The sequence below is a fragment of the Salvelinus namaycush genome, chromosome 37 (assembly GCF_016432855.1).
Source record: "Salvelinus namaycush isolate Seneca chromosome 37, SaNama_1.0, whole genome shotgun sequence".
In the NCBI taxonomy this organism is placed as follows: Eukaryota; Metazoa; Chordata; class Actinopteri; order Salmoniformes; family Salmonidae; genus Salvelinus; species Salvelinus namaycush.
This window is the reverse complement of record NC_052343.1, coordinates 8,011,192-8,083,280: the sequence shown is the minus strand read 5'-3', so window position 1 is coordinate 8,083,280 and position 72,089 is coordinate 8,011,192. Positions and strand designations below refer to the sequence as shown.

The 72,089-nt window shown below is 43.2% G+C and overlaps 2 protein-coding genes across 2 annotated transcripts; one reads left to right on the top strand and one right to left on the bottom strand.

Moving 5' to 3' along the window:
- Window positions 1-3,718: 3,718 nt before the first annotated feature.
- LOC120031588 (probable U3 small nucleolar RNA-associated protein 11) lies at window positions 3,719-10,587 on the bottom strand. Its single transcript, XM_038977397.1, has 6 exons — window positions 10,483-10,587; window positions 5,815-5,937; window positions 5,457-5,502; window positions 4,749-4,879; window positions 4,400-4,510; window positions 3,719-4,014 (listed from the first exon to the last, which is right to left on the bottom strand). Exons 1-6 carry the CDS (start codon window positions 10,585-10,587, stop codon window positions 3,931-3,933), a joined length of 600 nt encoding a protein of 199 aa, XP_038833325.1. The 3' UTR covers window positions 3,719-3,930.
- Window positions 10,588-16,164: 5,577 nt separating this feature from the next.
- LOC120031392 (four and a half LIM domains protein 3-like) lies at window positions 16,165-59,681 on the top strand. The gene is made up of 6 exons (XM_038977119.1): window positions 16,165-16,356; window positions 53,672-53,856; window positions 55,239-55,413; window positions 58,057-58,226; window positions 58,453-58,639; window positions 58,987-59,681. The coding sequence occupies exons 1-6, from the start codon at window positions 16,278-16,280 to the stop codon at window positions 59,142-59,144; spliced, it is 954 nt and encodes a 317-aa protein (XP_038833047.1). The 5' UTR covers window positions 16,165-16,277; the 3' UTR covers window positions 59,145-59,681.
- Window positions 59,682-72,089: the final 12,408 nt, after the last annotated feature.

Sequence of the window (72,089 nt, the reverse complement as noted above, 5' to 3'; positions counted from 1 at the left end):
GGAGTTGAAGTGTAAAGGGGCAATTCATTTTTTGGGTGTTGCATAACTTTGTTAATTAAATAAAAAAACTAATTATTAACATTGTGTTATTTATTCACTCAGGTTCCCTTTCTCTAATATGAGGTTTTGGTTGAAGATCTGAACATTCAGTGTCCAAATTATGCAAAAAAAAGAGAAGAGAGGAAAAGAGGAAAACTTTTCACAGGTATAATGGCAGCTATAAAAACTGGACCAGTCAAACGTTTGGACACACCTACAGTGCCTTGCAAAAGTATTCATCCCCCTTCGCGTTTTTCCTATTTTGTTGCATTACAACCTGTAATTTAAATGGATTTATATTTGGATTTCATGTTATGGACATACACAAAATAGTCAAAATTGGTGAAGTGAAATTTAAAAAAAGAACTTGTTTCAATTTTTCTATTAAAAAACAGAAAAAAGTGATGCGTGCATATATATTCACCCCCTTTGCTATGAAGCCCCTAAATAAGATCTGGTGCAACTAATTACCGTCAGAAGTCACATAATTAGTTAAATAAAGTCCACTTGTGTGCAATCTAAGTGTCACATGATCTCAGTATATATATATATATATACATACATACATATACACACACACACACACCTGTTCTGAAAGTCCCCAGAGTATGCAACACCACCAAGCAAGGGGCACCATGAAGACCAAGGAGCTCGCCAAACAGGTCAGAGACAAAGTTGTGGAGAAGTACAGATCATGGTTGGGTTATAAAAAAATATCCAAAACTTTGAAAAATCCCACAGAACACCATTAAATCCATTATTTTAAAAATGGAAAGAATATGGCACCACAACAAACCTGCCAAGAGAGGGCCGCCCACCAAAACTCACAGATCAGGCAAGGAGGGCATTAATCAGAAATATAACAAAGAGGCCAAAGACAACCCTGAAGGAGCTACAAAGCTCCACAGCAGAGATTGGAGTATCTGTCCATAGGACCACTTTAAGCTGTACACTCCACAGAGCTGGGCATTACGGAAGAGTGGCCTGAAAAAATCTATTGCTTAAAGAAAAAAATAAGCAAACACGTTTGGTGTTTGCCAAAAGGCATGTGGGAGGCTCCCCAAACATATGGAAGAAGGTACTCTGGTCAGATGTCAGATGAGACTAAAATTGAGCTTTTTGGCCATCAAGGAAAATGCTGTCTGGCGCAAACCCAACATCTCACATCACCCCGAGAACACCATCCCCACAGTGAAGCATGGTGGTGGAAGAATCGTGCTGTGGGGATGTTTTTCCATCGGCAGGGACTGGGAAACTGGTCAGAATTGAAAGAATGATGGATGGCGCTAAATACAGGGAAATTCTTGAGGGAAACCGGTTTCAGTCTTCCAGAGATTTGAGACTGGGACGGAGGTTCACCTTCCAGCAGGACAATGACCCTAAGCATACTGCTAAAGCAACACTTGAGTGGTTTAAGGGGAAACATTTAAATGTCTTGGAATGGCCTAGTCAAAGCCCAAATATATTTTATATTTGAGATTCTTCAAAGTAGCCACCCTTTGCCTTGATGACAGCTTTGAACTCTTGGCATTCTCTCAACCAACTTCCCCTGGAATGCTTTTCCAACAGTCTTGAAGGAGATCCCACATATGCTGAGCACTTGTTGGCTGCTTTTCCTTCACTCTGCGGTCCAACTCATCCCAAACCATCTCAGTTGGGTTGAGGTCGGGTGATTGTGGAGGCCAGGTCATCTAATGCAGTACTCCATCACTCTCCTTCTTGGTCAAATAGCCCTTACACAGCCTGGAGGTATGTTGGCTCATTGTCCTATTGAAAAACAAATGATAGTCCCACTAAGCCCAAAGGAGATGGGATGGCGTATCGCTGCAGAATGTTGTGGTAGCCATGCTGGTTAAGTGTGCCTTGAATTCTAAATAAATCACTGACAGTGTCACCAGCAAAGCACCCCCATACATGCGGCGATCATCCGTTCACCTACTCTGCATCTCACAAAGAGACGGTGGTTGGATCCAAAAATCTAAAATTTGGATTTACACCGGTCTAATATCCATTGCTTGTGTTTCTTGGCCCAAGCAAGTCTCTTATTCTTATTGATGTATTTTAGTAGTGGTTTCTTTGCATCAATTCAACCATGAAGGCCTGGTTCACGCAGTCTCCTCTTAACAGTTGATGTTGAGATGTGTCTGTTACTTGAACTCTGAAGCATTTATTTCAGATGAGGCTGGAAACTCTAATGAACTTATCCTCTGCAGCAGAGGTAACTCTGGGTCTTCCATTCCTGTGGCGGTCCTCATGAGAGCCAGTTTCATCATAGCGCTTGATGGTTTTTATGACTGCACTTGAATAAACTTGACTGACCGTATTGACTGACCTTCATGTCTTAAAGTAATGATGGACTGTCATTTCTCTTTGCCTATTTGATCTGTTCTTGCCATAATATGGACTTGGTCTTTTTCCAAATAGGGCTATCTTCTGTATACCAACCCTACCTTGTCACAACACAACTGATTGACTCAAACGCATTAAGGAAAGAAATTCCACAAATTAACAAGGCACACCTTTTAATTGAAATGCATTCCAGGTGACTACCTCATGAAGCTGGTTGAGAGAATGTCAAGTGTGCAAAGCTGTCATCAAGGCAAAGGGTGGCTACTTTGAAGAACCTAAAATATATTTTGATTTGTTTAACACTTTTTTGGTTACTACATGATTCCATGTGTTATTTTATAGTTATGTCTTCACTATTATTCTACAATGTAGTACATTTTAAAAAATAAAGAAAAAACCTGGAATGAGTAAGTGCGTCCAAACTCTCGACTGGTACTGTATATCAATGACAATTCTGATTAGTCTTATGTTATGTAGATCATAATTGGTCTTTAAACGACGCAAAGAAAATACTAACTACACTATAACGTTCTTGATTTGAGCAGTCCTGAGCGGCGAGAGCAAGTTAAGCACAACTGTACTTACTTCAAATCTTCCATCTAGACCCTCTGCCAAAATAAAGGAAACACCAAAATAAAGTGTCTTAATAGGGCGTTGGGATACCATGATCCAGAACAGCTTCAGCACACCTCGTCATAGATTCTACAAGTGCCTGGAATTCTATTGGAGGGATGCGACACCATTCTTCAACAAGAATTTCTATAATTTTGTGTTTTGGTGATGTAGAGCACCGTCTCAGGCGCCGCTCCAGAATCTCCCATAAGTGTTCAATTGGGTTGAGAACGGGTGACAGACGGCCATGGCATATGGGTTACATAGTTTTCATGTTCTTCAAACCATTCAGTGACCACTTGTGCACGGGGGCATTGTCAGCCTATGGCGGCATAGCCATCCATGGTAGCCAAAATAATGCCCAGAATAATGGCGTGCCGAGTATTTTTATACATGACCTTAAGAATGATGGGATGTTAATTGCTCAATAAAATCAGGAACCACACCTGTGTGTAAGCACCAGCTTTCCATATACTTCATATTCTTTATATTTACTCAAGTGTTTCCATTATTTTGACAGTTACCTGTATATTGATGAAGTACACTAGTGCCATCTACTGGTAGTATAACTGAACAGCATGAGATTGATAAATACTCATATGAACCTATAAAAAAGATATTTGGCATAGACATATACAAGATTGAGGCTTAGAAATTTGTCTCAAAAGAATTTATTCATACAATAAAACTTATATCCTTTGATAAATATGTACAAAAACTCATTGCTGCAACCATAGAGATCAATCTATGCCTCCAACAACAATTGAGAGGGTATTCCCTGACCATTTCACTAGTCCATATCCACATGAATTGCAATAGGAAAACCAAAGTTCACATTACTGTCCGATGGAGACCGACTGGTGATTGTATAACAGGCCACAGAAATGTCTGGTTGATGATGCGTTTCCTGTTCAAAGAGGTTTACCTTTCTCATCGCTTCCTCTTAGCTTCAAACTTGTAGACGGCAGAGGCATTGACCGTCTCTTTGCTCACCTTCACCTTCTCGTTCTTATCCTGGACAGAGAGGAGACACCATAGAGATGGTAATACTGTTGAACATTCTATTGTTTAGTGTGTCACCGTATTCTGTGGGAGACACACAAGCACAACGAGGATCAAAGAAACCTCCTATATTGTTAACAAGCAGGCTGTTCTTTCTAGAAGTAGATGCCCCCTTTGGGACAGTGGACAGAATTGGATGAATTAGAACAGAACCCAATTGAAAAGCCTAGAATTAAGCACAACTTGTCCACCAGAGGGGGGAAATGTACCTTTGGCTTTGCTAACATGTGACACGCCTAGAAATACCCCATCAATACAAAATCCATGTCTTCCCAACCACCGTCTTAAGCATTACAAATCATTAAGCTTCTATGGCTTGCAGTCATCCCCTACTCACGTGTAGGTCTTTGCGGGTCTGGATCTTCTGGCCAATGACAAACATCTTCTTCTCCCGGTCAATCCGCTGGGACAAGATCTTATACTGGTGCTTCCTCTGTCTGGCCAACTTCTGCAGAGAGGAAAACAAACAAAAACATCAATACATGTAACAGAGAAATACTCTGTAGGGAGTTGAATAACCACACACCATCATCATTTATGCTAACAAAGGCCTTGAATGAAAGACTGGAATGGTCTAAAATGTGCAAACTCTACCCACCCCGGTGCCCTGGGTGAGCTAAAACGAATGTACCCATTGCTGAGGAACAGTGTGGCCGTTAGGCTACACAGGGACAGTCCTGACTGACCTTTATACTGAGAGGCTCCACGGCACCCTGGATGGTGTTGCTCTCCAGCGTATGGCGGGTGGGCCGGTTGTACACTCTGTCCACCAGCTCAGGAGCTGTATCCAGGTGGCTGGCCAAGTCAAAGTCTGCTACTGTGGTGGAACACAAAACCAGGAGAAATCAGGGCTCTGTCAGTTTCAGATGGTCGTTAAAAACAATCTTCAGTTAAAAGAAAGATTCACCCACTTTAAATGTTCTATCATATTTGTGCATCTCTGTGAGATGTTTTATCGATTCCCGGGGTCATTTCATGTTTTCATGTGTATCTGAGCTATTTGCCATTCAAGCAGGCAGAGATACAGCCGCTGGATCAGACATTTTTCCTTTAACTATTCATAAAGCGTCTCAGATTGAGAGTGCTGATCTAGGATCAGTTTGGCTTTTTACATTGTAATGAATTACATTACAAGGACAGGGGGACCTGATCCTAGATCGGCTCTCCTATTCTTAGACGCTTTATGAATATGGGCCCTAATACCTTGGTGTACAAGAACAATGTCTGTACGTATGACAAAAGTGGGAGTTAATGGCCTTCTCTATGACATATCCAATGCAATACTACAAAATAACACTGCGCAGTGTGCATATACTTTGGTGTTTGTATTCATGTATTCCTCTACCTTTTTTGCTTCGAGTCCACGTCGAAGGTGTGCCCGTTTTTCTGTTTGCCGTCAGCGTCCAGGAGATGGAGTTCCCATTTCAACCTCTCAATGTTCTGAAGGCAATTCAAAACACTTAAGCCTGCACTTTCACCACTGTATACCACCATTGACAACTTCAGTGACTGAACTGAGTGAGTACAAGAAAGCAACAGTCTGCATGTTGCACCCCACGGGATCAATTGTTGTTCAATTGCTTTCCATAGGCTCTTAAATGGTGCTGACTGGCATAGATTCCCTCACAATTTCACACTGTACATATTCACAGGCCATTCATTTATCTATTCATACAGCTAAAAGGAAATGAGGTCATTCAAGACCATAAGGAACCGTTTATTCCAGTTTACAAGGCACCAGTGAGCTCTTACCTTGCCCTCAGCCACTCTCTTCATCTCCACATATCTGATATCCTGCGTCCTCATCACCTTCCTCTGTTCCTCTGTATTCTCCTCCTCTGTTCCTTTAGCCTTATTCGACACATGCACTCCATCCTTTCAGAACACAAGAGGACCAGAGATGAGAGGGGTTTTTATTATCAGACTGCAGAAATGGCACAACCATTAATAAATCATGTTTTGGATGAAAGCAAGGATGAAATATGGACATGGTAAAACAGTCAAACATGAAATGACCATATATAGGCTAGCTATTGTATTAGCCCGAGTGTCAGTCTGTTTGTGCCATCATGCCAACTGATTATCACGCTTGACAATAAGGAATAGAGTTGGCAAGTGCACAAAACGATCTGGGACCTGGCTACTCTTGTATAACCTGGTCCCAGACCTGTGCGGTCTTACTCCATTGCGTTTTTTCACTCACCACGTTTATTCCGAAAAAATTCTGTCCTCACTCTGGTAGCCTATGGACAAACATTAAGAATAAGCTACGTGGTGAGTTGATGCCTATTCGGCAGCTAGTTAGCTAGGTGAATTGATCGTGCTACTTTGTATGCGTTGTTTGTTAGCATCCTTGTACTTTACAAAGTTTTTGGAACAGATTCCTGTTGGAACGTTACACAAATTATACCCACCCGTGAATAAGTGTTAATAGAATATCCATGAATTAGATTGACTTACTCTGCACGAAGTTTGTAATCTTTCTTCTTTTCAAGATGTCCCAGATGTTTTCGAAAACCAGGCTGTGGCACAAAATGAAACAGATTATTAGTTAGTTAACGTTAGTTATTACAGTAGGCAACAGGAACCAAATGCACATTGTCGTTAGCAGCATAATGCTACATGTCAACAACCACCAATCACACCAGTCAATACTTTACACATTGGTAGCTAAACAAACAATAGCATTGCTTCATGGAAAGCTAACGTAACAACTATCTCATCCTTACCTGGGATCTTTCTTTGTGATTTTTTTGTTGGGACTTCAATGCCTTTCTAAACGATGACATATTGACAATTTTCAAAGTAAAAAATCAATCAACTGTCTGGCTACTACAAAGCCAAGATGCAAATGCCTCAAAATTCTTCCTTCATAGAACACGTGAGTATACAGGAAGCGCTACTTCACTTTTCAGTTAAGAAGATTCGCTATTTCTTCTCTCCGCCGGCTACCATATGTAGCACAAATCAACCCAATGATATCATGGTGAGCTCTCTTGATGTTATGGTGGGTGAAATTAGTGATGACGGAATATTAATATATGTTTAGAATTTCCGTTAGTGTCATTATTCATATCAACAAAATACACAACATCAAACTTTTGTTGACATTATCAGATGTGGTTGTTGCAATATTCGCAATTAAACAGCAGGTGACAATGTTGCACACATTTTGACAATTACCCAGGCACTCATGCCCTGATGTTGAAGGTACTATGTGATAGGTATTTGGGTATGATGATGAGTCAGGCTCCTGTAAGTGTCACCTTTCTGATGTTGAATGTCCTAACAAAGATGATATAACTAACCCCTTGGTCCTAAGGCCTACTTTCTAGTATTCAGCAGAATATGCACACTAAACTGAGGGGCGTAAAATATATAGTATAATGCTATTATGCGTGTATATGGTTATTAATGTCAATTTTCAGGGTGAATTTAAAAAGTAGCTTTAACTTCTGTTGATGTGAGGATAATCAAATAAAAATCAGGGATAAGACAACCAAATAAGCCATTCAGCCCAGTAAATCCTTAAAGTTTTATTGTGTTGAAAGTTTTACATAAAATGTTTGACTGTGGCTTTAAAATATAAACTTTGGCAATCTTTCTTCAAGCAGACCAAGGCAGATGCCAACATCCTGCTACAGAGACACTAAGCACACATCACCACATTAGCTTTATATGGACTTTTTAAGCATCCAACACTGGGATTGTCCTGTCTGGTCTGTTCTGTTTCATGCTGCACAATGCCAGGCTTGGAACCAGGAAGAGCTCCATAACAAACCCAGATCACTGCACTAGTCAGTTTATATGTCTTGGCCGCAGTTTTGATGCTCCAAATTACTTTGGTCACTGTAATGAAGGCCTGCCTTTGCCAAAGAAGTTGTTTAACACTAACATATAATATGTTTGTGTTTTTCCAACATGAGTTCTTTATGTTTCCTGCTGGGGTCCAGACCCACATTATGATTCATATCCAAATCAATGGTTTCAAATAACCTCAGTGACAAATGCCTTTGTTGATGGACACCTGAGTGGATCTGTCTCCTCCCATTTTTACTCTCACGTTCCCCTGGCCATGTTTCCGTTTATGATATGGGAAAATAGGTAATATACAGTATCAGTCAAAAGTTTGGCCACACCTACTCATTAAAGTGTTTTTTCTTTATTTGTACTATTTCCTACATTGTGGATTAATAGTACGGACATCTTCGCACACTCTTGGCATTCTCTCAACCAGCTTCATGAGGAATGCTTTTCCAACAGTCTTGAAGGAGATCCCACATATGCTGAGCACTTGTTGGCTGCCTTTCCTTCACTCTGTGGTCCAACTCATCCCAAACAATCTCAATTGGGTTGAGGTCGGGTGATTGTGGAGGCCAGGTCATCTGATGCAGCACCATCATTCTCCTTCTTGGTCAAGTAGTCCTTACACATCCTGGAGGTGTGTTGGGTCATTGTCCTGTTGAAAAACAAATGATAGTCCCACTAAGCGCAAACCAGATGGGATGGCGTATCGCTGCAGAATGCTGTGGTAGCCATGCTGGTTAAGTATGCCTTGAATTCTAAATAAATCACTGACAGTGTCACCAGCAAAGCACCCCCACACCATTGCACCTCCTCCTCCATGCATCATGGTGGGAACCACACATGCAGAGATCATCCGTTCACCTACTCTGTGTCTCACAAAGACACAGCGGTTGGAACCAAAAATCTCAAATTTGGACTCATCAGACCAAAGGACAGATTTCCACCGGTCTAATGTTGATTGCTCGTGTCTCTTGGCCCAAACAAGTCTCTTCTTGATAGTTGTATTTTAGTAATGATTTCTTTGCAGAAATTCAACCATGAAGGCCTGATTTACGCAGTCTCCTCTGAACAGTTGATTTTGAGATGTGTCTGTTACTTGAACTCTGTGAAGCATTTATTTGGGCTGCAATCTGAGGTGCAGTTAACTCTAATGAACTTATCTTCTGCAGCAGAGGTAACTCTGGGTCTTCCTTTCCTGTGGTGGTCCTTTTCCGGATTGACTGACTTTCATGTCGTAAAGTAATGATGGACTGTCGTTTTTCTTTGCTTATTTGAGCTGTTCTTGCTGTAATATGGACTTGGTCTTTTACCAAATAGGGCTATCTTCTGTATAGTACCCCTACCTTGTCACAACACCAGTGATTGCCTCAAAAGAAATTTCGCAAATTAACGTTTAACAAGGCACACCTGTTAATTGAAATGCATTCCAGGTGACTACCTCATGAAGCCGGTTGAGAGAATGCCAAGAATGTGCAAAGCTGTCATTAAAGCAAAGGGTGGCTACTTTGAAGAATCTCAAATGTAAAATATATTTTGATTTGTTTAACACTTTTTTGGTTACTACATGATTCCATATGTGTTATTTGATAGTTTTGATGTCTTCACTATTATTCTTCCATGTAGAAAATAGTACAAATAAAGAAAACCCTTGAATGAGTAGGTTTGTCCAAACTTTTGACTGGTACTTTATGTCAAAACATGTGGGGCCACAGTGCATGAACCAGAACCATGTCGGAAATTACACACTCCCCATCTCTCTAGCACAAAAATAGTTATTTTTCATACATTCCATATACTGTCACGTGCATCGAAAGCATGCTCTTCTCCTCAGTGACGTGGTTTCATGGCCACAGCATTCCATGGAGAGGATAAGGGGGTCACAACACCTCCTTGGGGAACACCGCTCTCTCTCGCTCCACTTCCTGATACAATAATCCAAGGAGAGACCAGGCAAAGCCACAGTGGCACCAGGTCCCTAATCCCTAATCTCACGTAAACTCTCGCTTTGGGAATGCTGTGGAAAAAGCTCAAGAAGGAAGAGGGATATTGCACTATTCCACAAACCATTTTTTTTTCTGGGTCGCACTCTCTGTGCTCTGTTCCCAATGACCACAAAAAATGTGTTTAATATGTGTAAGATTTGCCCAGCGAGCAGAATATTCTGCGGGTGATGAAGAAACCTCTGAATTGGTTCAGTGTTTCCACATTATGTCACCCACTTGTTTTTCATTTTCATCTCTAATGACCCTACTGTTAGGGGTCCGCCTCGGGGCCACTGTGATATACTAGCCCACTAACATGAGTCTAATTACCAAAACACAGACAGCACTTCAGGATTTACGGGTTAAATAATGTCTGCGTAGATTCTGACTAATCAGCACTTATTGTAAGGGCTAAATAGTAGAATGAAGATTGTGAGTCATAACAAGTCGATCCTAGAGTGGGAGGACAAGAGCATTCGCCAAGGGTCAGGGATTTCGGAATACCCTTATGGTGGAAGATCTATGTCCTGTTTGATTTTTAATATGACCCTGTAAAAATAACAGCAGTGACATAAGCATGCTGGACAGTGGCTGAGTTCAGGACTCTGGTCCTGTCTCCGCTGGCCCTGACCATTGCGGGGCCTTTTTTACAGCAGGCCGACCCCGTCAGAAAGGTCCTTGAAAGGAGTTCCTCAGTGTGGTTCCAGATCTGTTTGTGCTGTCTTGCGGGCTCCATTGTCACGCCAATGACCATAGAATTTGGCAAACAACCCAAACAGATCTGGGACCAGGTTAGGAGTTTAACATTTTAGTCCCCCAACCAAGACCACAGTATTTTCCCAGTGCAATTACATTAAGTTTCTATGAGGAGACCCAGCCTCTAAGACATATAGTGCGAGACGTAGCATTCTTCCTGTCTTTTCTCCCCGTCTCCCCCTCTGTTCCTCGAGAGCCAGCAACAGTGAGTGCACCCCTGAACGTGATTCCCACCCTCACTCTCCGACCGCAAAATTCCTATAACACGTAAATCGTCTACAATTAACTGTTAAGTCTGCTGCTGAATTTCTCTGCTTGAGGTTGTGGTCTATATTAGTGGATTACCTGTTTTATTATGGAGCCTCAGAGTGAGGTAGAGTGGGTGGTGGATGCTGTAAGTCTCCAAAATATGTCTGCAATCCTGAGGTTAAGACAGTTCATCTCAGGCTTCAGCTCAAGCTGCTGTGAGCTCTAGGCCTGGGGTTTTCTTATTGTCTTCTACTTATGCATAGCCCTGCATTTAATTTTTGGACAAGCAACCAATTGGATATTGCGTTTGGACAAGCAACCACCACTTCTTTGACGTGGTCAAATATATGTGGTCTTAGACGTGGTGTATAGATAGCTACTCTAGCCTATGGTGACCCATTATGGCTAACTCTCTTGGCAGATGAGACAACACCCTTCAGAAATTAACATTTAATTTTTTTGTGGCGTTTTGTTTGGCACATTACATGACAGTCACCTGGCTGAACTCATAACAGGTCATACCAGGTCGGCATTTCAAACCGCATCTAAATCTGATTCTAAATTGAATCTAAAACTCTAACTCTACATCAAAGGTCAAAATGTGTCCTGACAGTACTGGAAAATTGCCACTCGTGTTATTTTTTCTGTGACGGTTCTCAACCCGACACCCCACACACACACAAACACGACAGGCTGGGTGCAGAACAGGGTCAGCCGCAAAGCAACACCCCTGGAGCAGTTTGGGGGATAATGCCTTGCTCAAGGGCACAATGGCTGTACAATTGGTGGTACCTGAGGTAAATGCCAACCTCCGATTGCCAACTTACTCCATATTTTTCCCATCAGCACTGGTAAACCCCCCCCCCCCCATCAGGAAATTATATCTCTAGAGTCATAGGGCTTCAATTAACCTCTGTGCTTGTTTTCCAAAATTGAGACAGAGAGTTGTTCTGTGTTGGGGTATAATATGGATCTCAACATCTCTAGGAAGAAGATCACTTTTTCCCTGTGTGAATAGAGCGGCTTCTATTCTCTAATTTGTTGTGCAGGACTGACAAGCTTCCACTTCGGTGTGTAAAATAAGCATTTATAATTAGGGGAGTGAGGTGTTGAGAGGTCCTGACAGTATCAGAGACCACACTCTTCCAATTGTCTTGCCTTTGAACCGTGAAGACTGAGGAGTCTCACATGTCTTAGGAAACACGTGAAGAATCCTTGTTCGTCAACCCTCATCTTTTTAAGAAATGAGGCACAATAGTTCTTTCCATAAGGTTTTGCAACCCATGATGCAGGTTGCAAAATATGAATAGGATTTCTAATATGGTTTACATCACATACGTGTCTTCTTTACCACATTAAATACATTACACTGAATCTAACAGTAACATAATCCAAATCAAATCAAATTGTATTAGTCACATGCGCCGAATACAACAGGTATATACTTTACAGTGAAATGCTTACAAGCCCCTAACCGACAGTGCAGTTCCAAAAAATACGGATAAGAATAAGAGATAAAAGTAACAAGTAATTAAAGAGGAGCAGTAAAAAATAACAATATATACAGGGGGGTGCCAGTACAGAGTCAATGTGTGGGGGCACCGGTTAGTTGAGGTAGTATCTACATGTAGGTAGAGTTAATTAAAGTGACTATGCATAGATGACAACAGAGAGTGGCAGTGGTGTGGAGAGGGGAGGAAGGGGGGCAATGTGAATAGTCTGGGTTGACATTTGACTAGATGTTCAGAAGTCTTATGGGTTGGGGGGTAGAAGCTGTTTAGAAGCCTCTTGGACCTAGACTTGGCGCTTGCCGTGTGGTAGCTGAGAGAACAGTCTATGACTAGGGTGGCTGGAGTCTTTGACAATTTTCAGGGCCTTCCTCTGACACCACCTGGTATAGAGGTCCTGGATAGCAGGAAGCTTGGCCCCAGTGATGTACTGGGCCGTTCACACTACCCTCTGTAGTGCCTTGCGGTCGGAGGCTGAGCAGTTGCCATACCAGGCAGTGATGCAACCAGTCAGGATGCTCTCGATGGTGCAGCTGTAGAACCTTTTGCGGATCTGAGGACCCATGCCAAATCTTTTCAGTCTCCTGAGCGGGAATAGGTTTTGTCGTTCCCACTTCACAACTGTCATGGTGTGCTTGGACCATGTTAGTTTGTTGGTGATGTGGACACCAAGGAAGTTGAAGCTCTCAACCTGCTCCACTGCAGCCCCGTCGATGAGAATGGGGGCATGCTCGGTCCTCTTTTTCCTGTAGTCCACAATCATACACAGTCTTGCTTCAATGTCAAGACCATATCCACCCAGTTAATTTTCCCAACTACACAATCTTGTTTTCCATTTATGTACATTGATGATTTCGAGGCAGCACTCAAAACCCTTTCTTTTTAAAGTTGCTTTTAAGAATAATCAAAGCAGTGCTCAAAACTATTTCCTCATTCCTTTTTTTATTAATATTTGAAAACATTGATTTATTTTATCACATCCATCTTTTTCTTGACCAAGTCCTCAGTGAACTGGTACTGTTGGCACCCAGTTGGCACTCATGCCTAGTTATGTAAAGAGGGTTTGGGCTGAGTGCAGAAGCACATGAAATGGTGATCTGCTAGAGCTAGCCTAGGCACTTGTCTCCGTGTAGTCTAAATAAAATGTGACGATCAAAACACACCTGCTCAGACCAGAACAATACCATGGTGTAGGGTGATGCATGTGTCAACATCATGTTCTACAGGCTCAGCACAGCCTGCTGATGAAACACTTGGATTAACCTCTCCACTACTCCAGGGAGTGTATAAAAAAGCTTATAGAAGTGCTGATCTAGGATCAGGTACCTTCATGTCCTTATAATCTTATTCATTATTATCTAAAAGGCCAAAGGCCACTTCTACTCAGAGACACGTTTTGCATACCGGCCCAGATCTCAGGTGAGTATTTAATTGCTACTCCAAGGACATACAGCTGTTGACATTTCTATTGAGAACGCTCCCTCTTGTTGACTCATATAGTCAAGATGAGACAAATGGAAAAAAGAGGAGAACAGAAGACGAAGCGAAACAGGAAGTGAGATAATTACCCATATTGGGGCAAAGTGCGCCGGATAGATCATGCCTGAGTTAAGAGAAAGAACAGCTGTGCAGTTTTGGGAAAATAAGAGAAAGTACTGATACTGGTCACACAAATACATCCACACATATAGGTTTCAGTTTAACACGTGTAAAATCTATCAATAAACTTACAACAACAAAAAACGCAATGAAAGAATGACCAAAGGATATGAAAGCAATACCAATCCCGGAGGGCCTATTATGCACTTGTTGACAACATTGGATGAACTCTACGCTATGGCAATTCAAGTCCATAACACAACACTATACAGTAGTAGGCTTACTGTCCATATTGTTGTGCAAGTTTGTATGTCAGTGTTGTGTTTAACCTAGTTCTACCTGTTGTCTGTTATCCCCACCTACCTGTCATGTGTGTCTAGCAAAATAATGATATCAGCTGTAGCCTAGATTTCAATCAAATCACCATTTCCATTAAGTTATTTTTGTGAGAACTTGCATCTGTGTAAGGTGTGAATATACTTTGTTATCAGCAAAAACAACTTTATCACTGTCAATCAACTTCTTCACTCAATAGTTGCCTAAAATATATATGTATGCAAATATAGGCAAATCCATCAACACTACATGTCTATTCATGTAGTGTCAGGTGACATTGGAGCAAACAGTCTGGAGTTAAAATTTGATGTAAACTGGGGGAGTAGGCCCCACTGAGGAAGGGCTACTATAATATGGCCTACATAATGGATGGGCAACCTTGATGCTCACTTGAGTGGGTTGAGTCACTGACGTGATCTTCCTGTCTGGGTTGGCGCCCCCCCCTTGGGTTGTGCCGTGGCGGAGATCTTTGTGGGCTATACTCGGCCTTGTCTCAGGATGGTAAGTTGGTGGTTGAAGATATCCCTCTAGTGGTGTGGGGGCTGTGCTTTGGCAAAGTGGGTGGGGTTATATCCTTCCTGTTTGGCCCTGTCCGGGGGTATCATCGGATGGGGCCACAGTGTCTCCTGACCCCTCCTGTCTCAGCCTCCAGTATTTATGCTGCAGTAGTTTATGTGTCTGGGGGCTAGGGTCAGTTTGTTTTATCTGGAGTACTTCTCCTGTCTTATCCGGTGTCCTATGTGAATTTAAGTATGGTCTCTCTAATTCTCTCTTTCTCTCTTTCTTTTTCTCTCTCGGAGGACCTGAGCCCTAGGACCATGCCTCAGGACTACCTGGCATGATGACTCCTTGCTGTCCCCAGTCCACCTGGCCGTGCTGCTGCTCCAGTTTCAACTGTTCTACCTGCGGCTATGGAACCCTGACCTGTTCACCGGACGTGCTACCTGTCCCAGACCTGCTGTTTTCAACTCTCTAGAGACAGCAGGAGCGGTAGAGATACTCTTAATGATCGGCTATGAAAAGCCAACTGACATTTACTCCTGAGGTGCTGATTTGCTGCACCCTCGACAACTACTGTGATTATTATTATTTGACCATGCTGGTCATTTATGAACATTTGAACATCTTAGGCATGTTCTGTTATAATCTCCACCCGGCACAGCCAGAAGAGGACTGGCCACCCCTCATAGCCTGGTTCCTCTCTAGGTTTCTTCCTAGGATTTGGCCTTTCTAGGGAGTTTTTCCTAGCCACTGTGCTTCTACACCTGCATTGCTTGCTGTTTGGGGTTTTAGGCTGGGTTTCTGTACAGCACTTTGAGATATCAGCTGATGTAAGAAGGGCTATATAAATAAATTTGATTTGGGGGCCACAAAACATCAGAATTTATCAGGAGGGGCAACAGTGGCTCTGTGTACCCACATGTAATATATCTGAGTGAGAGTGACTAAGCAGATCAATGGGGATTCTGGTCAGTAATTCAACCATTATTAATACAAGTTTGGATAGCTGTCTAGACTAACTACCAATCATAAAAAATGTTAGCTGACATGGGCTACTTGAGTGACTGTCAGTGACTGACATAACAATAGAAAAACTGCTGAGGCATAACCAAATTTAGGAATTGCACCTTGTGTATTCTACTATTCTTACTCTCAACAGTAAATTGAGACCCTGACTTTTTTTGGGGTGCGGGGAATTCATAGGCCCGCCAGTTTCCCATCCTTGGCCCACAGTACATGACCAAAGCGCAGCACAGTCCGAAGGAGGAGATTTTTCTCCAATATCGGGGCGGGGTCTTGTGACTCACCACTAACTTCCTCATAGACAGTAGAGCCGGTGAACTCTGTCACTCTTCAGCATTGTACAGTTAGAGGTCTGAGTAGGCTGCAGTGAAAAAGGAACGGGAAAAGTTGTACAGTATAATAATCTCCCACTGGAGTAGCGACCGGTAGACCGGCTGCAATTCTCATCATTTGAATGTCTGGTGACACAGCGCGAGAGGTGGGCTTCGATTGTCAAGTCGCAAAGGTGCATTCAACAGCAGATATAACGTCGGGTAAGCGCAATCACCCATTCTACCTTCAAGAATGAATTGCAAACTTTTCGCCATCGTATCGCCACTGTTCTTGGGTAGGCCTACGTCAAATCTAGAGTAGGCCTACACACACGTTTCTTATTCTTTGGTTTTCATCAATGAATCCATGTGCATTCTTTCTTTTTAATCATTCGTGTGTGCTCTTTTTGAATCCCATTCATTACGCATTTTAGCCTGACGTCAGTAATGTAGGCCTAATGTGCATTTATTGAAGTAAATACTTTTAACTTCTAATTAGAACTTTACAGTTTTGAACTATTCATTTGCAAGGTGTTGCTAATGAAAATAAGTTCAGCAGTGCTCCCGGATTCTGAATGAATGAATGAATGAATGATAGATACAGTAATGCGTATAATTCATGTCAGGACAGGAAGAGAGGCTCATCAGACAATTTAGAAATAGCCTACTTTGTAGCAGTTTTGTCCATATTATACTAATGGCACTAAGTAACCTGAGAACACCTGGAAATTGAGACTAGACTATACTTAAATGTTAGCTTTCTGCTGGGCAATGCAACAAAGGGAGTTATTAAGTAATGCCATAACAGCATGTAAGCATTTGTTTTCACATGTCAAGCATAAGAGCCTTATAGAATGGGATCTTTTGACTAATGATATGTCAATTTCAATATGAAATTTCTACTTTTCACATTTCTAAAGCAACAACCGGTCAATAGCTCCCATCTAAACGACAAGTGTCTCCTTTTATAAGTATAGTAGGAAAGGTGACCTAGTAGGCTATATCTCTTCATTTGTGGATTTCTCCAAGTTTCAGGTGGTTGGAGAGCTGTTAATGTCTATACATTGTTATACATTGTTATTATGTCTTACTCAGTATTTCACCATGTCTTCTATACAAGCGTATAGAAGTGCTGAGATAATTGGATGTTCTCTAGACTTTAGTGTCCCTGAACATGCTCCAGTTGCACTGAGGGAATATGAAAATTCTTGCCTTAAGTAATTACTCACCTTCAGTAATTACACACAGCAATAACTGGGACTGAAGACAGAGGGAGCCATGAGTGGAGAACAGAGGGAACGATTGCAGGGAAAGAGGGACTATTCTTGTCACAGGGAGTGCTGGCCTGTCCAGTGCCCACAGATGGGCTGCATCCCAAATTGAACCATATTCCCTACAGTGGAGGGTGCTGAGGGGAGGACGGCTCATAGTAATGGCCGGAACGGCGCAAATGAAATGGCATCAAACGCCTGGAAACCATGTTTGATCCCATTCCACTGATTCCGCTCCAGCCATTAACACGAGCCTGTCCTCCCCAATTAACGTGACACCAACCTCCTCTGATTCCCTATAAAAATGCAACACTTATGACTCTGGTCAAATGTAGCGCACTATGTAGAGAATAGGGTGCCATTTGAGACAGAGCCATGGAATACTTATCACCACTATTCCCTCTGTTTTCCCTGGCTTTCGTGCTCCATGTCGAACCTTAAGGCTGTCATCAAGACTGGCAAGCCTGGGGCATCCTGGCACTGATGCAGGTAGGTAGCTGAGCAGTTCCCTCCTCATTGACTCGGTGGTCAGTCCCCAAGGCTGAGCAGTTCCCTCCTCATTGACTCGGTGGTCAGTCCCCAAGGCTGAGCAGTTCCCTCCTCATTGACTCGGTGGTCAGTCCCCAAGGCTGAGCAGTTCCCTCCTCATTGACTCGGTGGTCAGTCCCCAAGGCTGAGCAGTTCCCTCCTCATTGACTCGGTGGTCAGTCCCCAAGGCTGAGCAGTTCCCTCCTCATTGACTCGGTGGTCAGTCCCCAAGGCTGAGCAGTTCTCAGTGGCAAGAGGGAATGGGATGAGGCCATGTGTTTGGGATGGGTATGTCTGTTGCCGTTTCACACATGTTACATTGGGCGAGAAAGGGAAGATGTGGTCACTGGAAGATAAATCATACCCTTAAAATAGCTGTGTTACCAGGCTTACTGTGAGTCCCAGACCGACTAGGTAAGGCGCCTGCGCAGTTGGTTCTCCCTTGCATGCCTCCTGCCATACCTGGGACATCTTTAGAGGTCCCTGTTTTTCTGCACTCAAAAGACTACAATAGCCACAAGACTGTTGACAAACAAACAACCATTATTGCAGTTGTTTAGCAGTTAACCCACTTCCTGTAGTTTGTTTTAAGTAATAATTTTATTTTCAATTTCTACTTCAAGTGGAGCACACTTTGTTAATAACATATAAAACAATGTCATTCAAATAAGATGACTCACCAACATAAGTATACCTGGATGGCTAATGGCTAGGTTCCAAGATGGCGTAGCAGTCGGACGTCTGTTTTGTCTTGTCCCGTCCCATGTATATATCGTTTTCTTCGTATATATTTCATATATTTTTATTCTCAATATCCATCTATGGATTGAACATACTCTTCTGCAACCCGCCTCACCCAACGTGGTACGGATCTGCTATCTTTTACACTTTAGAACCGGAACCCCCATCAGAAGCTAGCCAGCTTACTAGCTAGTAGTCAGTTAGCCACTGCTAGCTGTCATCACCATAAACTCGGACATCAGCCAGCCTCAGCCCGGTCAATTCCTGCCAGTCTGCTCAGCGCGATATCAACCCAGAGCATATTGGACTGCTTTTTCTCTACCACATCTCCGGATTCCTACCTCAAGCTCTGAACCTTTACACCGGATCATCGCAGCTAGCTAGCTGCTATCCGTGTGGCTACTCCTGGCTAACGTCTCTGTCCCGAAGCAAGCACCAGTTAGCCTGGAGCTAGCCTCGAGCTAGGCCCATCTCCGGGCTAGCCGAAGAGGTCCATCAGCCAATTCTTGGGCTATAATACCTATTTTTCAAATTGGCCTCGACCCTTTTACTGCCGACATGGAGCCCTGCCAATCCATCACGACTGGTCTGCCGACGTAACCGTCCGAGAGGGTTTCAACAGGCTCTTCCGTTGTGACGTACCCCGGAGGCCCATTTGCTAGCCCCGGCACGCTAGCTGTCGGAATCGCCCTGTCTCCAGCTCACCTAGCTACTCACTGGACCCTATGATCACTCGGCTACACATGCCTCTCCCTAATGTCAATATGCCTTGTCTATTGCTGTTTTGGTTAGAAATTATTGTCTTATTTCACTGTAGAGCCTCCAGCCCTGCTCAATATGCCTTAGCTAGCCCTTTTGTTTCACCCCCCACACATGCGGTGACCTCACCTGGCTTAAATGGTGCCTCTAGAGACAAAACCTCATCTCTCAATGCCTATGTTTACCTCCACTGTACTCACATCCTACCATACCCTTGTCTGTACATTATGCCTTGAATTTATTCTCCCGTGCTCAGAAATCTGCTCCTATTACTCTCTCTTCCGAACGCACTAGACAACCAGTTCTTATAGCCTTTAGCCGTGCCCTTATCCTACTCCTCCCCTGTTCCTCTGGTGATGTAGAGGTTAACCCAGGCCCTGCAGCCCACAGCACCACTCCCATTCCCCAGGTGCTCTCATTAGTTGACTTCTGTAACCGTAACATGCATGAAACCAAGGCTTTTAACATTAGAAGCCTCCTCCCTAAGTTTGTTTTATATTGGCCCGGGTATCCTGGAAGGATATTGACCTCATCCCTTCAGTAGAGGATGCCTGGTTGCTCTTTAAAAGTGCTTTCCTCGCCATCTTAAATAAGCATGCCCCATTAAAAAAATGCAGAACTAAGAACAGATATAGTCCAAAAAGTTTTGGGACGCTGTAAAGTCCATGGAGAATAAGAGCACCTCCTCCCAGCTGCCCACTGTACTGAGGCTAGGAAACACTGTCATCACCAATAAATCTACGATAATCGATCATTTCAAAAAGCATTTTTCTACGGCTGGCCAGGCGTTCCACCTGGCTACCCCTACCCCGGCCAACATCTCAGCACCCCCTGCAGCAACTTGCCCAAGCCCCCCTTCGCCGCTTCTCCTTCACGCAAATCCAGACAGCTGATGTTCTGAAAGAACTGCAAAACCTGGATCCCTACAAATCAGCAGGGCTAGACAATCTAGACCCTCTCTTTCGAAAATGATCTGCCGAAATTGTTGCAACTCCTGTTACTAGCCTGTTCAACCTCTTTCGTATCGTCTGAGATCCCCAAAGATTGGAAAGCTGCCATGGTCATCCCCCTCTTCAAAGGGGGAGACACTCTAGACCCAAACTGTTATAGACCTATATCCATCCTGCCCTGCCTTTCTAAAATCTTCGAAAGCCAAATTAACAAACAGATCACCGACCATTTCAAATCCCACCGTACCTTCTCCACTATGCAATCTGGTTTCTGAGCTGGTCATGGGTGCACCTCAGCCACACTCAAGGTCCTAAATGATATCATAACCGCCATCGATAAAAGACAGTACTGTGCAACAGTCTTCATCGACCTGGCCAAGGATTTCAACTCTGTCAATCACCGCATTCTTATCGGCAGACTCAATAGCCTTAGCTTCTCAAATGACTGCCTCGCCTGGGTCACCAACTACTTCTCAGACAGAGTTCAGTGTGTCAAATCGGAGGGCCTGTTGTCCGGACCTCTGGCGGTCTCTATGGGGGTGCCACAGGGTTCAATTCTCGGGCCGACTCCTTTCTCTGTGTATATATCAATGATGTCGCTCTTGCTGCTGGTGATTCTCTGATCCACCTCTACGCAGATGACACCATTCTGTATACATCTGGCCCTTCTTTGGACACTGTGCTAACAAACCTCCAAATGAGCTTCAATGCCATACAACACTCCTTCCGTGGCCTCCAAGCTCTTGTAAATACTAGTAAAACTAAGTGCATGCTCTTCAACCGATTTCTGCCCGCACCCTCCCGCCCGATTAGCATCACTACTCTGGACGGTTCTGAGTTAGAATATGTGGACAACTACAAATACCTAGGTGTCAGGTTAGATTGTAAAATCTTTCCAGACTCACATTAAGCATCTCCAATTCAAAATGAAATCTAGAATCGGCTTCCTATTTCGCAACAAAGCCTCTTTCACTCATGCTGCCAAACGTACCCTCGTTCCCCAGACCTGAATCCAATTGAGCACATCTGGGACATCATGTCTCGCTCCATCCACCAACGCCACGTTGCACCACAGACTGTCCAGGAGTTGGCGGATGCTTTAGTCCAGGTCTGGGAGGAGATCCCTCAGGAGACCATCCGCCACCTCATCAGGAGCATGCCCAGGCGTTGTAGGGAGGTCATACAGGCACATGGAGGCCACACACACCACTGAGCCTCATTTTGACTTGTTTTAAGGACATTACATCAAAGTTGGATCAGCCTGTAGTGTGGTTTTCCACTTTAATTTTGAGTGTGACTCCAAATCCAGACCTCCATGGGTTGATACATTTGATTTCCATTGATAATTTTTGTGTGATTTAGTTGTCAGCACATTCAACTATGTAAAGAAAAAAGTATTTAATAAGAATATTTCATTCATTCAGATCTAGGATGTGTTATTTTAGTGTTCCCTTTATTTTTTTGAGCAGTGTATATACAAAAGTATGTGGACACCCCTTCAAATTAGTGGATTCGGCTATTTCAGCCACACCCATTGCTGACAGGTGTATAAAATCGAGCACACAGCCATGAAATATCCATAGATAAACATTGGCAGTAGAATGGCCTTACTGTAGAGCTCATTGACTTTCAACGTGGCGCTGTTGTAGAATGCCCCCTTTTCAACAAGTCAGTTCGTCTAATTTCTGCCCTGCTAGAGCTGTCCCAGTCAACTGTAAGTGCTGTTATTGTGAAGTGGAAACGTCTAGGAGCAACAACGGCTCAGCCGCGAAGTGGTAGGCCATACAAGCTCACAGAACGCGACCACCTAGTGCTGAATCGCTTAATGCATAAGAATTCCCTGTCCTCAGTTGTAACACTCACTACAGAGTTCCACACTGCCTCTGGAAGCAACATCAGCACAATAACTGTTCGTCGGGAGCTTCGTGAAATGGGTTTCCATGGTCGAGCAGCCACACACTAGCCTAAAATCACCATGCTCAATGCCAAGTGTCAGCTGGAGTGGTGTAAAGCTCGCCGCCATTGGACTCAGGAGCTGTGGAAACGCGTTCTCTGGAGTGATGAATCACGCATCACCATCTGCCAGAAGAACGCTACCTGCCCCAATGCATAGTGCCAACTGTAAAGTTAAGTGGGAGAGGAGTAATGGTCTGAGGCTGTTTTTCATGGTTCGGGCTTGGCCTCTTAGTTACAATAAAGGGAAATCTTAAGACGACAGCATACAATGACATTCTAGATGATTCTGTGCTTCCAACTTTGTGGCAACAGTTTGGGGAAGGCCCTTTCCGGTTTCAGCATGACAATACAGAAATACAGAAATGGTTTGTCGAGATTGGTGTGGAAGAACTTGACTGGCCTGCACAGAGCCCTGACCTAAACCCATCAAACACCTTTGGGATGAATTGGAATGCTGACTGCGAGCCAGGCCTAATCGCCTGGCTCGCATCAATGCCCGACCTCACTAATGATCTTAAGGTTGAATGGAAGCACGTCCCCCCAGCAATGTTCCAAAATCTAGTGGAAAGCCTTCCCAGAAGAGTGGAGGCTGTAATAGCAGCAAAAGGGGGGCCAGCTCCATATTAATGCCCATGGTTTTGGAATGAGATGTTTGAAGAGCATGTGTCCACATACGTTTTGGTATTGTAGTGTATGTCTTCATAAAAGATCTCATAAATGATTTTAAATAAGAAAATAAGCGATTGATTCATAAACAAGGATGGAAGTAAGTGTCTTACCACTAAATCTTATGCAAAAACCTTAGATTTAATAGATCAAATACAAAGCTTGTTTCATAAACACGGATAGAAATAATAGTACTCGTTGATCTATATTAAATTACATTTGATTTATGAAATTAGATTGGATGGGAATTAGATTACTTTCGACATTGCTACTCTTCGTTTTTCCGTAGCATCACATTGTCACTTATGAAAGACAGAGGGTCACAGATTATACCCCCAAGACATGCTTACCTCTCACCGTTACCAATAACGGGATATGATCTTTGACCCTCTCTAGGGCCTTATTAATTCAGTGCTGCAGAGAACGCGGACGGAATCACAGAACGCAATTCAACAATATTAAAACATTTATTGAACATAGGATATCAACTAAGTGTATTAAATGAACGTATTAGAAAATGCATTAATATGCCAAAGATTATCACAAGACATGAACAAAATGCATCAGTGATTCATATTTTCCCGTAAACTTTCTGAAGCGGCAACAGCACAGGAATCCCCCTGTCTGAATTTGCGCATTTGTCTACCACTTTGTGTAGCCATTAGCGATGATGCTAATGTAAGACAACCTCTTCTGGTAGATGGAAAGGTTCCCAAAAACCGTCTCAATTAAATGTTAACTACAAAGTAGCATATGCTTACCTGGCAGAATGATATGACTGTTTTTATCAATCCAGTGGCCTTTTTTTTTTTGCAAATCTGCAATTGCATCATGAGCGTTAGAGTAACATCACTAACCAAATGGTCTCAGGACAGTGCACAGTTAAATTAAAGGGTAACTACACCCACAAATGAAAGTGTCTTAGATTTTTCCAGACCTCAAAACTGGTCTCCTGATGTGGTTTAAGCATGGTTGTGGACTTAGAACATCCAAACCTGAAAAAGCAGGGGAAAACAGAAACCTGAGGGGAAAAAACTAAGAATTTGTGTTGGAAGACTAACGGAATCAGGTATAAGATTTGACTGATTTGAAACTCCAAAATAACACAATACATGATTTATCATTAATTTCTCTTGGGTCCAAAATAATTTGTAAAAGAACCAAAACAAACTGCAAATGCATCCAACAAGTTTGTAGTCACAAGCTTGATGTAATCATTGCATGCTAGGAAAATGGGACCAAATACAAAACTTTTGACTACTTTATTCATAAGCATCTTTAGTAGTGATTGGAAGTTTGTCTCTTTTTACTGACTCTGATCTTTTCGACTCCTTCAGGCAAAAGAACATATTTTGACTCATTTTGTTAATTTGAGTCAGTAATGCCCAGACATGTAGGACCCCCTACCGGTGAACGATGAACTGAAAACTCGAAAGAGTCATGATTCTGCAAGCCTCTCGTTCACATTCACGTCATTCATCATAAGGGGCATATTGGAGCTGTCATTTGTGACATTGTTTAAAGCGCACTTACATTTGTTGATTGCTAGCCATACAAATAAGATCATTTCTTGATGCATTTGAACAACTCTTGGCAGAATGCATTGCTTGACTGCCGTGAGGGTGATTGTCACCATATCGTTCGCGAACTGCAGCACCCCAACGATTCGTTCTCGAGTTCGAATTTGTTGTGTATGTTTTGGTTCTGCAAATCTGTGTCCATCATAACATTCAATAATAAATTAATTACATACATTTTTAAACCATGCGATCAATTATCAGTTCTATAAATATATATATTTGTGTATTTCATCCCCCTTTTTCTCCCCTATTTCGTGATATCCAGTTGCGATCCAATTATGATCTTGTCTCCTCACTGCAGCTCCCCAACAGGCTTGGGAGAGGCAAAGGTCGAGTCATGCGTCCTCCGAAACATGACCTGCCAAACCGCGCTTCTTAACATGCGCCCGCTTAACCCGGAAGCCAGCTGCACCAATGTGTCGGAGGAAACACTGTTCAACTGATGACCGAAGTCAGCCTGCAGGCGCCCGGCCCGCCACAAGGAGTTGCTAGAACGCGATGAGCCAAGTAAAGTCCCCCCCGGCCAAACCCTCCCCTAACCCAGACGACGCTAGGCCAATTGTGCGCCGCCCCATGGGACTCGGTCACGGCCGGTTGTGACACAGCCTGGGATCGAACCCGGGTCTGTCGCGACACTCGGAGGCCCATGTATTTTCTTCTTTATGTGATGATATTTTTCCCTCCGCACATGTATGACAGACAGCTGTTGGTCGGAGCACGGCTCCTGAGCCACTGAGCCGAAGGAATGCGTATTAAGTCATTCAAAAATAATGAATTGTTTGCGAACTGCACATCACTAATCAATGTCAGTGTCAATCATTTTGATTTAAAAAAAAGATTAGTTGTTAAACAAAATCTCTTTCTCTGAGCTATTTTATTCATGTAAAATAAAATATCATTTGCATACAATATAGCTCATTATTTTAAATATTTATTTTAGAAATGTATTGCTCGTCTTTATCAAGGGTGTCAATCATTTCTGACCCTATATGGACAGTGGTAGTTCAGCTCAAAGCCATGTACCGCCGTCAACTTTGAAATAAAACAGCTCTTCCTCTCACTTGTACACCACAACTGGGGTGGCAGGTAGCCTAGTGGTTAGTGTTGGGCCAGTAACCGAAAGGTTGCTGGATCGAATCCCCGAGCTGACAAGGTAAACCTCTGTCGTTCTGCCCCATGAACAAGGCAGTTAATCCACTGTTCCTAGGCCGTGATTATAAATAAGAATTTGTTCTTGACTGACATGCCTAGTTGAATAAATAATCAACTCAACTTCCTCCTATGAAGAGCTGTGTGATCTGTAGTGTCCTGCTGTGCCAACAAGGCCAGTCTGTTGGTTTTACAGTGACTTTTTTTCAGAGGGCAATAAAAGCCAACATCCTTTATGCAATATGTAGTGTCTGGCATTCCTGCCTTGACCCAGCTTATGGAGTATATAATGTGTTTTGCCTCTCTTCTTTTCTCTCTGGCATTTAAGTGACCGCGGTCACATTCTTTGGAGGTCTCTGTGTTTTGCTGCAGGTTAGTAGTGCTTTGTTTTGGAGTGGTGCCATGTTTAAACTTCAGGGGGACCATAATGACTTGTAATCAAATGTATTGGTCACATACACATTTTGCAGATGTTATTGCGGGTGTAGTGAATTGCTGGTGGGTGGGTTTTGGGGGCTGACGGTTTCTAGCCCATAGTACAATGATGACGGACAATCCACAGTCAAGTGCTTGCAGGTTGCTAGAGACTGGAATGTTGAATTGTAGTGACAGGTTTGACACTGCACACCTTTCATTCCCTCTTTCTCCAACTCTGTTGAGGAAGGTTCCAGTAGCTGTTACTTTTTGCGGTCTGCTTGCTGTCTATTTGCTGACTCTCAAACACTCTAAAGGGAATTGTTATTGTGGTATGTGAAATATTGGTTAAGCTACCCAGGCAATATGAACACTAGTGTTACAGAAAAAAAGAACATAATAAAGGTATTGAGCACAAAAGTGGTCCTGAAATGGACATGTCAAGCATTACCTCCAAAGCAGGCTTTTCTTTCTGTATCCTATATCCTCAACCCCCAATTACCCTCTTCCTCCTGCCTTCCTCTGGTAGCCAGACTAGCTACTAACCAGGCACCCTTCAATTGAGTGTGGGGCTGCGTGGCAGGCAGCTGGAGTGTGTTTGGCCTGTCTGTGAATGGGGGGGGGGGGTGACCTCATGTTTCCTGTGGGGGTGGGTGTCCAGGTGCTGCAGTGTTATTGTGAGGGGGCACGGCTTCCTCCAGTGGCTGCTATGTTGGTAAATGACTGAAATACGATCCTGAGAGTTTGACCCTCTGCGGGAGGCAGCGTAGGTGCTCTCTGTTCTGCTGTCTCTTCTCCTCTGTCTCATCTCTCTCTGGTATAAAGGTTATTTATGCCATATGTCGTTCTCTTCCATATGTTGTTCACTTCTCACCTCTTTCTATCATAAATGTTTATTTTGTCCCTCCTATGACATTAAATAATCCTTCATCTCTACCAGATCTTGTCAATGCATGTTGTTAAAGAGATTGGCAATTCCTATAACATTTAGTGAGAAAGGCCTGTCCACTCTCCTAGCTGCGGTTGGAACTGCATGACGTCAGCTACATAGTTCTCGTGACGAAGCAGATGTTTAGGTACACTATTCCTATCGTGTCATCACCCCCACAGTCATGTATCCAGCTCTTGTGAGTCAGCCATGACTGGATCCCTGGCTGCGCCCAGGCCTCCAGTAGGAGGATGTTGTCTACTGCAAGAATATGAGAAGTATAGCTATTGAGATATTGAAAGGCATGTAATCATAATTAGTCCCCTCCTGCACAAAACAATCATGTGACATAGCAAGATTTTATCCTGTATTTTAAGCCTCATCCAAAAATAAGAATTAGACAAATGAAAGCAATTGGCTGAGGATGATGCTGGACCATCTGACATAAAGAGGACAGTTTGATGATGATAAATAAATAATACATCTGGCCATATCACATGACTGTGCAAAACACATGGCCCTAGTCATGACGTGAGATGGACTGTCTAGTTAGTATCAACACCCTCCCTCGTGATTTAATGTTATCCTGTTAGAAATGGTTCATCATTTTAATGGCACGTCTAGTGAGGTAACCTGCCATCTCAGTTGAACTGTTGTGAAACAAAGTGAGGACAGCGTTCAGTCTGGCTTAGGCAGTCTGATGGTTGATTTCATCGTTTGGCATGCATGACTATCCCCCTCGCCTAAACTTGCAACACTGTTAGATAATGCGCCCTAGAACACTGGCAGCCACACCACGGTGCCTAGTCAGTTATAAACATCACTCTTACTTCCCGTTTTTGAATAAATGGATGCCATAAATATATATATATATATTTTCTCCAGCAAACATGCCTCCAAAACCAACAAGCAAGTCACATCAAGCCGTGTAAAAGTGCACAAGGCACACATTGCAAGTTTGAGAACAAATTGCGAGGTTTTGAGGTTTTGAGACGAGTGATGTGTATTATGAATTTCATACATACAGTAATGGTTGCATTGGGATGTGGCTAATCATTAAATCACAGGATGGGCCTATATGATTAACAGAGGCACTTGGGGGGGGGGGGGGGGTGTAATGTAGTCCAATAATAATTTATACAGCGTGGTAGGGTGAATAATTTTGTCTTGCAACAAACCTGATAAAGACACTGTGTGTACAGGCCTCTGCTACTGTTCACTCAGCAGCCCTATGTCCTCCATTGAAGTGGGAGTGTATATGTTATACAGAAATATTCGTTATACAGAAATATTCGCCATACAGTAACTTAAACAGCCCTTCCGTAGCTGTCCCCAGTTACTTTGGCAACTCCAAAAGCATTTATTTCGAGGACCGTGACCTACCCGAAACCTACTGTCTGATAACAATGAAATGAATAACGATGAGGAAGAAGGGTGAAGTTTTATCGAGAAATCCATTGATCGATCAAACGCATCAGCCCAAACCTTTTTCTGTTTGCCTTCTTCTAGTGGTAATAATACATGGGTTATGTACAGCGTCTTTCAAGACCAAGCTGCTCTGTGAACTTGAAGGCGGCTGCCAAAAAACCACATCTGTGGGACAGACTGTCCTGAAGGATCACCCACCCGTGATAAGCATGTTGTATCTCTTGTCATCTTTCAGTAATCCTATTCTCGGCTAGATTTACACCTCCCATAATGTATGTGACCGAAGTCATTGTTCATCTGGAGTGTCATCTCCTTTTTTGGGTTGCTCTCACTCACCAAGCATATGGCCTAATTGGCCATCACTTTGAGGCATTGTGGCTTGCTATGATCCCCACCACAGAGTGATTCTCAACAGCCCTGAACAAGGCCCAGCACTATTGCTAACGATACAACCAGAGAGCATTAGAGGGCCTGACATCTTTCCGCAACAGCATGCTCACAAGACTTTCTCTAACAGTGATGTCCTAGCGTAGCGATTTGCCTGCAATCCTTGTTTGTTCCAACATGCCATCAACACCACTGCAGTGGCTTTGTCTTTATATGGCTCGGCTACCCACCTTGCCTCAGCACTCGCGCACACACACACTGAGCTAAGTGCCAAGGCTGGTGTATTAGGCTTGATTGCTTCCCAACACTTAATGAGCCTAGCCTCCCACCACATCTGCGAGAAATGAAACCAAATGACTGTGACATCGTCACAGATGTGGAATAATCGGTGGTGTGTGTGTGTGTGTGCGTGCGTGCGCATTTCCTTGAATTTGTGTGTGTGTTTGGATGTATGTGGACCCCTTTTGTTCAGATACTGAACCCTGTACCATAAGTTGTTACTCAGCACATCATCTTTTCTGAAGGGGCTGTGTGAAGTGTGTACGTGCGTAAATTCCTCAACCCAAGTTATGGATTGGCTCACCCTAGCCGACCCTGGACGGACCCGTCTTGCATGAATGTTACTTGTACAGATTAGATATGCATTTTCTCCTCTGTTAAATTCGTATGGCTATTTGTTTATTTGGAGCACAGCTGCGAGTGAGCGTGTTCCCCTCTTTAAGTAAACACAGGCAAATCCCTGCTCCGCATGATGGAACTGGTGGGCCATCAAGAATGTGACTCCTTATCCGGGTATCTTCAGTAGCCGCCTCTCTCCTTTTCTCCCGCGCTCACTTTTTCTCTTCCCATCTCCGTAGTTAAATAGACAGTCGAGTTCTCTCTTCAGAGGAGGCAGGCTTAGACAGGCCAGACCGACCTGCCACATTCACACATTCCGCTAAAGGTGTGAGCGTATGTCACTCCGTGGACCATAAATCGAAGTGGATATGATAGGTTGCCCAAGTCCAACATAAACATAGGGGAGTGTTTACTTGGCAGCACCATGGGTACATGTTAGCGCTAATGTGCAAGAGTCAAAGGCAGCGTAGGGTGGGGGGGGGGGCTGTTCCCATCACAATGCCTTGTACTTGCAGGAGCCATAAATGGGAGAAAGTGTCCTTGGCTTGGCTATAAAAGAACACCAGCTCCTGGTTGATGAGGAGAAGAAGACTGGGGTGATTTACGACAGGACGAGCAATGGCGAGCCACTGCCAGGGATCTTGAATGAAGGGCTGCAGAGATGGAGAGATGAGTGGCCCAAGAGGAACACCGTTAATGCTCGAAGGCACATCTGTCAGTGGCCTGTCACAGCATGGCTTAATCTGAGATTACTGCAAGTCCCTACTGTTTAGTTGGTGTTCAGTCCATACTAATGCTATTGACTCTCGCTTGTAAGGGTTTGTGTTAGGCACTAGGCCGGAGAAATTCCACTCCCTTTTTTCTGCATGTTAAAGGTAGACTCAGTAATATGATGTAGATGCAGAAAATAAACAGCGTAGTGGGTACATTTCTGCAAGTCTTGCATCTCTCTCATCTCTATCTGCAGTGCTGCACATGGCGACGTAATTTAGCGGCGTCCACCTTTTTAATTCAACAGAGCGGAAGAGAACATTGTAATTTTATCAGACACACTTGATTAAACTGTTTACCTTTTACTTTTAAGGTCTTTTGTCAAACAGTCGGCTCTGAGATCATAGGACTAATGTACTCCAAAGAGCGTAATCTGTTTGTTTGATATGGCTCGCAGAACCAAAGGGTGGATTAAGGCCAGGATGTTTGTGGATAGTTGAATATACACTGTGTAAAAAAAAAAAATCTAGTTTCAACTAATTATTATTAAGTACCAGCCTTTTTTACTTTTTTACAGCCTTTTTTACTTTTCTATTAGTGTTAGCTGAACTTAACCTTTTTAGTTGGCCCAAACTTGGCAAAAATTTGAGAAGTCAGTCAAAAATTCTGTCAACATTAAATGTGTTTGCTCAACTTGCCTCGTGTTCATTCACCTATTATTTGGGCATCTTAACTAAAAAATAAATTTAAAAAAGTCTGTGGAACCAGTTACTTAATAATGATTATACTTAATTAACAAAAATATAAACGCAACATGCAACAATTTCAACGATTTTCCTGTGTTTCAGCTCATATTAGGAAATCAATCAATTGAAATAAATTCATTAGGTCCTAATCTATGAATTTCACATGACTGGACAGGGATGCAGCCATGGAAGCCAGGCAGACCCACTGGGGAGCAAGGCCCAGCCAATCAGAATTTGGGCTTTACTACAGACAAATATTTACCCCTCGCAGGTGGTCCTGGGCTGGCGTAGTTACACGTGTTCTGCGGTTGTGAAGCCGGTTGGACAGACTGCCAAATTCTCAAACAACGTTGGAGGTGGCTTATGGTAGAGAAATTAAAATTAAATTCTCTGGATGACATTCCTGCAGTCAGCATGTCAATTGCACGCTCCCTCAACTTGAGACATCTGTGGCATGTTGTGACAAAACTAAACATTTTAGAGGGGCCTTTTATTGTCTCCAGCACTAGGTGCACCTGTGTAATGATCATGCTGTTTAATCAGCTTCTTGATATGCCACACCTCTCAGGTGGATGGATTATCTTGAAAAAATATCAAATGCTCACTAACAGGGATGTAAACAAATTTTTGCACCAAAGTTGAGAAGGTTTTTGTGTGTCTGGAAAATTTGTGGGACATTATATTTTAACTCATAAAACATGGGACCAACACTTTACATGTTGCGTTTTTTATATTTTTGTACCGTGTAGTTGGAACAACTACAAATATATATATTTTTTCAGAGTAACTCATTCCAGAGCAGAGACCAGAACATCTAACACGTTTAGCAGCACAGATGGGACCCAGACCTGGGAGCCATGGAGGGTCTAATTGCCATGGAGGTTCTGTTGATGTTGTTGCGTCTGCTGTTGTGCACATTTTCTTTGAGGTTTCCAGGCCCGTTAGGCGCAGAGTAATGTCCAGACTTTCTGGTTCTCTGAGCAGGACTTTTCTAAGTGTCTTGCTCCCGTCGATCAAGACATCTTTTTGTGACTTCATTCGAGAGGGAAGAGCGTTGGAGGGTATCTTTGGGGCGATGTCTTCATTTGAAGGGGAATGTGACATCCATCGAAACAGAATCTGTTGGAGTCTATGTTCATGATGACATCACTCCCATGCCCCTGACCATCAAACACCAAGCTGACCCTTACTGCAGATGGAACCCCTAAACATGACCACTGACTTTGACCGTGACCCTGAACGGAAAGGTTTAGAGGACCTTTGGTCAGAGTGAAATCTATAGTTTCCCAGCTGTATTCCTGTTTAGGATTATTACACCTAAATAGGCAGTATTCTTGAATCAGTTTCAATACAATGCTTAGGATGTGAAAAATACTAATGTTGCTATAATGCTCCATTGGTGTGGGCTGGAATATAATCGCTGCTTTGCACTGTTCAGGTATCCTCAAAAGGTGTAGAGCCGGGGGCTAGGTAACCATCCATGCACGTTGCCATCTCCATTCAGACTAATTTAATGGGGGTTGCCAGATTGACTTCGTCTCAGTGGAGAGTAGAGAGATAAAGCTGTACATTCTCAATGCATTCACCCATTCCTCTCGAGCAAAGTCTGGCAAACATTATTAGTTGTTTGTTCTCTACTTTTTGAGGGGAGTAGGAGTTAGTCATTTTTGCACTTTAAGGGGAGTAGGAGACCTAGGCATCAAACAGAACCACATCCAAAGCAAGTGCAAAGGAAATTAAATCAATGAGTAGAACGGGAGAGCGCCAGACTGCTTGGAAAGCAGTACAGCATAGGGCCAATGACACCAACACCATGACTTAACCCCGAAAATATTTCAACCCCCCTCGGCTGCCCTCATCCCCTTGCCTTCTTTCTTGAAGAAGCTGGTAGATGGAAACTGTATTAACATTTTGTGATGGCCGAAAACAGTGGCACCCCATTGGTCAGAACTGGTTGAATCAACGTTGTTTCCACATTTCAACCCCCAAAACATCAATGTGATTTCGTTGAATCAACATGGAAAAGTGATTGGATTTGAAAAAAGTCATCAACGTAAGGGAGTTTCATCTTCTTTCACCCATTAAATAAATCTAAATCCAATGACATGGTGACACTTTGTTGAATTCACAAAAGTTTACAACTCAACCAAATGTAAAATCAAAGCTAGACGTTGAACTGACTTCTGTGCCCAGTGGCACTATGACGTTAGAGGGCTTTCGGTCTTCTTAAGTCGGCATATAGATGATAAGGATCATAGGTCAGACCACGTCATACTTCTCTGTTGAACGGAGAGATAATTTGTGTATGCTGTATATGTGTGCACCTACACATTCTTGGGTTTTGTGTGTGTGTGTGTGTGTGTGTGTGTGTGTGCCAGCTTTTTAACCTTTACAGTTTAGCCAGATTGAATGGTGTTTACTGTCGAGTGCCGTGGGGTGCCCTTTTATGTCACCATCTGTGGTTGACTGTGATGCTGTGCAAGCTAGCAGCCCACTAATCAGGGCTGTGCAGTAGATCTCGTTAATTTACACCTTGTGTGACAAACATGTAATTTTAGTTGATCGATGGAGACGCCAGGTTTAGTCAGAGAAGTGACTAAACCTGGTGCCTTTGACTACACACTTTCAGTCTGTCTGCCAGGTTTCTGTCTTTTCACGTCTCACTGCTAAAGTCATTTTCCTGTTCCTACTAGTGTTGCACGGTATACCGAAACTTTGGTACTTTTTCGTACTAGAACATGAAAAATGGTTCGGTACTAGAACTTGTTACTTTCGGTACTTCTGTGAAATCTCACGTCGTCTACTGACTGGGAGAGGATCAAGTCTGTCCTACAGCGCAGCCGATGTCCCTTTAAAGAGCGAGCGCACCGTCCCTGCTCCACTACTCAATGCTAGCTCTAGCCTGTCCTGAGGAACCACTGCACTTACTGGGAGTCTTGGCTACATCATGTTAGCTCCACACTTAGGCTGCCCAGAAGTTAGCACACTTGAATAATGCAACACGGCATGTAGAAATGTTGAAACTGTTAATTACTGTTCGCAAAACAAGTTCATTACAGGCTAGAACACTTTAAAATGAAAGTTATCGGTAGCTTCCAGCTTTGTAGGCTAACTTTCCTTGCTAGCTCACAGCTGACGCTAACATCAATACACTACCGTAGTACCTCAAAACATAACGAAATAATAAAAACATATTGTTGAGATCCAAAGCTGATAGTCACCAAAAACTTTATTCATTCCCTTCGTCTCCCCTGACTCACATCTCTCCCAGTCAAGATCATCTTTGCTAAATTCTTGAACTGACTGTGTGTGAATAAGCACTCACTTTTATAAAATAAGATACTGCTTCTTCCATGCAAATGTTGTTGATCCGTATAATAAACTAAGTCCCAAATGGAAAGGAAACTGCTTTTCATCTGTAGCCCCATGAAATCAGTCAATACAAGCTCAATAACACAATGCATGCACACACTTCTATTGAATATGCATTCACCGGTATTGTGAATAGGCCTAGGTTACATCTTGATTTACCCTGTTTATCAGTAGATTTACCATACGAATAAATCAATACCGTAGTTGGATTGGTAAAAAGAAAGTCAAATTGATTGTATAATTGATTCATTAAAATGCATACATTCAAAATTCAAAAACATCTTCTTTAAATGTAATGACATTGAACTAAAAAGATCTGTCTGGACCAAGTGCAATTCTGTGACTTTAGGTAATACATCTTGTTTTTTGCCGTTTTGGTATCAAATATTGTCATGTTATCGAGTATCGTGATACCAACCTGGTATTGGTATCGAAGTAAAAATTCTGGTCTCATGTCAACACTACTTCCTACTCTGTTAATCTGTTCTTAAGTCCTAGTCTTGAGGTTTCTCCTATACTGTTTCTTATAGCCTACCGTCTCCTAAAGAAGAGACATGTATAGGGCCAGAGTAAAAGAGGGAGTTGAGAAAGAGCGGGGAGATTGTGGATGATAGATTGAGAGAGATAAGACATGTCTGATTGGGACTCGACATAATTCAACTCCACTATCTGTGTTTACCGAAACACCTGTGCTTGCTTACGTTGTCTCTTTATTTAACCAAAGTGCTGGGTGGACTTTGCAGTTTATCACTGCGGTGAATTAGGCGGAGAAGACGAATAGTGTTTTGCATGGCTGCATGATAAAGAGGTCCCATGTGACACAGCGAGATAAGAGCGTGACGGATTGTGGCTCTCCTCTGGTAAAGTCGGAACCGGATTTCTTAGATTGGGCTCTCCTTCAAGCGCTATTGAACACTACAATAGTCAAGTCCAAGAAAAACTCCCTGTCCATTCGCACCAAGGTATATCTGCTATTTTTGATAATGATTATGATGATTAAAATGTGTCTACTGAGCATCTACTTATAACAACCTGCCACTCCCCAAATATCTTCTATGACAAGGAAGCAATGACCTGCCCTTGACCTGGCTACTACTATTTTCCTCAGCAGTGGAGGCAGAAGAAGGGCGGGACCAGAGTGAATGAGCATGGAGAATGTGCCTGCATTGCAAAGTCCAGCAGATATTGCACCTTATAGAATAAGGAGTTTCATCTCTGGGCCCATGAGCTACCATCTTTAATGCACAACTATGAACGTGGTCCAGGTTCTCAGGTTGGAGAAGGGCAGAGAGATGGAGAGGGAAGGGTAGCAGAGGGGAACGGGGTGGAGTCCTTGGCATGGCAGATTGATTTATGGACACCTTTTGAAGTGTGCTCATTCCAGCCGGTGTGTGAGTGTGTGTGAGAGCCGGGGAATTCTCCCCACGGTACAGAGATGGGAAAAAATGACCCGCGGGTCGCTGACCCCCACTGGCTGCACCACTCACATGCACTTCCTGATTTTGTGGCAATTCATCAGCATGCATTTGACCTCCGACGCTAAAATGAGCAACGCAGTCTTCTCCAACAGACACGGCAGATTCTCTTCTCTCGGGTCCTATGTGAAGGTCAAAGAAAATGAGAGAAGGGGGGGAGAGGAGAAAGGAGGTGGTCCTTTTTGATGGGTCTGCTGGGGATCGTAAAATTGCGTCAGGAGAGGCGTGTTTCGGCACAAGCCAGCAGTCTTTCCTCTTTCTTCCCTCATGCCGGACTCTGGAAGGATGTTTAGTAACTGTGGTTGTGTAAGTTTTGTGTCATTATTCCCTAGTGGCCTAATGTTGAATTATTATTATTATTATTATTTATTTTTTTCCCCATGGCCGGTGTGTATAAAAGTTGTCACTTTCCCCTGTTATGACAGCTTCAGTGAAATCAGTGTTTGAATGAGCACATCTTTCATTGGTCTCTTATACCAGTGAGGAGGGTAATTTGGCAGGATTATGCCTATTAAACCCGAGTGCCTCTTATCCCAGTCTGGTCCACTCTGTCTGGACTGGTTATCCACTCAGTGTGCTTTGATGACTGACCAGGATCTGCCCACTGTTTTTAGAGCTCATTTGCTAAATCAAGTTGTTTGATCTTATCGGGTTCATTTATGAGTAGAAGAGTCGGAATTGTGAATATGAGCAGTAATTACACCCAAAAAAAAGAGACTCTGTTTTCATCCCAGTTCCCTATATATAGTGCCCTACGTTTGACCAGAGCCGTATGTGCCCTTGTCAAAAATAGTGCACTATAGGGAATAGGCTGCTGCCATTTGGGACTCAGTTTAAACAAACTGCTGGTGTGTGTATGCAGCTGCTCGCCGTGTCTGGTCTTCCTGCACAAGTCACCCATTGTCCCCCGATTTGTATTTTTGTCTTTGAGCCCTCTATCTTCCCATTTAGCTTTTCAGGGTAAAGAAATTGTGTGTGTGTGAACTTTTGCATGTGCTGTATATGTTTATGTGTGGACAGTGGCCTGTGTGTGTTTCTTTGTCTAGTTGCTTGTCTCTGTGTCAGGCGTGTTTATACAGTACATGTCTGTTTTTCTTTGTGTCGGTGTGTTTGTGTGCACATATAGTATTCGTGTGTACTGGGATGGGATCTGTGAGATATCCCAGAGCGATCTCTGTTTGGGGGGACAGGAAGGAGCAACTGGCCCCCGCATTGTCGTTGACCCCATGCAAGTCATAGGGGTCGCTGTACAGCAGGAAAGGAACCCACTTCTGGCCTCTCCTACAAATACCAGAATGAAAGAAATGGTCATTACGTTTTTATGAGTGGAAAATGTAAATTTGAGAGGGGGGGAATGGGACTCTCGACATAGAAATGCCTGTCTGCCTGTCTGTCGCTCCACCACCATTATCACACCCAGTTATTAGGTCTATTATTCTATTTTTGTACTTTTAGTACGCTGCTTTTAATATGCTTCTGTTACACTGTCCCTTACTGTACCGACATGGATTGACCTGATCCTCAGGTTCTGGAGGCTTTTGGCCAACTTTTCTAGCGTTGCATCAGTTTTGTATATTATTTTTATTTTGGGCACCTCAGATCCAGCTCCTCTGCCAAAGACATGTGGTTTTTTCGGGGCAAAAGTAATGAAGCCAGCCCACAAGTCATGTACAGTATCCCCTGAGAGTGAAATAGTTAATCTACGAGCATGTGCCTACTCATTCAGTGAAAAAATGTATCATGCACTACATTGAGTGAGATAGTCAACATATTTCGCATCACCTTCAGAACGCTGGTTGCTGCCCTCAGTGAACTCCTGGAGGACAAGAAGCAAGGGAACACTTCACTGCCAAACGTTTTATAGTGCCCAGGGAATGAGGGTACTGTTTACACGTCTCCAAGGAGACCTTACTCTGTGAAGAAAAAAAGGACCTCTGCATATTACTGGAAATTACTTTTAACGGTGATTCATCCCAGTCGTTTCCCATTTGGCAGGTTCCCTCAGCATTTTCTGGACGTACATGATAGTTTTTCCCCCACAAATAAACCCATCTTTTCAAGGTTGTGGAGCGAGAGAGAGAAAGGGATGGTTTTTGATGACAGCAATTTACTCTTGTGAGTTGCAGAGAACATAGCTAGGGTAGATGGGGTCAACTTTGGTACTCAATACAAATATACTTACTAGGACCGATATGCAACACTTCTAATAGGACATGTCTCAGATGCCTATACCTGCAATCCACAAAGCCTCCAGATAGTCCCTAATGTAGGTTTGAAATAGAGAGAGTGAGAAATAGGGAAAGAGACCATTGCCACATTGACCAAAAATCTGGCATCTTAACCCAAGGATCAGGTGCCACCATAGCAATCATGAGTGGCCATGTGTGTGAGAGGAATAATTGCTTGCAGTTGTGGCGAGCAGCAATTGCGCGTCGCCATCAAAGGGTGCTCAAATTGCTGACTGTGCGGCCTCTGAAACTCTACACCAGCTCCTGATGCCCTCGCTAACTGGGCTGAGTCGGCAGAATCAGGCGACCACCTGGGAATGGCCAGTTTACAGGAGCCATTTTGGCTCTGTGCCGCATGGTCTAGCCTTGGTTTTTGGTCCCTGTGGGTTGGAAATAGCCATGGACCTATAAAAGGCGGCGGGGAGGTAGGGGATGTCAAATCAACTTGCTGATGTATTCATGAACATTGTGCTTACTCTGTCATGCTAAATGGTCTGTGTAGCATTTGACTAGCCAATTTTGTGTCAAAGGTTAAGGGAACTACACAGATTACCATTTTGGTAAGCAAATACAGAATGTGAAGTGTCATTCAGGTCAGATCCCTAGAAACCAGGAAGGATGGAATTTGCATTGTCCGTTACAGACGAAAGGAAATCCACTGCTCTGGAAAGGAAGGATAAGAGGCATCATGGATCTTTCACCACTGTCTCTGCATGATGGACCGGGCTCTGAGAAATGCCTTTGTTCTGTATATCAAGTTCCCGGTGTCCTATCTCAGCCTCGAGACCAGTCCTACTACAGCAGGGGTCTTAAACATTTTCTAGCTACTTTTAAATTATGACGCATGTTGCAAGCAGCTCATTAATTCTTTTCTAGCTTTCAAATAGGCAGTATTTTGTCATTTCACATTCTGTTTTTCTCCATTTTATTTTTCCTGGTTTGGGATTTTTCTCAGTTATTCACTCAATTATAAGTATTCATAGAGAAAACAATGACATTGGATGTTCTATGTCCATGTCAATGCTTAAATTGCATCAGAAGAAAATTTGAGGGCTGAAAAAAAGATTTTTTTAAAAGATTTTTTTGTGTAAGACCCCTTTCAATTGTGCATTTTGTGAAAGAGGAATGTGCTGGTCTAGGGATGTTTTTACTGCTGCATATATCCAGTGGTGGGAAACGTACCCAATTGTCATACTTGAAAAAAAGTAAAGATGCCTTAAATGACTCAAGTAAAAGCGAAAGTCACCCAGTAAAATACTACTTGAGTAGAAGTCTAAAAGTATTTGGTTTTCAATATACTTCAGTACCAAAACTATAAATAATTTCAAATACTTTATTTTAAGCAAACCAGACGTCACAATTGTCGGGTTGAATTTATTTTTTTTACGGATAGCCAGGGGCATACTTCAATACACAGACAATTTACAAATGAAGCATTTGGGTTCAGTGAGTCCGCCAGATCAAAGGCAGTTGAGATGACCAGGGGTGTTCTCTTGATAAGTGTGTGAATTGGACCAGTTTCCTGTCCTGTTAAGCATTCAAAATGTAACAAGTACTTTTGGGTGTCAAGGAAAATGTATGGAATAAAAAGTACATTTTCTTTAGGCATGTAGTGAAGTAAAAGTAGGCAAATATAAATGGTAAAGTGCAGTTAACCCAAAAATGAACTTAAGTAGTACTGTATTTTTACTTAAGTACTTTACACCACTGCATATATCATGACAGAGTTTTTAAATCAAAGTCCCACCCGATTTTATATAAATAATCATTATATTATTCTGCCAGGTAAGCCTACTTTGCAGTTAACATTTAATTGAGAAGGTTTTGGTAAGTACTTTTCTACCCAGAAGACAGTTCTCATTATCACAAACTGGTTACAGGAAGTGAATAAGAGACAAACGTGCACAGCACACAGACATACAGGGGCAATATTGATGGAACTTAATTTGCAGATATTGTGTTACGTTTGGGTTTTTAAGCCAATTCTGGCTAACTAGGAGTGGGATAATGTCAATGTGGATTTGATTGGTTAGAGCTTGAGGTGTCTGATACTTGTGAGATTTGTTTAGGACAGTTTGCTCTGGAACACATGCACTTTCAGAATTGTTTGGCGAGCTACTGATAGGTGGGCTGCGAGCTACCAGCGTTTGACCTGTTGGAAGACGCCTGTACTACAGCATAACATGTGTGACTGAATCCATTTCTATGACTGGATCACTCACCTCCAAATTAGAAAATCACAATTTCCGTACCCATATCCAAGTGTCAATAAGGCGCCACAGTTCAAAAATATCTGACAGATTTTTGGTTTTGTTTCTGGCTCCAGACATAACAACCTTGTGTCTGGTGACTGGGGAGGTTGTTGTGTCTGGCTGTAGGTACAAACGAGGGGAGCGGGGAGGGAGGTCGAGATGTAAAACACTGGCAGAGATGAAATTGTCACCACGCCAGTGAAGATATTGCATAGGAGGACTCCCTCCGTTTCTCCTTCTGAAAATATGTGCAAACACCATCCTCTCCAGAGACCAGCTAGGCTGACCTGCTGCTGAATCGCTCTATAAGGGAGCCAGAGTGTACTGACCTACTGTAACTAAATATTCTGGTCCTAATGCTCTAGTAGCGCAATTCTCCTTTAGGTGGGAGAAATACAATACTTTTTCAAGGATCAAGCTAGGGCGGTGTGTTTTTGTTCTGTTGCAAGCATTAATGAAATTTGCCACAAAAAAATAACTACAGCCTTCGACAGATATTCAAACAATCGACTTCCCATGGTATCTTCACGTCTGCATTTCCAGCTTGCTCCAATGACGCCTCAGAGGATGATATTGAGCCAACCCCTCCCCTCACTCTGCCAGTGTCTGTAGGGTTCTGCTTTCAAAGAGATGAAAGAGAGGTCCTGGCCTATCCCCTGGATTGGAGTGCAGATGATGACAGGCAGCCCAGCCAGGGGTAGGACAGGACACTGACGAGAATGATGGCATGGCCATGTTTGGTAATACATCTGCACGTTGCTGCTGGTCAGTCGGAAACGGGGGAGCAAGGACACTCCTGGGAATCAGGGCCATTTTTGTTTGTTTGTTCAAGGAGGAATAATATACTCCACCTTCTCATACAGTCATAAAGTGGCTTCTGAAGTTTTCACCCCACTCCATATAACACACTCCCTACCAATGTCCAGTAGGGCCCTAACTGAGAACTACATGCTTGCTCCTTTTTCTCTCTCTATCGCCTTGGCGTTTAAGTCTTTTCTCTTGTTTATAACTTCATACGCTTTCTTTTATTAGCATGACTAGCTTTTTATCCTTTTGTTGAAAATTCTCTATATAGCCTTTTCTCTCAGCTCTTTAGTCTCTGCGTTCTTTCACTTCCTGTATTCCCCTTGCAATGCTGACAGTCTTGTCATTATCTTTCCATCAACTAGTTTTTCCCACTCAGATCTAGGCTGATGTATTTCCTCGCTTGCTACCTGTCTTTGTCACTTACTGTACCTCTCTCTTTCTCGCTCTCTCCATCTTTTCCTCTGCCCTCTTAACATTTACCGGCAAATACCAGTGTTGCAGAGAAAGTAAAGAAAGACCTTCCTGCATTCTCCAGGCAGTGACTGTCCAAAACCTCCTTTGGCATGCTGGAGTTGACTGCATACTTCCCTGAATCCAAACCAGATGCGAAATTGTAATGTATGGCAGCGTTTTTTTCTTTCTCTTCAAAGGAAGACAAATGTGGTCCAAAAATGTAGTCTCTTGACCATCCACTCAGTGATATAAAAATACATCCAGATACATTTTCCAGAATCTAAAGCTGTCCTTCATGGTTGGTTGAAAAAGTACCGTAGGATTTAGAATAATTTTTATATTATTGTTTGGTGTTGGGGGAGCGTTATGGTAAGCTTGGATAGACAGTTCGCGGAGGGGGAGGGGGATATATGAAAGTTGCATTTCGGACTGCTTTACTTCTGAGAGTAGCTATTCATTCTTTCCTCACAATGAGCATGTCCTCTTTTGGCAAGTAAGAATGTGATAAAACCACAATGTACTTTTTGGCATTTACAGAAGTCAGTAATAGGCCTACAGCAATTACTGATGAGGGCTGCGTTACCTCCTTTCCTGTGGTTTACAGACATTCTCCATAAGATGCTTTAAATCACCATGAAACTCCAGTTCAATGTTATGCCCCATTTTTCCCTTCGTGGCCAGTAAGCATATATCCGTCTACTCACTGCGCAAAGTAAACCCTGCTAACGTTCTAGCGGAGGTTTGTGTCCCACATAGGCCTGTCTTTTCCTGGGTTTCCTCTGCCTCTCTTTAAATCTCTAAATCACATCTCTCCTCTCCACCTGCTCGCTCATTAAAAGCTAAGAGAAGAGACAAGTTACAAAGGCCCTGCCACAGGTACTCATTTGGCCTCCTTTATGTTTACGACACTCTCCCTCATTGGAGCCCTCGGTGTCCTCCCACCACCACACCAGGCTGTGTTTAAATGCTCAGGGACAATGACCGGTTAGGCCTCCTGTGTCTGGTCCTCTGCCCAGCCCTCTTTTGGTGAAGTCAAACCCTCCGCATAGGAACAGTGTACCCCTTTCTTGCTACTGAGCTAAGCTGAGCTGTACTGGGTCTGCCTGTTTACGCTTCCAGCATAGTTGCTGAGACCATGTGGAAAGGATGATATGAGAAGAAGAAAATATCTGAGCCAGCACAGTATGGCTTGAGTCTGCTTGATAGTATGAAAAATAGTCAGTAGAGACAAAGCTTCTCGGTGGTGTTATTTTAGGGATCACAGAGAATAGCGATGGCCTCATGAAATGTGTGAGGAATAATGATGTTGGTGGGTGGGCCAGGTTGTTCTCGTCTGAAAGTGGGGAAGAAAAGATGTAGAAGAGTTGCTGGAGCCTCCGTTTGTTTACCAACGGCGTCCGATCTGTGGCTCCACTCTGAGGCTGAAAGCGTAAACAGAGGCGGCCACAGATTGCGCAATGGCTATGCAAGCATCCCAACCCGTGGAAGCTATGGAGTGCTGGGGCGGAGTTGGCCTGTTCCAAACACACTTAAGGAAACTTCTTTGGGATAGGGGGCAGTATTTTCACGTCCGGATGAAAAGCATGTCCAAAGTAAACTGCCTGCTACTCAGGCCCAGAAGCTAAGATATGCATATTATTGGATAGAAAACACTCTGAAGTTTCTCAAACTGTTTGAATCATGTCTGTGAGTATAACAGAACTTATTTGGCAGGCAAAACCCAGAGGACAAACCATTCCGATTTTTTTCTTTTGAGGTCACTCTTTTCAATGAGATTTCATTGGGAATCCAGATTTCTAAGGGACCTTCTTGCAGTTCCTATCGCTTCCACTGGATGTCAACAGTCTTTAGAAATTGGTTGAGTTTTTCCTTTGAGGAATGAAGAAGTAGCACTGTTCAGAACGAGGGTAGAGGGAAGTGTACTCTTTATTAGAGGTGCGTGACCTGAAAAGCACGCTACACATTGTTTTCCTCCGGTATTGAACACAGTATATCCCGTCTTAAATTTTATCGATTATTTACGTTAAGGAAATGTTGGTTTGACGAAGGTTTGACCTACCGAAACGCATCAGTTTAAGATATTGTTCCATTGAACTTGCCACCTCAATAAAGGCATTGTAATCATGAAGAGTGACTTTGTCCTCCTTGTTTTTTGATGTTGGGTACTATTGGAAAGCACCTAGCTAGGTTCTGTGTCATCCCCATGTGGATCGTCATTCGTCAGTTAGAAGCAGAAAGCATCTTTGTGGTCTGTGTCTGTACATTGGGTTGTTATAGTGACTGTTTGTAAGCATGGTGTTATCTCGTTTTCATGAGCAATTTCCTCTGCTTCCTCGGACTTCATTGGCTCACCCCTTTCCTCATAGTTACTGTAGTGTCTTTATCTGATACAGCGAATGCCAGCGAGAGCAGTTCACAACTAAAAAGTACAAACAGATGTTGCACATGAAATGTATCCCCTAGTTTGACTATGTTGCCTCATTGTGCCTCTAGTCTCTCTTGTCAACTGACTTGCATAGGCCGAGTTACAGTGGCTTCAGAAAGTATTCGCACCCCTTGACTTATTCCGCATTTTGTTGTTACAGCCTAAATTAAAAATTGATTAAATAGTATTTTTTTTCTCACCAATTTACACACAATACGCCATAATGACAAAGTGAAAACCTTTTTTAGATTTTATTTTGCAAATTTTTGGAAAAGGAAATACATAATCTAATTTGCGTAAGTATTCACACCGCTGAATCAAGACTTTTGTAGATGCACCTTTGGGTAAGTCTCTAAAAGCTTTCCACACTTGGATTGTGCAACATTTCCCCTTAATTTTTATTTAAAATAAAAAATATCAATTCTTCAAGCTCTGTCAAATTGGTTGTTGATCATGGCTAGATAACCATTTTCAGGTCTTGCCATAGATTTTCAAGTAGATTTAAGTCAAAACTGTAACTCAGCCACTCAAGAACATTTACTGTCTTGGTAAGCAACGCCAGTGTAGATTTGGCCTTGTGTTTAAGTTCATTGTGAATTAATCTCCAAGGGGAATTCATATCCCAGTGTCTGGTGGAAAGCAGACGGAACCAGGTTTTCCTCTAGGATTTTGCCTGTGCTTAGCTCCATTCCGTTTATTCTGAAACTTCCCAGTCCTTAATGGTTACAAACATACCCATGACATGATGCAGCCACCACTATAGTAAAATAGGGAGGGTGGTACTCTCTAATGTGTTGTATGTTTGGGGCAAATCCAATAACTTTTTGTCCTGAATACAAAATGTTGATTGCTTTGGAATATATATATATTTTTTTAATGTACAGGCTTTCTTCTTTTCACTGTCAATTAGGTTAGGATTGTGGAGTAACTACAATGTTGTTAATCCATGCTCGTTTTTTTCCTACCACAGCCATTAATCTGTAACTGTTTTAAAGTCACCATTGGCCTCATAGTGAAATCCCTGAGCTGTTTCCTTCCTCTCCGAAAGCTGAGTTAGGAAAGTCACCTGTACCTTTGTTGTGATTGGGCGTATTGATACACCATCCAAAGTGTAATAACTTTACCATGCTCAAAGGGATATTCAATGTTAGCTTTTTTTTATTTTAACCATCTACCAATAGGTGGCTTTCTTTGCGAGGCATTGGAAAACCTCCCTGGTCTTTGTGGTTGAATGTGTGTTTTGAAATCCACTGCTCGACTGAGGAACCTTACAATTATCTGTATGTGTGGGATACAGAGATGAGGTAGCCATTCAAAATCTTGTTAAACACTGTTATTGCACACAGTGAGTCCATGCATCTTATTATCTGACTTGTTAAGCACATTTTTACTCCTGAACTTATTTAGCCTTGCCATAACGGGGGTTGAATACTTATTGACTCAAGACATGTCAGTTTTTTTATGAATTTTTAAATCAGACTGTAACACAACACAATGTGGAAAAAGTAATGGGACGTGAATACTTTCTGAAGGCACGACTTACAGTAAGTAGCTAGATCATTCTGTCCCCAAAAGCCTAAAAAGGCAGTTGAACCTGACAGCCCGTTGATGTCCTGATGTTAACCAAAGTGGCTAGGCAAATGTCCAGTCATCTTGGCCTCATAGTTTTCTCTATGGAGAGTGTAGTCCTTGAGAATTATCAAGTGTTTAAATCCCAAAGGACTCTGACCTTGCCTTGCATTCCAGTTTATGAGTAAAGGGATAGTAATCCTAATGACAGTCTAGCACAAACAGGTTCTGGACCATTAGAATATTGTGTAATTCACGCCATTGACATTTAACATTCGTCACCAAATGGAAAGTCTTATCTAGCTGACACGGCATGATGCATTGAGTAAATAAGACCGGGAGAGGTTCGCCATTTTGGCGAAGTTCTGAAATGGCCATATTGCAATTGGGCTGTGACACAAATGAACTTTTCTCGATATGCTCAACCGGGCCTTAAATGATATAGTGAAGTGTCCAGCGCTGTATTTTCTACCCGTCTCAAAGCCAGCCAAGGAGCTTTACTCTGTCTGGAAGACATCCAGACGGTAGAACTGAGGAACATAATGTGGTGGTATGTGTTTATCCAAACCCAACGTTTCACTTTTCCTCTGCTCTGATTTATGACGTGTCATAGGTTTCAGATCCCACACCAAGATTGGATTTCCCTCTAAATGTCACCCTCTTCTTTGCTCTTTCTATCTATTCCGTTTGGTTTCTTCTTAATTTCTCCTCGCTCTGTCTTTGCCTTTTGTCTCTGTCCCTCTCATATTCCCCGTTCTAGCCAGTTTAGCTAATGCAACAATTGTCATGTTTAATTTGAAAAATACTAAGCAGGTTAATATTAACTGATACACTACATGACCAAAATGATGCGGACACGCCTTCAAATGAGTGGATTTGATCAATTCGGCATGGCCGAGCAGCCGCACACAAGCCTAAGATCACCATGCGCAATGCCGAGTGTCGGCTGGAGTAAAGCTTGCCTCCATTGTACTCTGGAGCAGTGGAAATGCGTTCTCTGGTGTCCTCTGGCAGTCTGCTTCATCATCTGGCAGTCCGACGGACAAATCTTGGTTTGGTGGATACCAGGAGAACGCTGCCTGCCCGAATGCGTAGTGCCAACTGTAAAGTTTGGTGAAGGAGGAATAATTGTCTGCGGCTGTTTTTCATGGTTCGGACTAGGCCCCTTAGTTCCAGTGAAGGGAAATCTTAACCCTACAGCATACAATGACATTCTAGACGATTCTGTGCTTCCAACTTTGTGGCAACAGTTTGGGGAAGAGTCCTGTTTCAGCATGACCCTGTGTAAAAAATTAGGTCCATACAGAAATGGTTTGTCGACATCGGTGTGGAAGAACTTGACTGGCCTGCACAGAGCCCTGACCTCAACCCCATCGAACACCTTTGGGATGAACTGGAACGCCGACTGTGAGCCAGGCCTTATTGCCCGACCTCACTAATGCTCTTGTGGCTGAATTGAAGCAAGTCCCCGCAGCAATGTTTCACGAGCTAGTGGAAAGCCTTCCCAGAAGAGTGACGGCTGTTATAACAGCAAAGGGGGGACCAACTCCATATTAATGCTCATGATTTTAGAATGAGATGTTTGAGGAGCAGGTGTCCACATACTTTTGGTAATGTAGTGTATATACATTGATGTTTTTATATACACCAATGGTTAGTTCAATGTGTAAACTATATTCCTTTGGGCTGCAATAGGAAGCCATCTTTGTTCACCCCTCTACTCCTCCATGTCTTTGAGATGTTGTGATGTAGGAGAATTATTGGATAGACTCAGACGAACTGAGGAGTGGCCATAGACTGTACGGAAGTAGTCCGTGCGCATCAGACTTGCCTGACCTACTGCAGAGCGCTGAGTGGTTAGAGAGGTAATATCCCTAAGGAGACCATTGGTTAGCTCATGTCTAACGCGCAACCACTCCCCATGTTCTGGTAGTCTATCCTTTTTCTTTTCTCACACTTTAAGATGTCCATTTAAGGCCATTCATGTCCTTCGTATATGTCCTTGAAAAGGAACAACAACAACCAGTCTCATTCCCAGTCAGTAAAATAGAAGAGGCATTTTGAAACCGGGAGCACACATTCTTGTCGAAGTTAAAACAGTTGTAGTAGGTAATAATAGCAAGGTTTTGTTGACCTTGTTTGAGTCTCCTTTCCACACTTTGGAAAGGAGACTCAAAGATACAGCAGCATTGATTGTGGTTGACGTGGGTGTGTGCCTGTCCGTGTGTGTATATGTTTGTGCTTAATCATACACACAGACAAGCAAGAGCTTGAACTCTACACAGACCACCTGTTGGGCAAAGTACACAGGGCGACGTCGCTGACTAGTACGTCAAGGGCTCTCCTTGCCATGTTTACACCGGCTCAGCTCCAGCAGCCCAACGCTTACTCACCGACACTCTGATCCCCTCCGACAGACTAATTCTCAACACATGATTATAGATGAAATGGCACAAGTAGAGTAGCTATAGAGTCACATTTTTCAGCCCCTGAGACATGCATGTTTTCCCCATAAGATTCACACGTTAGTGGTGTGCACTCCGGCTATACGTAGGCCTGTAATGCACTTGGTTTATTTGGTTGTCTCGTAAATATCACCCTTATATCCACACTTTGTAATCCTTTTAGAATAACTTTCTCTGCTCATGCTCCCCATAACATTTTATTTTACAACAACTTGTCTCATCAATGGTATGCCAGTGTTTTTATAATTGTGAAACATTAGATGGTTATGTCATCATTTGCTTGTGTAGCATACTTTGTGGAACTCGCTACAGTCTCCTCGACAGCCGGGGACCGTCTCTCTCTCATCTGTTGATGTAGCACACTGTCTACTGCTTTGTCTGGCAACTCTGACCGTAGCCAAACAGACGTTTTACAAGCGGATACTCTCATTGGGCGTTGGGACAGGGGAAGAGTGCTAGGGACTGTTCCCAGCGCGAAGTGCAACGGCCGGTTCGTTTTGGAGTGAACCGAAGCGCGAGCAAAGTTTGGGCAGGGGATTAGCGGGCTGTCAGTGAAACCGGACCGAGGACTTGGGTTGGTGTGAGGGAACCCTAACTAACCCATCTCTGGCGCACATCCTGAGTCAGAGCCTGATCAAACGGCATATAGTGCTGACTGAGGTGGCAGCAATGAGTAAACAACTTGCATAGACCCATAGAGATAAAACAATAGAGGCAGATTGCTTTATCTCTATGCATAGAGAGAACCCTAGCAATGAAATGTGATTCTATCTCTACGCATTAACCTCTCTATGTTGGGTCTTCAATCAGCCCACCAATTCGTCTATCGGGGGGGTTGTGATGACTAGACTAGACCGACCTTGACGTTCTCTAGCTATCTCACCGGAGGTTCTGGCTGAGAATGAGAGACTTCAACTCCAAACAACGGCCTTGAAAGAGTTAAAAAAGTCAGAGGAAAATGCAGTTGTGAGAAGCCACTCCATTTTACCTACAGTATATAGCATTTGCAGCATCTGGATGTGTTTCCATTGAGCTAAATGTCTTTCAGGCAGTTGCAAAAGGGATTGTATGTAATATACCAGAATGTATTACTAGTGGAGTATAAGTAACCTTACTGTAAGATATGATAGCATAAGCATAATTGTTGTCGTTGGTCGTCCTTGGTGGGGGACGTAGTGTTTTCCTAGAAGTCTCTGTCAGGGGACTCTGTCACTACTCTAGTGTTTGGGAATGTTATGAGCAGAAAGTGTTTTTTCTTAGTCACTGCGCCCCAAGCACAGAGAATATGGACTCCTTCCGGGAATCCGGGATACACTGTGAGAAATAGTCTAGATTGTAGTTCACTGAGTACCACTTCCACCCCCTACAACCTTCCACCCCCCTCCCCGTCTGCGTAAACAGCAGCCCCCTCACCATCTTTTTAGGGGGTGGTGGTGATTGAAAGGGGGGTTGTCTTGCTTTGGTTTCTGGATTCAATCACTTGTGGAGCCCCAGGGTCATACACTGACGTCATGCTCTCTCGCTGTGAGAGCCGGGTCCTGTGGCATCCGGAGTTCATTTACCCGTCAGGGCAGTCCGCTCGCCCCTCACGGATTGTTACTCTTGCGTTTCAATACTACAAGACGTAAAGTTAAAACAACCCGTTCTGTCCTAACATAATATGTTTTTATGTATCGGGCTGTGGAATATCGACAAGTGTAAAGTTCCCATCCGTAGTTTGGAGCCACTGGCTGCTACCTAATCTTAACTGATTGCTGGCAGGCGGGTTATTGTAGCTCAAGCCCTCGTCTCCCCAGGGGCCATAAATAGACTTGTGGCTTGGATGTTGGGCCAAAGCTGCCTGGATGGGCCATGCAAGGGGGAAACAAGTGGGCTCCAGAATGCCCTGGATGATCCATTCCAGGTACCGAAAGCTTGTATCCTTGGTTGTTTAGACATCGCCGATGCAATATTGGTCCAGCCTTCACAGAACTAGTGCTTACATCAAACATAAGTGCTTTCTGGCCATACTTTGAATGACTTGTTTGCAAACTACTGATACAAATGAACAGGGAAAGGGCAATTAACAGATCCTCCATTTATTTTAGATGAAGGATGATGTCAGAATACAGGCTAACCTATACTTTCAGTACCGTATGAGTATGCACATGCCTGGTCTCGTTTGGAAAGCAAGGCTAGCGCATACCTGGTGCGGCAGATTATGTTTTGGTTTGATGGTGCAGACGACATCTTAGACTTGTGTCATATGTATAGACAAGTCATTGGCATGAAGCTAGCTAACATTTTACTTTGGCACGCTGAAGAAAGTATTGAACCGTAGAGTTGCAAGATCTAATTCCATCCAATCAACCATGTTCGGTTTATCCAAGGTGGTTGTCAGTGATGCGAGCTCCAAGTTTTTAATGACTATGAAGTGAATAATGGTTGAGTCTCTCGGGTCCTCGGGGGATAGGTATCAGTTGCCTCATTAGTTGTAGAGATGTGGTAGACTTGTGATGTGAACCAGAGGCAGCAGGACTCCCCAACAGTAACGCTCCCTAATTTATGGTTCTGTTTATTGAAGGGGGAGGAGAGGGGGTTGAAAGTGCCTCTCCAAAATGGGTAAAGGGGTGTCATTTCAGAGAGAACACATCAGTGGGTTATTTATGAACATTAGGAGCAGGTGAATACATGTTTGTCTCGACTCCATCACCCGACTCATTTAACAGCCTTTGTCTCAGGGCAATTCCACATCAACAGACTGTTGGTTATTTTAAAATGTATGTCAATCAAAAACCAATGATTGCAAAGTTCAACAAATCTTACAGCTCTATGCACAAGGACTACTTTTAACAATTTCCACAAACACATTTACTTGAACAGTGGAATTGACCCTCACCGAGAGCTGAAACGGTTTAGGTCTGATGTCTTTGATCCAGTGTTATGGTGATTGCAGTGTGTGTGTGGACACAGGCAGCACTAGACCTCTAAAGTCTTGCTTCATTATTTTATCAGACATTATTATTATTTCTGTGCGGTTGTAAATGGATACCCAGCTGCTTGCTTTGCCAGAGTGCTGTATCACTTACCACAGGGTTTTCCTTCAGCGACGCTGTAGTGTTTTGGCAACCAGATACCATTGCCATAATGCGCAAACAATATTATTGTGCACTTTATTCTGTACTTCAGCTAAGATCTAGTATGCCATCAAACTGCTATTCCTGTAAAAACTGAAAGTATAAAATTACAGTATATGTTAGGGAATATACACTACATCACCAAAAGTATGTGGACACCTGCTCGTCGAACATCTCATTCCAAAATCATGGGCATTAATATGGAGTTGTTCCCCCCCGTTTGTTGCTATTAAGTTGGAAGCACAGAATTGTCTAGAATGTCATTGTATGCTGTAGCATTAAGATGTCCCTTCACTGGAACTAAGGGGCCTAGCCCGAACCATGAAAAATAGCCACAGACCATTATTCCTCCTCCACCAACCTTTTACAGTTGACACTACGCATGGAGTCGGTAGCGTTCTCCTGGCATCCGCCAAACCAGATTTGTTCGTCGGACTGCCAGATGGTGAAGCATGATTCATCACTCCAGAGAACGCGTTTCCACTGCGCCAATGGCGGCGAGCTTTACACCACTCCAGCCGACGCTTGGCATTGCGCATGGTGATTTTGGGCTTGTGTGCGGCTGCTCGGTCATGGAAACCCATTTCAAGCTCCCGACAAAAAGTTATTGTAATGACGTTGCTTCCAGAGATAGTTTGTAAGTCGGGAGTGAGTGCAACCGAGTGAAGCTACGAGCTTCAGCACTCGGCAGTCCCGTTCTCTGAGCTTGTTGGCCTACCACTTTGTGGTTGAGCCGTTGTTGCTCCTAGACGTTTCCACTTCACAATAACAGCACTTACAGTTGACCGGGGCAGCTTTAGCTGGGCCGAAATTTGACTAACTGACTTGTTGGAAAGGGGGGGATCCTATGTTGGTGCCACTTTGAAAGTCACTGAGCTCTTCAGTACGGGCCATTCTATTTATTTGTTATTATACAATTTCGTGATATCCAATTACGGTCTTGTCTCATCGCTACAACCCCCCCAACGGTCTCAGGAGAGGCGAAGGTTGAGTCCTGCGTCGTCCAAAACATGACTCATCAAACCGCGCTTAACACGCGCCCGCTTAACCCGGTAGCCAGCCGCACCAATGTGTCGGAGGAAACACTGTTCAACTGACGACCGAAGTCAGCCCCGCCTGCCACAAGGAGTCGCTAGGGCGCGATGAGCCAAGTAAAGTCCCCCCGGCCAAACCCTCCCCTAACCCGGACGACACTGGACCAATTGTGCGCCGCCCTATGGGACTCCCGGTCACGGATGGTTGTGACACAGCCTGGGATCGAACCCGGGTCTGTAGTGACTTTGACCGCTGCGCCACTCGGGAGGCCCAGTAAGGCCATTCCACTGCCAATGTTTGTCTATGGAGATTGCATGTCTGTATGCTCGATTGTATACACCTGTCAGCAACGGGTGTGGCTGAAATAGCTGTATCCACTCATTTGAAAGGGTGTCCACATTTTGTGTGTAGGTGGGCAGGCAGGCCGGCCTATCCTGGATTTGTGTTTTCACAAGTGTCGACTGTGATGAGTTTGACATGAGGGTAGTCGGTCTTTACCGCTGTCTCGATTGGTGGTCCACACAGATCTCCATTTCTTCCCAACATAAATATATGCAGTTACCGTTTCATTCCTTTAATCTCACAGACCGTAGATTCAGAGGGGTTGATAGTGTTACGGAGGAGTGCAAGCAAAGCCCAGAGTGATAACTCTGCAACTCCGTTGTCTGTCTCTGTGTGAGTGCATCTCGCTTTCATCACACAGCAAAAAAAAGTTAATAGCCATTTTGAACTACCTCATGAATGTCTCTCTCCATCTCCTGTTCCCTCTCTGTCTGCTCTTTCTCTCCCTTTCTCTCGCTTTCTCTCTCTGTCTCCTCTTTCTCTCCCTTTCTCTCTCTGTCTCCTCTTTCTCTCCCTTTCTCTCTCTGTCTGCTCTTTCTCTCCCTTTCTCTCTCTGTCTCCTCTTTCTCTCCCTTTCTCTCTCTCTCCCTTTCTCTCTCTGTCTCCTCTTTCTCTCCCTTTCTCTCTTTCTCTCTCTGTCTCTCTCTGTCTCCTCTTTCTCTCTCTTTCTCTCTCTGTCTCCTCTTTCTCTCTCTGTCTCCTCTTTCTCTCTCTGTCTCTCTCTGTCTCCTCTTTCTCTCTCTGTCTCTCTCTGTCTCCTCTTTCTCTCTCTGTCTCTCTCTGTCTCCTCTTTCTCTCTCTGTCTCTCTCTCTCCTCTTTCTCTCTCTGTCTCTCTCTGTCTCTCTCTGTCTCCTCTTTCTCTCTCTTTCTCTCTCTCTTTCCTCTTTCTCTCTCTGTCTCCTCTTTCTCTCTCTCTCTCCATTCAGTGTTAAAGTTTAGTTCAACTTCAGTTCGGTTAAAGGTGAACAGTAGAAAGTGAAACGAATGACAAACAGCCAGAAAAATGCTTGCAAATGACACAGTTAACATTAAGTTCACTGACGGTTTTCCCTTTCTCCAACTCCCTCTCTCCACCCTGCATGTCCCCCTCTCCCTGCCTCCTTGCCGCTCGCCTTCCCTAGCACTAAGGGTTCATGTTCATGCCGACCCTGCTTTTCTGTTGCAGGGATGGAACAAGTCACAATGAGTGACCGGTTCGACTGCGACAACTGCAAGGAGTCCCTGTACGGACGCAAGTACATCCAAGCAGACGGGGGAGAGGGGGACAACCCCTACTGCATCCCCTGTTACGACAGCCTGTTCGCCAACACCTGCGACGAGTGCAAGGAGCTAATCGGCCATGACGCCCGGGTAAGACTTTCATTTTGGGCTCCACTAGTGGGTCATGTTCATTAGGGCATGCAATTCTAGCTGAGTCATTTCAACACTGCAAACTGTTGTTACATGGTAATGAGTGGTAGTTAGGGGTCGTATCTCGATAATTCTGCATTCTGGATGCTAAATGAGGCAGTTGTCTTTCATGGTCTGAATGTGGCAGGGCAAGGTTTAGGCAAATTTAACATGCCATTACAGATGGTTTCCAACCAAGCTCAACTAGCCAGCCATGCCGTGTCAGACCATGAAATGTTGTGTGAGGAAAATGTCTCCTTGTTCCCCACAATGAATGCAGTTTTAATATTTCCTTAATGGAAAACACAAACACGTGAAGTTGATAATTTGCTACAGTAAGAAGAGGGAGTGGATGCGGTGGGATAAGCAATGAGGTTACGTGCTTGGCAAGCATACACACACACACATACACACACACACACACACACACACACACACACACACACACACACACACACACAGGAGGCCAATTAGTTATCATCGACACCCTCAAAAGCAGCAAACGGATAGTAAAGCCTGTGTTTTGTCTTCGACCACACAAACTGTTGCTCTTCCCTGTCTGGAACTCTCTCTCTCACTCACTCACTCACTCACACACACACACACACACACACACACACACACACACACACACACACACACACACACACACACACACACACACACATTCTTTCTCTCTCTCACATACACTCACACATTCTCTCTCTCTCTCACTCACACACACACACACACACACACACATTCTCTCTCTCTCACATACACTCACACATTCTCTCTCTCTCTCTCACACACACACACACACTCACACATACACTCACACATTCTCTCCCTCGCCCCTCTATTCTCCTTCCCGTCTCCTCTCTTACCTATCACCTCTCCCCTATTCCCTCTGTTCATAACCAGAAACCCCAGTGTTGGCTTGAGTTCTCCAGGTACTTGCAGTGTCAGGATGACCTTTTCATTACAGATCCGGAAACACTTTAAATTAGATGTATAATGCACTCTTTTCAGATAATTTACAATACTTGATCATTGAGGTCACAGTAGTTCACTGGTCATTTGAAACAGGTCACCGACAGGGTCACCAATGCAATTGTATTCAATGTACATGTGTAGCCAATAACATCCATTACATTGTGTGGCCTACATTACTGTACACTCCTTTCCAGGAAGTCCTAGGAATTTGTGTCCATAAATTGTCTTGGATGGAAGAATAGAATAGTCCTTTATTGTCAATCTTGCGACGGTAACCAGTGCAGTTTAGGAGTTGGCTTGCTCAATGGCACAACGGTTGTGGATGGTAGCTTTGATTATGATCTCGACTGTTGCCCTTGTATCTCCAGGAGCTGTTCTACGAGGACAGGCACTACCACGAGCACTGTTTCCGTTGTTTCCGCTGTGACCGCTCGCTGGCGGACGAGCCCTTCACCAGCCAGGAGGAGGCGCTGCTGTGCAACGACTGCTACTGCAACGAGTTCTCATCCAAGTGTGTGGCCTGTGACAAGACTGTCATGCCAGGTACTGGGGGGAGGCATGGAAACACTATGCATGTAACACTGGAGGCTGGTGGAGGGAGACATTTCTCATTGTGGGTGTAATGGAATGGAACTATTCCATTCATTCCTTTCCAGGCATTACAATGAGCCCGTCCTCCGATTTTTAAAGTGACACCAGCCTCCAGTGACATGAACACACTCACTCCTAGCATATATATTTAACATAGGCTACACTACGCGACACAAGACTAATCATGATCTCCCCCACATCCTTGGAAATGTTGTCCTTGCGTCACCCAGGCATTGTTCATCATTTCTGCAGCTGGGTGTTTAAGATGGTCTGAAGATATAGGCTACTGAACATGAAAAGCACAGAGGCTTTGTCGTAAAGCTTGAGATCTAGAGAAAAATCTTTGACAACAAAACATTTGCACCTAGCCAGAGAAAGAGAGAGCAAATGTCAGAGAGACAAAGAAGAGCGCGAGAGAAGAAAGAGTTAGCGAGTCAGCGCGGCCGGGGCAGAATGTGACAGAGTAATTGCCAGTTTTCCTTACTTGCTGTCTCTGAGCCAAATCCCCGTGCCTTGGAGAGTGGCCAAGTGTCTGACGATAACGAGATAAGCCCGTGAACTATTTCAGCACCGCTGTATCTATCAGCCAAAACGAAAAGTCGTAAAACAGCAAATGATTCCAGGAAGAGTGTGGTGGAGGTGGTCTTTTGTTCTTATTGTTGTGGTTACTTCTCTTTTAGTTTAGACAAAAATTCCAATTACTGTATTCAGTATGCATTGATGGTGTTGTATATCTGAGAACCCTCGTTCAGTAATGATGGCAAAGACAAATCTATCACGTTTCCAGAGCCTGGAAAATAATGACATGTTTTAGTGCCAACGAGGTTGGGTATAGTGTAATATTATTTGGTCCCACTTTATTTGGACGAATAATTTTTCTTTAATGAATCGGACGAGAGGGATTTACTCCAGACACCCGAACAAGCCCTCATCCCCGTCATTCGCAGGAGAAAGAGACTGAGGTTTCGCAGAAGGAGATCGGGGTGCCTTGTGAGGATCCGGGCGACGGGTGGCTAATCTGCCTTTGCCATCGGTACTATTGGCCAATGTACAATCGCTGGATAATAAAGTGGCTGAACTAAAAGCACGTATATCCTACCAATGGGACATTAACAACTGTAATATCTTATGTTTCACCGAGTCGTGGCTGAATGGCGACATGAATAACATACAGCTGGCGGGTTATACACTGTGTCGGCAGGGGCGACGGGGCGACAGTCTATGTATATTTGTAAAAATTGTCAGAATCCAGCCACCCTAGTCATAGACTGTTCTCTCTGTTACCGCACGGCAAGCGGTACCGGAGCTCCAAGTCCAGGTCCAAGAGGCTTCTTAACAGCTTCTATCCCCAAGCCATAAGACTCCTGAACATCTAATCAAATGGCTACCCAGACTATTTGCATTGCCCCCCCCCCCCCCCCCTTTACGCTGCTGCTACTCTGTTATTTATGCATAGTCACTTTAATAACTCTACCTACATGTACATACTGTTGAAGTTGGAAGTTTAGATACACTTAGGTTGGAGTCATTAACTCATATTTCAACCATTCCACACATTTCTTGTTAACAAACTATAGTTTTGGCAAGTCGGTTAGGACATCTACTTTGTGCATGACACAAGTATTTTTTCCAACAATTGTTTACAGACATATTATTTCATTTGTAATTCACTGTATCACAATTCCAGTGCGTCAGAAGTTTACATACACTAAGTTGACTGTGCCTTTAAACCGCTTGGAAAATTTCAGAAAATCATGTCATGGTTTTAGAAGCTTTTGATAGGCTAATGGACATCATTTGAGTCACTTGGAGGTGTACCTGTGGATGTATTTCAAGGCCTACCTTCAAACTCACTGCCTCTCTGCATGACATCATGGGAAAATCAAAAGAAATCAGCTAAGACCTCAGAAAAAAGATTGTAGACCTCCACAAGTCTGGTTCATCCTTGGGAGCAATTTATGAAGGTATGACGTTCATCTGTACAAACAATAGTACGCAAGTATAAACACCATGGGACCACGCAGCCATCATACCGCTCAGGAAGGAGACGCATTCTGTCTCCTAGAGATGAGCGTACATTGGTGCGAAAAGTGCAAATCAATCCCAGAACAACAGCAAAGGACCTTGTGAAGATGCTGGAGGAAACGGGTACAAAAGTATCTCTATCCACAGTAAAACGAGTCCTATATCGACATAATCTGAAAGGCCGCTCAGCAAGGAAGAAGCCACTGCTCCAAAACCGGGTCTTCCAAATGGACAATGACCCCAAGCATACTACTAAAGTTGTGGCAAAATGGCTTGAGGACAACAAAGTAAAGGTATTGGAGTGGCCATCACAAAGCCCTGACATCAATCCCATAGAAAATGTGTGGGCAGAACTGAAGGTGTGTGCGTGCAAGGAGGCCTACAAACCATATTTCTTCAACAGTGGGACATTCTGTTGCTATTATCGCTGTCAACTGCCATGCATCTTCTGACTTGGACCTTCTCTTTCATTTTTTTAATGCTTTTTACTTCAATATTGTCCTGTTGATAAATATCTCCTTCTTTCTCACTTCATTTTTCTCTCCTATCTCTCTATCTCTACACTCCCAGGCACGAGGAAGTTGGAGTATGGTGGCTCCACATGGCACGAGGGCTGTTTCATCTGCCACAGCTGTGAGCAGCCCATCGGCTCCAAGTCCTTCATCCCAGACAAGGATGAACACTACTGCGTGTCCTGCTATGAGGATAAGTTCGCCCCGCGCTGCACCCGCTGCAAAAAGGTCCGTGTGGAAATCTTCCCTAAATTCCCTTTTTTGTATTCGGCAGAATTATGTCCTTGCTTATTCCTTATTTCCTGATTCTGGGAACCAAAGGGGTTAAGGAGTTGTGTGGCAAAAGCCTTAACAGAGGGTATCCATTTGGTATTTTTGAGTGTATTCCATTCTATCATTTTGACTTGTGGTCTTTGACTAACTATGATGACCTTTGACCCTCTCTTCCCTCCAGGCCCTGGCTAAAGGGGGCGTGACGTATCGGGATGAGCCGTGGCACAAGGAGTGCTTTGTGTGTGCGGGCTGCAAGGTGCAGCTGGCAGGGCAGCACTTCACCTCGCGCGAAGACAACCCCTACTGCCTCAAGTGCTTCGGCAGCCTATACTCCAAGAAGTGTGAGGCCTGCAGCAAGCCTATCACAGGTAGGGTCAAAGGTCATAGACAGCTATTATGACCCAGGAGCAGGGGACAGTTGAGAAAGGCTGCTACAGACATGTATTTTTTTTCTGAGGATGCAGATTTACTGAGTAACTGTTGGCCATGTTCCAGGCTGCCTCTACATAGCAGTCACGCACCAAATCTCAAAAAGGATTGATGAAATGGCATTCAATCATTGGTTATTTTTACTCGTGGCTACTGCATTGCAGATCATCTGGAACGCGGCCATTGATTACACATGTTTATGTATGGGAGGAGACCTCAGTGGCTACTTGCTGTTTGTTAAATAACTATTTAAATGGCCAAAATAACACCTTCCTGTCTTGTCTAGGTTTTGGCGGAGGGAAGTACATCTCGTTTGAGGAGCGCCAGTGGCACCAGCCCTGCTTCACCTGCACAGAGTGCTCCGTCTCTCTGGTGGGGGCGGGCTTCTTCCCCAATGGAGACCAGATCCTGTGTCGCGACTGCAACACCAACAGCAATCTATAGACCACACACACACACACACACCGTATCGCCCCTCTCCTCACACACGCCCGCCTAGGTCAACCCCAGGGCCCCCCTTATCACTGCCAAGGTTGTTAACACAGACCCAAAGACTGCCTCTCAGGTCATACACACACACTCACACACACACACCTTGCTCACTAGACCACAGCTCAATCCCTCATCCTCCCCCAGTGCTTTCTGCCGCTTGCTGTCAAATACCAGAGCTAAGCATCAGTCTACTGAAGCACAGAGAAAAATCAGCCAGACTAAGGTTGATCTAACTTGGCAGAGGCATGTTTTCATGACCAAATAGACCTACATTTCCTTCACCTGTATGTATGGGGTGACATTTAGGTCAGATTATGTTTGGTTTAACAGAGGAAAAAGTCTTGAACTGAACCGTTCTGAACATTAGCTGGACAATTTAAAATGATTAGTGGTGTCATTTGATGGATTGCCAATGGTCTACCAACCAAAAGGATGATGTACCAAAGCAATGTAATATCTGCCATCAAAGAATTAACTGGTATTGGGGGGGGGGGGGGGGGGGGGGGCATGGATCCGAATTCACTGAAGAATTGAATTCCACTATCGCTACTTCAATGTTCTGTATTAGAGGCTATAGCATTTTAATATGTGAGGATAACATTGACCAACATGCAAATTGTCCATCGAACACTGTTCGAAATCCTACTATTTTGATGTAGCTGCTATCTAGACTGGAGAGGGGAGATCCACTCCAAGGCTTTCCTTCTCCACAGTAAGTCGTGACTATGTGAAAAAAGGGTTATGTGCCTTTAAAAAAAAAAATGCCTTACTTTATATAGTATGTATTATCAAACCAAAGCAAATGAAAAATGCTTCCAGCTATGCAAACTTGCTAGATTTTTGTATGAACGCATCACCGCTAATCTATGAAAGCGACACTTTGTAAAGCAGCTACAGAACACTGATATTTACGACATTGTAAATATGTTATGCGAGTAAAGTATGTTTGAGTGATTCAATGCTGATAATTGCAGTTTTGTGCACATGACTGTTCTCCTATGTCAATTAGGTTTCAAAGCAGTATTTGCTGTCTTGCTTTACTTGTTACTTACCCTCTAGCCATATCATGATTATTTGAAGAAAAGAATATGTTGCAGTGGTTTGTTTATGCAGTTGTCAAACACTGCTCCAGAAAGTTAATGTGTTTATAGTATACTAAAGAATAGGTCCAAGAGATGGGGGAAAAAAGATGGATATTGAGAGAACATGAAAAGAAAGATGGCTTGGTGGTGCTGGAGAAAACCAGTGAAGTCAGTTAAGACATAAGCGAAATGCTGTCATGTATTTGCACTATGGCTAAAATATTCCCCTCGCTCCCATAATCTGTGAACATACAAACGCAACTCAAGCATTTATATATGGCGCAACACCTAAACCACTGCCTTTTTAACAATGATTGTTTACTTTTTTATAAGGTTGACACTTATCTATGATATTGTTCATCAAGCATATTTCCTTTTTTTGCTTTGTATTTAATCTTTCTGTTACTATCGCTGTTGTTTGATAATGAATGGGCTAGTCCCAAAGAAGCTGAGCTGCATTTCATCAACTAAGTGGTATGCATGTCTTTGTCATTACCAGACATGGGTTCAAATACTATTTGAAATAATTTCAAATACTTTAGCTGGGCTTCATTGAGCTTGCCTGGCCCAATGGAACCAATAGAATAGTGGCAAAACTGCAAACCCCACCCATTTGCACTTCAGGCAGTCTAAGGCAAATGCTAAAAGTATTTGGGAGTTTTCAAATAGTATTTGAACCCAAATCTGGTCATTACTTGTTTGCCTAAAAATGTATATTGATTGTTGCTGTTGATTGTTTTAATATTATTTAGATTGTCACTTATAGAAGAAAAAAAACTAAAAAATATCTTTATTTCATTATTTTGAGCTTTGATGCTGGCAAGTCAGAGTTGGCAAATGTGCTTTTTATGATTCTAAAAAAGATGGAGAAACACACCATCTGTGTGATGGAAGAGTTGATTAAAATCAGTTAAATATATACTGTTAATTTGTATGACCTGTTTATAAAATGTTATTAAAAAAATCTTAATTGAAACTTAGAGTATCCTTCATTAAAAACATGTTTAATCGAAAACCAGATGTTTAACACTTAGTTATAGTGAAACACCTTAATTCTGGTCTTAATTTTGACAGTTCGTTGCAAAAGTTATATTTTGGTCTTTTAGTAGTAAATCTAGCTCTTTTTGCTCTTAGCGGTTCAACTCTACCATCTCAAGACAGGCATTCGGTATGAAATACACTCCCTTCTATATGAGCTGGTTGTACCACCACAAAGCTTAATATAAAAGCAGGTGACAGCAATGGTCTTGGTAAGTGGAGTGTGCCAAATATATTGCATGATGCCTCCCTGACTAGACTACTGACGTTACACAGAATTCAAAAGGGTGTAAAGCACATTTCCGCATATGACCAAATTGAACGTTTTTGCTTACTGTTTCATACACGTATGTGCTTTTACGAATAAATAAAAAAACATGTAGGCTAAGAGCATTATGTTTATATTTGTAGCTACATCCATCATAAGAAATAGATGACAATGGTGGTCATGTCAACTAGTTATATTTTTTCCCAAACCGTTATAACTGATTGGTGGCGCAGTCCGAATTAACAGTTGGCTCATAGTTCAATGATTGTGAGTTCTAATTCCACATGTGCCTGTATTTACAATATTCATCCCGTGCCAACACAATTCTAATTCTCAAAAGTGAAAGGATACCTGTGAGATGGGTAGTAGTTGTTTTTATAAAGTACCCAAGACCAATTTGTGAGTTAATTTGACCATTGGAAAAAGAGATACTGTGTAAATACTGCAATGCAGGATGGATTGAATTGAGCCCATCTTCAAGGTGACGATTGCACTTTTCTTCCCAGCACAATACTACAATAAATGTGAGTCCACATTTCAAAGATTTTTCTGTTTGCCCAATGGGGGATATGAACTTACTCTGCAAGTGGCAATAGATGTCAGGAACTTGGCACCTTAACATGTAAGCTAACTGTCCAAAGCCATATCTACTTCCGATGCACATTGTTTTATTATCAGAACGTGCCAGTGGATTTCTGGTAAGTATGCTTTAGTGAAAAAGTGTTGGAATTAGGTACAACTACATTTACCCACCTCCAAAAATGAATATTTATGAGCAATTCCCGCCACTCACAACTTCTCACCTTAATGTATTTTTTGTCTTTATTTGAAGGGGTTGGGCAAAGGCTGAAATTGGGATTGAGAGTTACCCTAATGTGTGGGTTGATGTTGTGCTAGTGATCTTATACTGTATACACTAAGTCATCCAGTTCGGCACTTGTTTGTGCAACTAGCTTTAGACAGTCAATGTATGTAATTCAAATTATATTTTGCTGGCAGTATAGTATATGTCCGGATTCCTACTTCTTTGTTGGCTGAGGTTCAGTGTAACCCAACCACTGGAAGCCTGTAAGCCTGATTCAGTGTATAACACAAGGGTGTAGGAACTACACATCTTTGCTATGACAGTGTGTGTGTATGTATGTGTGTTTATGCTGAGTAGGCCATTTCATCGCCTTGATAAAGCACACAGGCCAATAACAAACAGACTGCCAGATACTCTCTCCTGTGGGCATTGGTTCAATGTCTTTCTCCCTCCTCCCGCCTTTCAGATTTTTTCACCAAAAAAGGAAATGGAAAACTTTGCTCATGGGAGGGGAAGAGGACTGGAGGGAGCGAGAGAAAGAGGGAGGACGAGCACATCTGGAGCTGCTCCATGGTAACTTTCACTCGGGGCCAGTTGCACACACATGGCCCCTCAGATTTATGGGAAGATGACTCGGGTAGTGAGGTGAGGGCTGATCAGAGGGGTCAGAGCCATCTCACAAACAGACATGAGATGAAGTTGTTTATATAGAAGCTGACCTTAAACATGGTATAGGCTACACAAGACTCTGGGGCTCTAAGAAGTTAGACTATATTTGTATTGACTGAAAGTGGTTGGGATGGAATTTAAAAAATACACAATCTAGCAGGGAATAAAGAAAGATTCAGAGTAGTGTGGTATTTGTATATTGTATACCTTGTTCTATAGTGATTGGTCAGCCAACAGCAGTGACTGAAAAGTGGTCCTCAACTAGACAAATAGCGCTGAGAGGGAGGTCTTATACCCTAGACCCACTTCAATTTGCACACCGCCACAATAAATCCACAGACAATGCAATTGCACTGCACACTGCCCTATCCTATCTGCACAAGAGGAATACCTATGGAAAAACGCTGTTCATTGACTATAGCTCAGCCTTCAACACCATAGAACCCTCCAAGTTCATTATTAAGCTCGAGACCCTGGGTCTGAACCCCGACCTGTGCAACTGGGTCCTGGAATTCCTGACGGGCCGCCCCCAGGTGGTGAAGGTAGGAAACAACACCTCCACTACGCTGATCCTCAACACATGGGCCCCACAAGGATGCATGCTCAGCCCCCTCCTGTACTACCTGTTCACCCATGACTGCATGGCCATGCATGCCTCCAAACTCAATCATCAAGTTTGCAGATGACACAACAGTAGTAGGCTTGATTACCAACAATGACGAGACAGCCTACAGGGAGGAGGTGAGGGCCCTGGCGGAGTGGTGTCAGGAAAATAACGTCAACAAAATGAAGGAGCTCATAGTGGACTTCAGGAGACAGCAGAGGGAGCACGCCCTTATCCACATCGACGGGACCGCAGTGGAGAAGTTCCTCGGCGTACACATCACTGACAATCTGAAATGGTCCACCCACACAGACAGTGTTGTGAAGAAGGCGCAACAGCGCCTCTTCAACCTCAGGAGGCTGAAGAAATTCAGCTTGTCCCCTTAGACCCTCACAAACTTTTACAGATGCAGAGCATCCTGTCATCAAGGACAGCAACCACCCGAGCCACTGCCTGTTCACCCCGCTATCATCCAGAAAACGAGGTCAGTACAGGTGCATCAAAGCTGGGCCAGAGAGACTGAAAAACAGCTTCCGTCTTAAGACTGTTAAACAGCCATCACTAGCTGGCTACCACCGGTTACCCAACCCTGCACCTTAGAGGCTGCTGCCCTATGTACATAGACATGGAATCACTGGTCACTTTAATAATGGAACACTAGTTTAACACTAATAATGTTTACATACTGTTTTATTCATTTCATATGTATATACTGTATTCTACTGTATTTTAGTCAATGCCCCTCCGATATTGCTTGTCCTAATATTTATATATTTCTTAATTCCATTCTTTTACTTTAGATTTGTGTGTGTTGTTGTGAATTGTTAGACACTACTGCACTGTTGGAGCTAGAATAACATCTGCTAAATATGTGTATGTGACCAATACACTTTGATTTGATATGTCGGCTCATTTGGAAATTCCCTTCACATTTCTATCGCGATATCTGTAATGCTTCAGCGGAACAGATTGAATAGAGCCCTTAGTGGCCCAAGACTACACACTGTCTGTTGAGTCTCACGCAGTGTCTCTCAAGCTAAAATATACCATCTCCAAATTCCATGTCACAGGTGCTATAAGAGAAACCATCAAATGTATCCCACACTGGGCCTCAAGTTGAAGTAGGGCTGAAAAACTGTAAAAGTGTCCGGATCCTAACTTGAGATAGTTGTGGACAATTTAAATTTCCGGGCAAATAAAATCCAAATAAATCCAAAACAGACAGTAAAATAGACTATTGCCATTTAGCAACCACCCAGATGCTTACAAACAACCTTGGCCTTCCTAATATTGTCTACAGATGTTTTTAGATGGTTCACAGTAGGACACAATGAAACAATTCAGGTTTAGCATCTGTATACTGTAAAGGCTAAGCTTCCCACCTGCGACTGGAAAATGCAATCCTCTGGCAAACAATCGCCATCTTTCTTTACCGCACCTATTACCAACATTAGATTATGTTCAATTAGGAAGGTTTTCTTGGAAATAGAATTGTGGAATTGAATCACAGTGAATGTCTGGTATCTAGCCACAACTGGCAAATGAGAGAACATCACAGACTCTCTCAAGGTTTCTACCACAAACAGGAATTGGGAAGAGCACAAAAATGCGTAATCTCCCGCTCTCTCTCTCTCTCTCCCTTCCATTGAATTTGTTTGCCATCCCTTTCTCAGTTCCAAGCCGAATCATCCTTGCCCAGCAAAAATGCCTGGGAAACAACTCAGGCCAGAAAGCTGGACAAACATCTAATAATGCAGTGAGTTGATGAGTTCATGTTGCATAGGCATGATAAACTACAGTATGGGCTTTCACTTGGCTCCATCGGGCACCTTTGGTTTAGTTTTTTAATAATGTCCATTAGAAAATGGCTTCACAAGTCAGTTCTCACACGCATCCACGCTACTCAGAAGTCCTTAGTTTCTGACAAAAGACGTTAGCTACAGTATCTGACTTAACATACACAGTTTGATTTCCACTGATGTGGGGAAAGGAATGACAGTTAAGAAAATAATATGATGCCTCTGACTCAATGTCCAGAATATTTCCCCCAAAATATTTTATTTTAACAAACTAGATTTTTTTTCTTCTTAAAACTCTAAGCTTTGGTGGGGGAACTAAGCTAACATATGGAATGTATTTAATATGGTCATACCATTAATCATTTAGCTATGAGTGTCAAGCGGAGCGGAACAGGTGAACCCAAGAGCAGACTCAGATGGGGAGACTGGGATGAGGTAACCAAGGTATTTATTGAAACACCTGGGGGGGGGGTTGAGTGCAGGCCAGGGGAAGCTCAGGCGGGTTGCCGGAAACCAGCTGCGGAAGCTGAGGCTGGAGCAAGAGGTGTTGGGACAGGGTAAGCAGGTCCAGAGGGGAATCCAAGGGAACGTAGAGTGGGGAATCCAGGACAGAGTAGAAGGACTGTCAAGAAGTCGGACTGGAGACAGGGGCCAGAGTCAGAGCGGGCAGAACTGTAGTGGAGAGGAAAACAGTGTCAGGCAAGGAAAACAGGCACAACAGGAACAAATGGCTAGAAACATGGACTGACTGGACAGAGATTACGATCTGGCAGTGTGGAAGTGGTAGGACTATTTGTAGAGGTCTAGATTATGGAACAGGTTGCAGCTGGTGGGGATCTGCTCTGTCTCCGCCCACACAAACACAGAGGGAGAGGGAGAGAGCACTGGGGGAGTGGCGGCAGGTCAAGGAGACACCAGATGACCACTAGAGGGTGTGGCAGGAGCAGATGTGACAATGAGTTTTTATTTTAGGGCCCCTTTAGGTGTCCATTTTTTTTAAATGTATTTGATAAATATTGAATTAGGCCTTTACTAATATAGCCCAGAGAAACGCATTGAATAAGACATTCATAAATGGCAAAAAAGACAGTCAAAAAATAAATCTTAACATACAAGGTTTTGAAGTGCTTGTCCTACTGTATATCTAGGAGAGTAAAGCTCAGGAAAAGTTTATTTATTTATTTGGTTTTTACACATTAACCCCTTTTTTGGGTAGGCACAAAATACCTTCATTGAAGGATTGAGACACATACAATGCAAAAACATACAATGCACCAGTGCGTCAATCGACTTTAGGGGGTTTACACAAAGGCAGTCTATTGCTCCACATCTCCAGCTAAGGCACCTCTGGTGCACATATGAGTTTCATCCCACTAATAATTATGCTCATCGCACTTCCAGCACGTGGCACAAAATCCTTTCCCGACAATAAAGGGCATAACAGGTTATTATAAAGTCCATAAAAGTAGGAGGGAGGCCTGATTTTACACTAGTTCCAGTGATCCTCAGGCCTTACAGGAAGTCGGGTCCATAAAGCCAGCTGTATAGGGTGATAACAGGCTCCATGTTGTTCCCACATGGCCATTCCCATTCTCATTATCCTAGACCTACAGGATCAAGACTGCCGGTTACTAGACCAGTTAACAGAGGCAGCAAAACCAAATGGCTGGTTGAATAGTGTAATAATCATTGTTTATTAATAGTTTATAAATATGCATATGTAAATACAAATACATAGTGAAACTTCATACTATACTTGTAGTGTTTCAACCACTGAAATTGAATGAGTATTTGAGGAGATCCCCCCCCCCCCCCCCCCCCCCCCCCTCAATTTGGATTTGTTGTAAGTTTAACACTTGGGTAACACAATTGTCGTTATTCAGTTAGGTTGATTTGATAAGCCGAAAACATTACCCTACTAAGAAACCTGTCGAAGAACAATAGTTCTGACTCTTAGACACGTTATCTCACTCTCATGATGAATCATCCATTGGACACATTTGAGATTCTGAGGGCAGTTTTCCAACAGCAAATTGAATGAAACAGCTTTTTCTTTTAAAGCTGCTGCATTGTTGAAACAGGTGGTTTCATGGAAGACTGATAAAAAAATAGAAAGTAGGAACCAAAGCGTGTTATACTCAAGAGGAGGGAGGGGACATAATTAAAGTCACACAGGAATTACATTAAACACAGATCACCATCTACACAGCAGCCATTCTTTGCATATGATTTTGGCTCATTTGAAGGGGGACATTTTCAGAGATGAAAATCACACCATTCGCACATAACACTGGAATTGGAGAATTAGTCTACTGGTAGACAGTCGCAAGTCAGACATGATCAAGGACGGATAAACCAGTCTTGTCGAGACATTTTGTTTATTTAGTCTGTTCTGAGAATTCACACATACAGACAGTCATTTCCTTTTTAGCTCTTAAAGATAACTTCCACCAATATTTCTTTCCCCAAGCAGACAGAAGCCTGATTGCTGTAATGCCATTAGCCTGTAGCCATTAGTCTTGTTAGCTACAAAACTGCTAAGCCAAAAACGTTGTTCTATTTAACAGACAGAAGACTGTGAGGTCATTGGCTGTTTGAGGCAGTACTAATGATCAAAGCACAGTGGATAAGTGTTTGGCTTGTGCTGCCACTGTATTATTAGCTGTGACAACAAATGAACCTTTAAGGCCTACACATTGACACTGTGAACAAGACGCCATGTGGGGGAAGGAATGGGATCATGGCCATTAAAAAGTACAGCCAACTAAGTTCATTGAATAAGTTGCTAAAATCCAAAATGGAGGACAATCATAAACTACTGTCTTCTCATTGCTCATGGACCAGTTGGTCAATAGTGAAGTCTGTTGATGCCTACAGTATCCATGTGGTTGTCCTAATATGGACACCGTACCAGTGTCAATTTCTCCTGTGATACTCGATGACTGACGATGATGTAATCTGAAAACCTCAATCTGTCCAGCCACTCAAACAGCTGCCTTTTTCTCAGTAGTAACTCTTCACTTTGCCCTGTGTGAAGTCTGTGCAATGTCTAGACAAGCACACCTAAAGATTAGTAACTGAGATGGTGTTACTAAATGTGTCTGTAATGTTCCCTGAAACAAACTATAAAAATGGAGGCCATAAATTATGCCATGGCTGCTCCTGATGCTGGGCCTAGGGGAAGGGCCATGGAATGTGATGAGATGACACCATCACCATCTGATCTGACACACTTGTGTCCCCCGGCAGCACTGAGGCCACCTGCCATTCCTGACCCAGAAACAGACAGAGCTATGAGAACAAATGGGATGGGCCATTTCACCCAAGCATTTGAGTCAGCAAATGCTCACACAAGTTTGTAGTAAATGTCTATAGACATTGCAATGCCATGATGTCATCAACTACTTGTTTAGATACCAGTAAACAAGATAACATCAGTGTTATCTACTTTTGATTATGTTTTAATGTTTTTATTTAACTAGGCAAGCCAGTTAAGAACAAATTCTTATTTACAATGACAGCCTACCAGGGAACAGTGGGTTAACTGCCTTGTTCAGTGGCAGAACAAGATATTTTTACCTTTTCAGCTCAGGGATTCGATCCAGCAACCTTTCGGTTACTGGCACAATGCTCTAACCACTAGGCTACTTGCCGTGTTAATACCAATAAAATAATAACTTTGCAATTATAGCATTATAACCTGTATTGGTTCAACTGAGATGAGGAATATTAAAGAGAAAAGCTGAGCACACATGAGAGAAACTTTGTTTAATCGCAAAAAGATGTCTTGAAGAAACCTCAAAGCTGTCTTCTTACTACCTCTTCCAAAAACAAATGATAAATCAGGGTTTGTTAGTGATCATTTTTGATTCCATCTGAAATGATGGGTCTACACGGAGTACCATCAACTCCCAGTTGAACATGAGAGAGAGAGAGAGAGAGAGTGTCACGCCCTGACCTTAGAGATCCTTTTTATGTCTCTATTTTGGTTGGTCAGGGCGTGAGTTTGGGTGGGCATTCTATGTCTGGTGTTCTATGTTGTCCTTGTTTTGTATTTCTATGTGTTTGGCCTGGTATGGTTCCCAATCAGAGGCAGCTGTCTATCGTTGTCTCTGATTGAGAACCATACTTAGGTAGCCTGTTCCCACCTGTGTTTGTGGGTGGTTGTTTTTCTGTTTTGTGTGTCGTCACCTTACAGAACTGTTCGTTTGTCGGTTTTGTTGTTTTGTTCAGTTGATTGATTAAAATATGAACACTTACCACGCTGCACCTTGGTCCTCTTCTCCTTCTCCCGACGACGTTCGTTACAGAGAGAAGGAACAGCACATCAGAAATCATCTCAATGTAATTGAAGAATCCCATAGACTGTAACCACTTTTGGGAAAATTGGAAAACACTAAACAAACAACATGAAGAGTTACCTATCCAAAACGGAGATGTATGGGTAAACCACTTCTCCAATCTTTTTGCCCCTATAACAAAGAACAAGCAGCAAAAACATATACATGATCAAATACAAATCTTAGAATCAACTATTAATAAAGACACCCAGAACCCACTGGATTCTCCAATTACATTGAATGAACTACAGAACAAAATACAAACCATCCAACACAAAAAGGCCTGTGGTGTTGATGGTACTGTATCCTCAATGAAATTATAAAATATACAGACCACAAATTCCAATTGGCTATACTTAAACTCTTTAACATCATCCTTGGCTCTGGCATCTTCCCCAATATTTGGAACCAAGGACTGCATCAACAGCAACCTTTAGAAAATCCTCTGCATTATCATTAACAGCAGACTCGTACATTTCCTCAGTGAAAACAATGTACTGAGCAAATGTCAAATTGACTTTTTACCAAATTACTGTAAGACAGACCACGTGTTCACCTTGCACACCCTAACTTGACAAACAAACCAAAACAAAGGAAAAGTCTTCTCATTCTTTGTTGATTTCAAAAAAGCTTTCGACTCAATTTGGCATGAGGGTCTGCTATACAAATCGATGGAAAGTGGTGTTGGGGGGAAAACATACAACATGATAAAATCCATGTAGACAAACAACAAGTGTGTGGTTAAAATGGGGGGAAAAACATTTCTTTCCACAGGGCCGTGGGGTGAGACAAGGATGCAGCATAAGCCCCACCCTCTTCAACATGTATATCAACAAATTGGCAAGGTCACTAGAACAGTCTGCAGCACCCAGCCTCATCCTACTAGAATCTGAAGTCAAATGTCTACTGTTTGCTGATGATCTGGTGCTTCAGTCCCCAACCAAAGAGGGCCTACAGCAGCACCTACAGTTGAAGTTGGAAGTTTACATACACTTAGGTCATTAAAACTCATTCTTCAACCACTCCACAAATATCTTGTTAAGAAACTATAGTTTTGGCAAGTCGGTTAAGACATCTACTTTGTGCATGACACAAGTAATTTTTCCAACAATTTTTTACAGACAGATTATTTCACTTAGAATTCACTGTATCACAATTCCAGTGTGTCAGAAGTTTACATACACTAAGTTGACTGTGCCTTTAAACAGCTTGGAAAATTCCAGAAAATGATGTCATGGCTTTAGAAGCTTCTGATAGGCTAATTTACATAATTTGAGTCAATTGGAGGTGTACCTGTGGATGTATTTCAAGGCCTACCTTCTAACTCAGTGCCTCTTTTCTTGACATCATGGGGAAATCAAAAAGAATCTGCCAATACCTCAGAAAACAATTGTAGACCTCCACAAGTCTGGTTCATCCTTGGGAGCAATTTCCAAACACCTGAAGATACCACGTTCATCTGTACAAACAATAGTACACAAGTATAAACACCATGGGACCACACAGCCATCATACCACTCAGGAAGGAGACGTGTTCTGTCTCCTAGAGATGAACGTACATTGGTGCGAAAAGTGCAAATCAATCACAGAAAAACAGCAAAGGACCTTGTGAAGATGCTGGAGGAAACAGGTACAAAATTATCTATATCCACAGTAAAACGAGTCCTATATCGACGTAACTTGAAAGGCCGATCAGCAAGGAAGAAGCCACTGCTCCAAAACCGCCATAAAAAAGCCAGGCTACGGTTTGCAACTGCACATGGGGACAAAGATCGTACTTTTTGGAGAAATGTCCTCTGGTCTGATGAAACAAAAATAAAACTGTTTGGCCATAATGACCATCGTTATGTTTGGAGGATAAAGGTGGAGGCTTACAAGCCGGAGAACACCATCCCAACCGTGACGCATGGGGGTGGCAGCATCATGTTGTGGGGGTGATTTGCTGCAGGAGGGAATGGTGTACTTCACAAAATAGATGGCATCATGAGGCTGGAAAATTATGTGGATATATTGAAGCAACATCTCAAGACATTAGTCAGGAAGTTAAAGCTTGGTTGCAAATGGGTCTTCCAAATGGACAATGACCCCAAGCATACTTCCAAAGTTGTGGCAAAGTGGCTTAAGGACAACAAAGTCAAGGTATTGGAGTGGCCATCACAAAGCCCTGACCTCAATCCTATAGAAAATTTGTGGGCAGAACTGAAAAAGCGTGTGCGAGCAAAGAGGCCTACAAACCTGACTCAGTTACACCAGCTCTGTCAGGAGGAATGGGCCAAAATTCACCCAACTTAT

Excerpts from the sequence above, each read along its gene's own strand:
- LOC120031588 (XM_038977397.1), bottom strand. The coding sequence starts at position 10,587 with ATGGAGCCCGCAAGACAGCACAAACAGATCTGGAACCACACTGAGGAA. Across the intron at positions 5,938-10,482 it reads GTAAAAAAGGCCCCGCAATG|GATGGAGTGCATGTGTCGAA; the intron begins GTCAGGGCCAGC and ends GTGTTCTGAAAG. Across the intron at positions 4,511-4,748 it reads TGGAGCCTCTCAGTATAAAG|AAGTTGGCCAGACAGAGGAA; the intron begins GTCAGTCAGGAC and ends TCCTCTCTGCAG.
- LOC120031392 (XM_038977119.1), top strand. The coding sequence starts at position 16,278 with ATGTCTGGTGACACAGCGCGAGAGGTGGGCTTCGATTGTCAAGTCGCA. Across the intron at positions 53,857-55,238 it reads TAATCGGCCATGACGCCCGG|GAGCTGTTCTACGAGGACAG; the intron begins GTAAGACTTTCA and ends TTGTATCTCCAG. Across the intron at positions 58,227-58,452 it reads GCTGCACCCGCTGCAAAAAG|GCCCTGGCTAAAGGGGGCGT; the intron begins GTCCGTGTGGAA and ends TCTTCCCTCCAG.